Source organism: Solanum pennellii, chromosome 2 (assembly GCF_001406875.1).
Source record: "Solanum pennellii chromosome 2, SPENNV200".
NCBI lineage: Eukaryota > Viridiplantae > Streptophyta > Magnoliopsida > Solanales > Solanaceae > Solanum > Solanum pennellii.
The window spans coordinates 23,752,291-23,824,379 of NC_028638.1; the positions used below are offsets into that span (position 1 = coordinate 23,752,291).

The following is a 72,089-nucleotide window of genomic DNA, read 5'->3' on the forward strand; positions in this document are numbered from 1 at the left end:
TGTGTATATTCAAAACCAGCCCACTCCATCGGCCCACTCCACTTCTACTCCCAACCCCAGGCCCAAATTCCCTTTCAACCCCAAAATTCCGACCCAATTCCCATTTCTGTCCAAACGTTTTGCCGACCCAACACCAATTTATTCCCAGCCCACTTTAAATCTTCAGCCCAACACATTAACCCCAAGGCCTAAATAACCCCCGACCCAACCCAATTCAAACCCAACATCCGACCCGGCCCCCCATCCCTTTCTTCCCTCTTCCTCTTCACGTCAACCCAAAAGCAGAAAACAGACGCCATTTCTGGAAAACACAGACGCGACGTACGCCAAAAAATCCTCAGAAATCGCGTCTCTCCCCACGCTCTCTCTCCTCTCCCGCGTCTCTCCCTCACGCGACCCCTTCCCCACGCGAAAACGGACGTACAGCCCCTGCAACGTCTCCTCCTCTGCCTCGTTGTGCAGTGCTTTCGGCGAAAGCTGCCAGCTCTCGTCCTTGCCACGCCAAGATGACTCCGCGTGGCTGCCAAGGACGTTCCTCGTCATCCCAACCGTCCATCCTCCCCTCTTCTTTCGGAATGGGGTTGAATTTTCAGAAAAGATGTTGCTCTGTTTAAGGAAAAGGATTTCGAATTTGAAATTCGAAATGGCCCAAGGGATCCCGCCCAAAATCCGAAAAAAAAACCTAGTTATCCTTCTATATAAACCCCCCACCATCCTTAGGTGAGGGGCTGGCGATTTTGACTGGAAATTCGAGTTTGAATATTCTCTCGCCTCTTCTATTTACTTAACGAAAACTCCTCGTTGGCTTTCGGGGTTCTGTTCTTTTTCAGAAGAGTTCAAATCTCGGAGATATCATAGTAGCTTCCGCGTCTGTTCCGCTAGGTTCTTCCTCCGTCCGCAGTAGAAGAACTGATCGATTCGTTGGTTCCGACGTCATTCGGGTGTTCGTGTTTCTGTTTACGGTGGAGGTCGTCGCTCATCTTTGCTTGTTTGTCCTCGTGTCGCTGCTCCGCAACAGGTAAACACATTTTTACGAAATCTTCTTCTCTTCTTGGGTTTCAATATGTTGGTTTGATGGCTGAGGATTCTGCTGCGTGTCTGACGGGTTGTTTATCATGGTTGGATTGACCTCAATGTATAGGTCTGCTGGAGTGTTGTTTTTTGTCTCGTCATATGACTTATGTGTGCTTATCTAGTTTATGTGTTTGAACTGTTGTTTGGTTAAAGCTGGAGGTCCGCTGGCTTTATGAAAATGGTTCTGCTTTCTTCTTCTTATTGAGCGTAGCTCTTTTTATCTTATATAGTTGGGTTTCGAATTGGCGCTGAACTTTCGATGTCTCATCAACTATCCTTTCACCCCAAGTTGAAAGAATGAATTGAGATGTTTAAATTTGGAGTTTTCCTGTAGTGACTTTGATTGTTCAAAGTTTTGACTATGCTTGTGCCGAATCGTATGATTGCCTTTCCATAATCGTTAATGTGTTAGTTTCAGCCAGGATATGTAGGCGTGCCAACTCTCTTTCGTCTGATCACGTTTCGTTCCATAGATCAGTATTAGTTCGCACTGTTGGTTTTCATGTCATTTTGTAGCAAAGATTTCTTTATATTCATGTAGTTTGGTGGTTTGAGCAGTCCTCTCTAGCTCACATGTCAATCCTGAATGATTTAATGCTTGTTCCTGTTTGCTGTGGACTCTAGAGAGTGGGGTGTTAACCATCTCATTATTGTAGCTTTGGTTTGGATTCTTTCTGTTATTATCTTCGGGTTTGCTCATCGCGTTTACGAACAAATATTGTGTCTGCTATCATGAGGAGCAGATTTTCTTGCTTCGATTACCCCATGTTAGCATGGTTCTGTTTGCTTGATCTTGTGGCATCATTCCATTTGTTTGTCTAAGCATGAAGAAGGGGGTCTATAAATAAAGGTCATGCTTTCTTACCACTAGCTAAGAAAAGATTTTAAATAAATGAATTTGAGATAAATGTCTAATATGATTATTTGGTTAATGACACTTCTTCACCTTAATAGATTTTTCCTTTTTTTTTATTTATTTATTTAGCTCTGAGGAAAGTACCTGCCATGCTTTGATTTTGTTTGCTAATTTTTTTTATTTATTTTTCTTCTTGCTCGGTTTCAAAGTCACTTGGGTTCGTCATGCAAATTTGTTTAGGCATATATTAACTAAAGTATGGAATGAATGATTTAGTTGTTTACCTTCACTTAGCGCTGTGTGTTATACATTTGACATTGTTGAATAATATTTACTTAAGCGGCTGTCACGTGAGAAATGGCGACTTGGGTTATTAAATTCTTTAGAATTTGATCTCCCTATATTAATCATCCATGTCTTAGGTTATACCATGTTGTTAATTATCTGGGATGCTGCTTTGACTTGCCTTGTGTTTATTTTGGTTTCGTTATATGAGTTACTAATCATCGTTTTATCTTTACGCATGCAAAACTGCTTGAGTTTGTTATAAACTCTTGTCCACCATCATTCCGAAAGAGCCATAAAGGCTCTAAACTTCTTTCCATCGAGTCAAGGCAAACATACGAGAGTCAAATGCCATGAACATTGAAGAATTTGAAGAAGCGGATTAGAAGACCCGTTAAATTTCTTTATTTTATGTTGTATTTCTATTTGTAACGGGCATAAGTCCTTGTCCCTTTTATTTTCCTTGTAATTATTTTGTATGTTTAGATTAGGACAGATAAAAATGGGTTTAAAAAACCCAAAAGCAGGTGGGTCCAACACTCGGTCAAGGCGAACAGAACCCGAGTTTGGACCCAAATCTCTCTCTCCCCTTCTCTCTCTCTCTTTACTCTTTGTTTACGTGCCTTTACTTAAATGCCGTTAGTTTAAGGTTAGAAAATTCCAAACCCCGCCGAGACGCTTTTCTATTTTACTAAATTTAAAACTAAGCCTTAAAAGCGATAAATATTAGTAAGTTCAAAATTTCAAATTGTATAAGTTCGTTTGAACTTAAAGAGCTTTAACCCAAAAATGAAGGTTGGCAAGATGAATATTTCAAAAACTTGTAAATGTGTCCAAGTAAAATTCTAATAAAGTTCTATAAAACAAAATTTGCAAAAAGTTAATAAAATAGTCAAATAAGTTAATCGCCGGAAACCGTAAGTTAGCGGAGTGTCTTAGGTGCCTTACACCTTCCTAAGACACTAAATAAGAATCCCGAACCCTTAAAAAAATTTTTAAACAATTTTCCTGTTTTAAGTTGTTTAGAAACAAAGTTTTCTTGATTTTTCTTAAAAAATCAAGTGGCGACTCCTAAAAGTCAAAAATCCTTTAAAATAAAACAAACTCTTTTCGAAATCATATTTTTTCGATAAAACACNGAAATGGCGACTCCGCTGGGGATATTGGAGGATTCTAACCCTAAGATTAACATATTTGCTTATTTGTAATTAATTGTTTAAGTGTTTAAATTATTTAGATTTTTAAACTGTTGCATGCATAGCATACATACTTCCGTCAAACGACATTGTTACATTTCCACTAAAGGACGATTATGCGGGTTCGCAGTCGTTCGTTAACCAAAAATCTTCTCGGGGCACCCTGACGAGCGTAGTTGACTACTTGATAGTCAACGATCGTTAATTGTCCCAGCCCAAGTAGTCCGCTTGGGTTACCCATTCCACTCTAAATAAAACNATCTCTGTATATCTCCCTCCTCTTTTTTTCAACTGAACGTGTTTTTTATCATATTTTTGGCTGAGAGTCTGGTGCTAATTAAAAGGAACGTAATAGAGTGGGATTAGGATTTAGTTTGAAATATTGTTGAGGGAATTGGGGTTGAGATAAGGATATAAAATAAATAAATAATAATAATAGAAAATTAACAAAATAAAAATAATAAAAAAGTGTTTTAAAAAAATTCAAAAGAAACGTCCAAAAGAAGAGAAAAAAAAAATAAATGGGATGAGACTTTTTAGTAAAATAAGTTAGGAAGTTGGGAATAATTAGGATAAGGTAAAACAAATTTGAAATCTTTAGGACTCCTCTTTTCTTTTCTTTTTCTATACTTTTTCATGATATTTTCTATATTATTATTATTTTTAAACTAGATAATTAACAAATAACTTAAACGGAAAAGGGCCTAAAATACCTTTAAAGTATTGGAAATGGTACAAAATTACCCTCCATCCACCTATTGGCTCCAAAATACCCTTCTCACCCACCTATTGGGTCCAAAATACCCTTGTCATCCACCTTTTGGTTCAAAATTGACCACTTATTTAATGGTTTTATATTTAAACTATTTAAATATTTTTTAAAATACGTGGCGTTAAGTATTTGTTATAATTTAACTTATTAGTATAATTTATAAATCAATCCACTAACCACCCATTACTAATTAAATCCCTCTAAATTAATAAACATGTCACATTATTAATGCAAGCTACTGCCAATTGAGTGTTTTTAAAAATTATAGAAGTAAATTATCATACATTCAAGTGGCTAAATAAAAATCACCGATAAGCTTAAAAGTCTGACTATGTTCATCTTAATTATTCTTACGTCTCAATTGTGTGATGTTACTTCATAGGTAACTTTTTTTCAAAATAATATATTAAAGGTTTTAAAACAAATCACAAATATTTATAAAATTATATTTAAAAAAAGTGCATGAATTAATTCGGGATGTATATACTTCTTTACCTTTAATCATAAATTTCTAATTCAATTTTGAAAGAAAGTGTCCTCCTAAATAAGCGGCTCAACCTAAATTTCATTGGGGCTTCGATTCGGACTCGAATAATTTTTGATGTCATTTTCAGGAATCTATAATTTCATCGTGTTTTAGTAGTGCTTATGACGATTTTGATATTATAATTAGATTATTAATTGGGTGAGGTTTAGTTAGTAATGAGTGGGTAGTGGGTTGGTTTATAAATTATATTAATAAATTAAAATTATAACCAATAGTTGAGCGCCAAGTATTTTAAAAAATATTTAAAGAGTTTAATTTTAAAACAATTAAAAAAGTGGTCAATTTTGAACCCAAAGGTGGATGACAAGGGTATTTTGGAGCCAATAGGTGGATGAAAAGGGCATTTTGAAGCCAATAGGTGGATGAAGGGTAATTTTGTACCATTTTCAATACTTCAAGGGTATTTTAGGCCCTTTTCCGTAACTTAAATTCCCAACTTCTATTTATCAATTTTTTTTATATTAAACTATAATTGATCTGATAATTTTTATTAATTTACAATTTATTATCATTATTTTATTTTATTTTAAATATAACTCCTTTTTAAATTGATGTAAAATATATTATGTTTTGGTAAAAAATTAGGTGTTCACAATTGGTTCCACCGCGAGAAGGGAGTCCTTTGTTGCTGTACTTGTCTTTCTCAGATAGTGCATTCAGATGCGTACTTGGTTAACACGACGAGACAGGAAAGAAGGAAAGGGATATTTATTATATAAGCAAGAAGTTTACTCCATACGAGTCTCGTTACACTTTGTTGGAGAGAACGTGTTGTGCTTTGACGTGGCTTGCCCAGAAGTTGAGACACTATTTGTCTTCGTATACTAAATATCTCATTTCATGAATGGATCCATTGAAGTATATTTTCCAGAAAGCGATGCCGACCGGAAAGTTAGCTAAATGGCAAATGCTATTGAGTGAGTTTGATATCGTGTATGTGACTCAGAAGGCAATAAAGGCACAGGCTTTGGCTGATCATCTTGCAGAAAATCCCGTTGATGAAGAATATGAACCACTTAAGACTTATTTTCACGAAAAAAAAGTGTCATTTGTGGGTGATGACATTTCTGAAGCATATCCAGGTTGGAGATTATTCTTTGATGGAGCGGCAAATCTTCAAGGTAAAGGTATTGGAGCAGTCTTAGTGTCAAAATCTGGTCAGCACTACCCCATGACAGCTAAGCTCCCATTTAATTGCAGAAACAATATGGCCGAATACGAAGCCTGTATTCTTGGTTTTAAAATGGCCATCGACATGAATATCTTCGAATTGTTGGTTTTCGGAGATTCAGACCTTTTAATTCATCAAGTTCAAGGAGAATGGGCTGTGAAGAACCCAAAGTTATACCTTACGTACAGTACGTGCAGAAGTTGTGCAAAAGATTTTGTAAGGTCGAGTTCAAACATACTCCTAGAATACAGAATGAATTGGCCGATTCTCTGTCCACCATCTCTTCGATGATTAAGCATCCGAGTACAAATTATATTGATCCTTTGGATATAGAGTTGAAAGAACATCCAGTTCATTGTTCCCATGTTGAAGCAGAACCAGACGGTTTACCTTGGTATTATGATATAAAGAAGTATTTGGAGTCTGGAACTTATCTTGAAGATGCTACGACCAACCAAAAGAAGTCGATACGCCATGTGGCTCTCAATTTCTTTCTAAGTGGAGAAGTCCTTTATAGAAGGACTCCAGATTTGGGTCTTCTAAGATGTGTTGATGTTGTTCAAGCTTTGAACCTTATTGAACAGATACATGTTGCAGTCTGTGGTACGCATATGAACGGGCTCACTTTGGCAAGAAAGATCCTACGAGTCGGGTATTTCTGGATGACTATGGAGAATGATTGTGGCAAATTTGTGCAAAAGTGCCACAAATGTCAAGTGCACGGTGATTTGATCAGAGTGTAACCTCACGAACTTAATGCTACGAGTTCACCTTGGCCATTCGTAGCTTGGGGAATGGATGTCACCGGTCCGATAGAGCCAGCCGCTTCTAATGGACACGGATTCGTTTTGGTCGCCATTGATTATTTCACTAAGTGGGTGGAAGAATTTTCTTACAAGTCGGTAACCAAGAAAGTGGTGGCTGAGTTTGTTCGCAACAATCTGATATGTAGATTTGGAGTGCCACAATCCATCATTACTGATAATTGTGCAAATCTCAACAGTCACTTGATGAGAGAGATATGTGAGAAATTTAAGATTACTCATCGAAATTCAACTGCTTATCTTCCCCAAATGAACTGAGGTGTAGAGGCTGCCAATAAGAATATCAAAAAGATTTTGAGGAAAATGATTGGCAAGCATCAAGGTTGGCATGACATGTTACCATATGCTTTATTGGGATACAGCACGACTGTTAGAACATCAATTGGAGCCACTCCATATTTGCTGGTGTATGGGACAAAAGCAGTCATACCTGCTGAAGTCGAAATGCCGTCTTTGAGAATCATCCAAGAAGCTGAGTTAAGTAATGCCGAATGGGTCAGCAACCAGATCGATCAACTAAATTTTATTGATGAGAAGAGAATGGTTGCCGTCTGCCATGGCCAGTTTTATAGATAGAGAATGACTCGTGCCTCTCACAAGAGAGTAAGAGCAAGAAATTTTGATGTTGGTCAGTTGGTTCTTAAACGTATTTCTCCTCATCAAGACGAGTATAAAGGAAAGTTGGCACCAAACTGGCAAGGACCTTACATGGTTCGCAAAGTATTATCTGGAGGTGCGTTGGTCCTGTCGGAGATGGATGGCACCGTATGACCTAAACCTATCAACTCAGATGCGGTCAAGAGATACTACGTGTGAATCTGCGCTTGCATTTCTGTTATTTGCTTGTAATCATTCTATTTGCTTGTATTTGTTTTGCTAAAATGTTATCCCTTTGTAATGAACTACGTCTGACCTAAATTCTCGAGACTGAGATACGTAGGCGGCCTATGTCGGCCTCGGTCACCCCATTTATCCCCTTTTTTATTTCTTTGTATTTGACCCACGTTCGGCCTGAATTCTCAAGAATGAGATACGTAGGCGGCCTATGTCGGCCTGGTCGGTTTCTTTGTAAATTTTTATTTTTGTTCTTCTTCGAGGGGAAACTACGTTTGACCTGATTCCTACCTCAACGGGATACGTAGGCGCCACAAGGGTTCGGTCATATCTCCCATAAGATTTCTATTCCTGTTTACAATAGAAACTGGGACAGAATTTTTGAGAGGGACTCAAAAATTTTCGAAAAAGAGATTCTTCCTCAGCAAGTCAAAACTAAAGATATTTCGAGATTTGCAACTGGAACAGAATTTTTGAGAAGATCTCAAGATTCCACGATCTTCTCAGTTACAGTGGAAAGATAAGCAAGACAGTTAACTGGGACAGAAATTTTGAGGATAGCCTCAAAATTTCAGCATGGGTTTATCTACAAGTCCGGAGTGACTCTGAAAACTCACCAGCGAATGATCAGATAGACCTCTAAGCGTCAGACTCAAAGAAGTCTGTTAAGCCTCATATGACATGACTTGGCAGTGACCCTTTTAAGATACTATTTCTCGAAAATTCATTTCTCTCTTAAATTCCTTTTTATGTTCTACTTGTTTTGGCGTAAAATACTTTGTCTAATCTATTAAGAGTCGGGAGATCGGGAAATCAACCGGAGATAGCAGGACCAGGAGCAGACAACTGAAGAATTTGACACAGATCAGTTCATTTTTAAAACTAACATTTTTTTCTGTGGATGTAGGTTTATACCTTTGCTTTGAAATCGGCTGATTCTTCCGAGGAATGAATACGGAGAAGTCAAAGGATTATAAAACCATCCCAGAATCAATAGTTTTTCTAGAAGCAGGAATCATTTTATATCACTTATGTCGAAGACTTGGGAATATGAATTGTTTATTTCAATCAATTTCCAACAACATGAAATTTATAAAGAACGTTTAGCTAGATTCAAAGGTGAATCAAGCGAATATTTCAAGGGAGAGTTTATGGTTTCCGTAAAGGACGCTATCTTCATCACACTATCAAACAAGATAGTGTCCTTATACAGAGGGGGTCATTTATTTTATTATCGATCAAGATGATGCATTACCCAGAGGGGACAGTTATTTTATTGTTGATCAAGGCAATTGTATTATCGGGAGGTCATTTTACCGTTATCATCATCGGAGATGATATGAATATTCATGCATCGCGAGTCAATATTCATGCATCACGAAAATCATCTATAACGAGTCAATACCCATGCATCACGGAAAATCATGCATCTCGAGTCAATATTCGTGCATCGTGGAAGATCATGCATCGCGAGTATGCATCGCGAGAAGATTTCATACCTCGCAAAAATTTATGCATCACGAGAAGATTCCATGCCTCGTCGAAACATATGCATCGCGAGAAGATTTTATACCTCGCAGGCATTTATGCATCACGAGAAGATTCCATGCCTCGTCAAAACTTATGCATCGCGAGAAGATTTCATTCCTCGCTGAAATTTATGCATCACGAGAAGATTCCATGCCTTGTTGAAATTTATGCATCGTGAGAGGATTTAATGCCTCGCGGAAAGTTATGTATCGCGGGAAGATTTCATACCTCGCAAAAATTTACGTATCGCGGGAAGATATTCATGCCCCGCAAGAAGGCATGCACAGCTATAAGGAAATCATGCATTCCAAGAGAAATATTTATCCATCTGCATCAACTGCCTCCTTTTATTTTGATAAAAGTAAACATCAAGAAGAGTATGAAAGACGACATCAAGAGAAATACTAGCACATTGCATCAACTTTCCTTTATGTTGAAATCAAATGAAGAATACATTGAAGATTATACTGCAAACACAGGACATAAGCTTTATTTGCTTTACGTCACACCAATCGAGTCAACAACAAACAAGAAGGAGAACAACTAAGTGTCGACACGGTAAAAGACATTGTCTCCCACTTAATTTGCATTTTTATGCTGACAAGTTTTATCTCAGTATTTGTCGAGACAATCCAAAAGGATGAATTGTCCAAAACATACCACAGGTGCAGGCGACATCAAAAAGGATACAGCACAACGTGGAACTTTTTCTTAGCAGCGAATTGGGACACAGTCCAAAGAGGAATGTCACTCTTAGGGCGCGAGCAGAGGAACGACTTCCACCACAATCAAACCACACCCCTATCAGAAGGAATGTGGGTTTTCCTTTGAGTTTCGACTGTTTTGGTCTAGCATATGGAAATTTTGAGCTACCGGAAGCAAGTTTCCAATCTAAGTGACAGTGCGCCAAGAGTTTGGAAATTATGTCCGTGTAAGTTCTTACCTGTGGATGTGAGCGCACCACATTCTTGGCAAATAGGTTACAAGCCTCCTTTCCATACTCGTTTAATTTGTCACTTATCCAAAACCAAAGGTTATTGAGCATAATAGATTTCCTTTTCAACCGATCGAGTCGAACTACAAACAGCCTGATTCCTGAAGTTTAAGGATATGTAGGCGGACTCAATGTTAAACTCGGCTGTATTCCAACATTCGCTCTTAAATCTTATTCTCAATCATTTCGGTGCCTTCATAATTCGGTATAAGAATGATTTTTGAATTTTTTAAAAATCGTGCATTAAATCAAGCATATTGAACTGCAAATGGCCTGAGTACTCGTATAGCCTGAGATATGTAGGAAACCAGTATCTAGGGTTCGGCCATACTTCATAAAGTCCGTACCAAAATCCCTTTCTACAGATGAATATGTGGTCGGTCAAAATTGGCTTGGTCAATTTCATTTTACTCAAATTTCTTGCATCAATTCAAGTAAAATGAGGGACAGTTGTGACACCCAATTTTGACCCTCCCCGATAATTTAATTGACAAGTTTCTTAATTCAAAACGACTTAAAATAATTAGATTTCATAAAGCTTAAAATAATTTTCGAATTACTTTTTATGGACTTCTTCGCTTTTTCATAATATATTTGGTTCACATAATTGTGTATATAGTTATGATATCTTGATTATTCAAAATCGTCTCAAAAAGTTTTTTTTACTAATTAATTTAATTATTTCATAACTACATCGATCATTTTATATAGTTAAAATTAAGAAGCTTATTTAATAATTTATATTAATTTCATCTAGCTACCAAGTATTCTAATTCACTTGGACAAACCAATTTCGGCCATTTATCAATAAAATTCCCTTCTCCAAATCCAGCCCAATTCGTCCAATTTTATTTTTAGAATTGGCCCGTGCACTTCAAATTCCAGCAAGCCCATTATCTTTCCGTATTAACCAATTTCAGATCACCCCAAATTACTAAAGGACTAGCCCATTTTCGCAAGCCCGTTCATTTCCGTAATTCCCAGAAAGATCCACCCCATCCCAAATTCTTCTTTCCAACCTTTTTTTTTATTTATCAATCGGCCCAACTTTACTCTAATTCCCTACCCAAAATAAACCCATCCAACATACTATAATCCAGCCCATTACGACCTACCATAGCAACCAATAACAATAACAGAACCCGACCCGCAAATTTCTCCAACAGCTAAAGAAGCGTGTCACCCCTTCTCCCTCCTTCTTTTTCTCGTTCTTTTTGCCCATCACGGAAGGACAAAGGTCAAAATGCGTCAAGCGCGTGAGCAACGAGCTCAACGAAGAGTTCGCGAGCAGCAATGATCAATTTTGTAAATGACGTGTTCCCATCGTTTGGGCGTCCAAGCAAGCTGCAGATTCCCTATCGAGTGGTATGATTCTTCAATAGGGCCTGTCAGACATATTTTCGTCCTTGCCTATATCAGATTGCGCCACGTCCACGCGCAAGGACGATGGGTTTAATCCTAGTCGTCCACGTTGTTATCCTCGTCCGGATTTCAAGCAACTTTAGGTGAAATCAGGTACAAAAACCAGTTGTTCTCGTCCTGGCAGCGGATTTTTGAATTTCGAAATGAGGCTCTTACCCGTTTTGCCCCTACCTTCTTTTGAAATCCCTACGCCCTCCCCTCCTCCGAAAACCTTAGAATTTTTCTATAAATATCCCCCTTTCCTCGTTTTGAAGGGGTTGGAGATTAGAGGGAAAGAAATTTTGAGAGGATTTTGAAATTTTCTCCATCTCTGAAATTTCTTTGAGAAATTAGTCAAGGAATAGAAAAAAAATCAAGAAGAAGAGAGCTAACAATATTCTCATTTAGAGGTCGTAGCGATAGATCTTGTTAGAGGTCCGAGCGTTCGATCAATTTTCGTTATATTCCTCTGTTGTTGTTGTTGGCGTGGAAGGATCATTGCTCTCCTCCTAGTTTCACTACCCAAGAAGAGGTAAAATCCTTGTAACTTTGCTTTACTTTATTTGTGTTTGAGGTAAGGATTTCTTGATTGTTTTGGTCGTAATTTTGATTGTGCTAATCACACGGCTTTACTTTTTTTATTGTCTATTGGCTGATTTTGTTGTCTTGTCTGATTTCGCGATTCATGACTAAAGACTCTCTCAATGGTAGCTTAATCTGCATATCTATAGGCAATAGTGTTGATTTTTTTTTCTTTTGACTTTTTTGTCTTTGAAATGGATATTAGTTTAAAAAGTGAGTCAACTTTTCTTCATTTCTTGCAATTTCGAAAGGTCGCTGTTGAATCTTACTCAGCTGACCAGACTGTCATTATCTCAAATTCATAGTCTTATTCAGATTTTGTGTATAAATTTGGTTTATCCGTTTTAGACTAAATCTTACTTTTTGTCTGGTTGTAGTATGTTTCTATCTTGGTATGCCAAATATATCTCTCTTTGATATTTACGTCTAAGTGAATTCACGAATTATAGTTTAGCATATCTCATTGTCGTTTGGATAGTGCATTTAGATGGGTATGTGTTGTATAGTGGAGTTTATCTTTCCTCTGTTTTGTTTCATATCAGCCCTTATCTTTTGTTGAAACTCATCTTATTGTTTTCATCATTGGATTAAATTTGTTCGTCTTTGGTAGAAGAAAATATTTTCCCTTCTGTTCTAATGGGTTAGTATTACTAGTTATGTTTCTTCATTGTAGTTAGTAAGTCATTTAACTCATGTCGTTCATATTTTCCCCAAGCCTCAATCTATCTCGTTCTCTATTTATGTCCTCTATTAACGCTAATGTTCATATCTATTGTAAAAGGGATGGTTGTTAGAATTATTTCTCTTAAGTTCACGAAGAATAGCTCCGGCTTTAAGCTCCAATTGTTCTTATTTTAACCAGTAGCTTCTTTATTCTGCTAGAGGTCTTGTTCTTTCTCTTGTTAGCATGCTCGCTAATTGAGAAGTAATATTTAGCTTTCATATGCTCCATCTGGCATGTTGTCTTAATCTTTCCTAAATTGTTTGGAGTTTATTTAATACTCTATGGTGTTACTCTCTAATAATTAATACCGTTCCTTGTTGCTTTAAGATGATTATTTTTAGCTTAACATCGTTGAATATGGCTACAAATCATCACTTGTTAGCATACATTCACTTTTTAGCATGCATTTAATTGTTATTTGTTAAATCGGTTGCATTCATTTGTATAACTTAGATCTTTTAGTTACTGTGCATTAGTTTAGGAGCAGCCATGATAAATTTGTCTAAAAAAACAAAAGAAAAGCTATCTCTCTTATTTTTATTTAAATGCTACTCTTATTATCATTTTGTTGCATGCAAAACGGCCCGAGCTCGCCAAGAACTCACGTTATCCTTCGCATTTCGAGAGGGTTAGAAAGACTTGTTTTTTTCTTATATCTAGTCAACCCATCGAAACAGACGTACAAGTCCGAATTTTCATGAGGATTGAAGAAAGCCGAAAAGTCGGATTAGAAGATCCAATTGAATTTATTAGGTTTTATTTATTTTGGGCATAAGCCTTGTCGCTTTTTTTTATTTACTTTGTATTTATTATTTGTTTAGACTAGGACAGGTGCGAAAGAGAATGGGTCGAAAACCCAAAAAGTCGAATGGGTCGAAAATCCAAAAAGTCAAATGGGTTAAAACGCAAAAATAGGTGGGTCCAAAATTCCGGTCAAGGCGAACAGAACCTTGATTTCGACCCAATATCTCTCTCCCTATCTCTCTTTACATACTTTAGATTATCTGCCTTATTTATTCACCGTTAGTTTTAAAGTTAGGAAAACTCGAATCCCCGTGAAACACCTTAAATGTTTTGTCAAGTCGAAATCACTAATTTCGCAAAAAATCTCATTTAGACAATAAGCTAATATTTAAAACCTTCGACTTTTAACCTTTCTTCTTAAAATTAAGTTAAAAACAGTTTTCAGCCAAACAGTTAGTTGTCGGTCAATCGTAATAAGCAGAATGTTTTAGGTGCCTAACACCTTATTAAAATATTAATTTGGATCCCCGAACCCTTTGATTGTTTTCAAATGATTTTTCTGTTAAGTTATTTGAAAACAAAAGTTTTCTTAATTTTCCTTTAAAAAAAATTAAGTGTGGACTCTTTAAAAAAGTCAAAAACTCTTCGAAATAAATATTTATTTTCGATTTCGGATAAAATAGCGAGCAGCAACAGCACCCAACGAGGTGCACTCCAGAAGCAGCGACGACGAGTTTGTGAGTTTGACGTGTTTCAATGAATTAATAGCTTCCATGAACGTTAGCGTTGAGTTTGTGAGTTTGTTGTCCTTATTTTCAGTCCTTTTATTTTCTTCATCTATTGTTGTGTGTTTTTTTTTCCTTTGGTTATATTACTTTAGCAAGTACCCACTTCTCAGTGATTTACCCTAGAACTTTTGACATTACTGCCTTTTAATTTTATTTTGATGTAGCAATCTAATTATTGAGTAACTTCAAACAACTAAAACTTACTATTCTATCTTTAAGATAGAAACACAAGATAATATATACTGACACAATATTTTAAGGATCTATAACTACAACTTGTTTATATTATGTGGAAATTAATATATCAAGTTTACTAGTTCAATAATATAATGAATCAATCACATTACCCTGCTTCTTGATTTTTTAAGGGTTTCTGAATTGCAATAGAATCTCTTGTTGTCTCTAAATAAACAATATAATCAAAAATTGGTGCTACATATTTTTTTTAGTAAGTTACATAGAAAAGGTAAAGTATGTGCCAATCCTGTTGAGATGTAATATGATTTTTTTGGTTAATATAGTCTTGGAATTAAGTTAAAACTAAACAAATTAGACTTATAAAATTGTAAAGTTCTTCAAATAAGTTAAACTATGTAATGTGATTTAGTTAGTTAATGTAGTGTTGGAATTAAGTTAAAACTAAACTTATTAGACTTGTAGAGTTGTTAAGTTTTTCAAATAAGCTAAAAAATGTAATGTGATTTAGTTAGTGAATATAATGTTATGATTAAGTTAAAATTAACTAATTAGACTTATAAAGTTGTTAAGTTCTTCAAATAAGTTAAAATATGTAATGTGATTTAGTTGGTTGATATAGTGTAGGAATTAATTTAAAACAAAACAAATTAAACTTATAAAGTTGTTAAGTTCTTCAAATAAATTAAAATATGTAATATGACTTAGTTGGTGAATATAGTGTTAGATTTTAGTTAGAACTAAACTAATTAGACTTAGAAAATTGTTAAGTTCTTCAAATGTGTTAAAATATGTAATATGATTTAGTTGGTAAATATAGTGTTGACATTAAGTTAAAACTAAAAAGATTAGACTTATAAATTTGTTAAGTTCTTCAAATAACTTAATGTATGTGATGTGATTTCATTGGTGAATATAATATTGAGATTAAGTTAAAAATAAATTAATTAGACTTATAAAGTTATTAAGTTCTTCAAATAAGTGAAAATATGTAATGTGATTTCATTGGTTAATATGATGTATGAATTAAGTTAAAACTAAACAAATTAGACTTATAAAGTTGTTAAGTTCGTCAAATAAGTTAAAACAAGTAATATGATTTAGTAGGTGAATATAGTGTTAGAATTGAGTTAGAACTAAACTATTAAGACTTAGAATGTTTTTAAGTTCTTCATATGTATTAAATATGTAGTATGATTTAGTTGGTGAATATATTGTGGAAATTAAGTTAAAACTAAACAAATTAGACTTATAAAGTTGTTAAGTTTCTCAAATATGTAAAAAACTGTAATGTGATTTTGCTGGTGAACATAGTGTTGGCGAATTAAGGTAAAACTAAATAAATTAGATTTATAAAGTTGTTAAGTTCTTCAAATAAGTTAAAATATGTAATCTAATTTAGTTGGTGAATATAAGGTTGGAACTAAGTTAAAAGTAAACAAATAAGACTTATAAAGTTGTTAAGTTCTTTAAATAGGTCAAAATACGTAATGTGATTTAGTTGGTGAATATAGTGTTGGAATTAAGTTAAACTAAACAAATTAGACTTATAAGTTGTTAAATTCGTCAAATAAGTTAAAATATGTATTGTGATTGAGTAGGAGAATAAATTGTTGGAATTAAGTTAAAACTAAACTAATTTGATTTACAAAGTTATTAAGTTGTTTAATAAATTAAATTGGTGAATATAGTGTTGGAATTAAGTTAAAACTAATATAACTAGACTTAGAAAGTTTTTAACTTATTTAATAAGTCTAATTGCTGGAGTAAAGTGTTGAAATTAAGTTAGAAATAAACTAATTTGACTTAGAATATTGTGAAGTTGTTTAATAAGTTCAATTGGTTAAAATAGTGTGGAAATTTAGTTAAAACCAAATTACTTAGACTTAGAAAGTTGTTAAGTTGTTCTATAAAATTGGTGAATATATTGTTGAAATTAAGTTAAAACTAAACTAATTAGACATATAAGTTGTTAAAATAATTCAAATAAGTTAAAATATGCATTGTGATTTTGTTGGTGAATAAAGTGTTGGAATTAAGTTAAAACTAAACTAATTAGACTTAAAAGTTGTTAAATTCTTCAAATAAGTTAAAATATATATTTTGATTTAGTTGGTGAATAAATTGTTGGAATAAGTTAAAACAAAACTAAATAGACTTAGTAAGGTATTAAGTTGTTTAATAAGTTAAATTGGTGAATATAGTGTTGGAATTAAGTTAAAACTAAACTAATTAGAATTAGAAAGTTGTTAAGCTATTTAATAAGTTAAATTGGTGAGTTAAGTGTTGGAATTAAGTTAAAACTAAACTAATAGACTTAGATAGTTTGAACTAAACTAATTAGACTTAAAAAGTTATTTAAGTTGTTTTAATAAGTTAAAATATATAATGTGATTTATTTGGTGAATAAAGTGTTGGAATTAAGTTAAAACTAGATTAATTAGACTTAGAAATGTTTTAAGTTGTGTAATAAGTTAAATTGGTTAATATTATGTTTTAATTAAATTAAAACTAAATAAATTAGACTTAGAAAGTGATTAAGTTCTTAAAATAAATAATGTAATTTAGTTGGTGAATATAGTGTTGGAACTAAGCTAAAACTAAACTAATTAGACTTAGAAGTCTGTTAAGTTCTTCAAATAAGTTAAAATATGTAATGTGATTTGGTGAATATAGTATTGGAACTCACTTGAAACTAATCTTATTAGACATACAAAGTTGTTAAATTCTTCATGTAAGTTAATGTGATTTAGTTGGTGAATATAGTGTTGGAACTAAGTTAAAACTAAACTAATTAGACTTCGAAAGTCTTTAAGTTCTTCAAATAAGTTGATGTAATTTAGTTGGTTAATGTAGCAATGGAACTATGTTAGAATTAAACTAATTAGAATAGAAAGTTGTTAAGTTCTTCAAATAAGTTAATATGATTTAGTTTGTGAATATAGTGTTTGAATTAAGTTTAACCTAAACTAATTAGACTTAGAAAGTTGATAAGTTCTTCAAATAAGTTAATGTGATTTAGTTTGTTAATATAGTGTTGGAACTAAGTTAAAACAAAACTAATTAGACTTAGTAAGTGGTTAAGTTCTTTAAATAAGTTAATGTGATTTATTTGGTGATTATAGTGTTGTTTAGCATGGACTTAGAGTATTTGCTAAGACTCTGTGTGGCCCTCGACGACTTACTCACTAATCTTTCAAGATCTTTTAAGTCAAGGAAGCCTTTAAGACTTAGAACGCTAACAGAATGCTTTCAAATACTTAGAAAGAATAAGAAAGATAGCTTTGAAGAAAGCTTTTGTATTTCTCTGGAAGAGTGCTTTATAATTTGCTTAGTTCCTTTGCAAATGAGGGGCAAGTCTATTTATAATACTTCCTAAGGAAAAAAGTGCAATTAATATTTACATTACAAGTCCCTAAAATATTTACACTTTGTCCCCTTTCTAGAGAATTTTACACTACTTTGGGACCTTCTCTAGCCTTCTTGAGTCTTCCAAAAGGTTCTAGAATTCTCCACACAACTCTAGAACGTTCTGCACCTATCCAGACGCGGAATCAGGCTGAAATTGTGGCAGGACGTCACACACTCCCCGACCTGATGAAGCAACGACCACGAATTGCTGTGAAAACTCTTGGACTTTGTCTTTGAATTGCCACAAGTCATCATATTTCTTCCATGTGGCCTTCTATGGAGTTTGTCCCTTCCAATGCATAAAGAACATGGCGCTGGCTTGTTGACCTCGCTTTTGTTTGGCTTGATAATATATGATAGCCTCAATCTTCCGTTTGTGCGAGGCGGTGATAGTAATGGGTGACCGTTGTAATAGGTTTCAGCTAGGATCCTCCTTATCCTCATGTTACGGCTTGAGGACGCTCGCATGAAACACCGGATGGATCTTGATGTGTGGTGGTATTTACAAATTGTACAAGATCTTGCCCACGTTGGCAACGATCTTGAACGGACCCTCATATTTGCACACTAAGTTTTGATGGACGCCTCTTAGTGATTTGAACTTTCTTGGGTTGAATTTCACCAAAAATATGTAGTCTTTCTTATAGTCCGTGGGACAATGCTTGTGGTCGAAAAACTTCTTCATCTTTTTCGCTGCTCCTACCATCCCTTGGTAAGATGTAGGCACCCAAACTCTTTCCCTTAAAAGCAGTCGGCAACAAATGTGGTGTTTGGGGTTGTTAGCCTGTCGCCAACTCAAATGGTGTGTGCCCGGTGGACTCACTCCTTTGCAGATTATAAGAAAACTGCGCAATGTCTAGGAGTCTAGCCCAATACTTCCGATGCGCACTAACATAGTGCCTTAGATAGCACTTTAATAGGGCGTTGATGTGATCAGTCTGGCCGTCTGTCTGCGGGTGAAAACTTGTGGAGAAGTGAAGTTCCGTGCCAAGTATCTCAAAAAACTCTCTCCAAAAGTTTCCGATAAAGCAGGGGTCTCGATCTCTAATGATATGTCTTGATAGCCCCCAATATTCCACCACGTTCTTGAAGAATAATCGAGCAGCTTACTTTGCGGTGCAACTGGATGTGGTATGCATGATGGTTTCATACTTTGAAAACCCGTCCACCATGACTATGATTTTACCAAACCCATCGAACTTCGGCAAAGAAGTGATGAATTCAATAGTCACGCTCTCCCATGGACGTTCTTCTACAGGTAGTGGCTCTAGTAACATTCCCAGGTGCCTTTTCTCCACCTTGTCTTGTTGGCACACAATACAAGTTTGCATATAGCACTCGATGTCGTCCCGCATGCATGGCTAGAAGTAAATAGCCTCGATTAGCGCCCTTGTACGTCGCTGCCCCGAATGCCCATCCCACAGTGCATCGTGGTTTTCCTTAATGATGCGCCGCATGATAGACCCAAACTTAGGCACATAAACCCTTCGATCGGTAGTGAGCAAAAGGTCATCTTCTACCCAAACGCGTCTGCTTTTGCCTTGGGCAGCCAATTCCATCAGCTTCTTGGCCTCTGGATCTTTTTGCATGCTAGCCTTGATTGCATCGTGAATTTCACAGTGAGTTGTGGTGATGGAAGAAAGTTTTTCACTCCTACTTAGTGCGTCGGCCACGACGTTACCTCTTCCTTGCTTGTATTTCAAGATGTAGTCGAACTCGGCCAGAAAGTCTTGCCATCTAACTTGCTTCGGGATGATCTTCTTTTGTGACTGGAAGTAGGTAGTGGGGATGTTGTCGGTCTTGACCACGAATTTGGATCCCATTAAGTAGTGTCTCCATGTGTGTAGGCAATGTACAATTGTCGTCATCTTATTCTCTTGCACTGTGTAACGCCGTTCAACCTCGTTTAGCTTGCGGCTTTCAAATGCTATTGGGTGTCTATCCTACATTAAAACTCCCCCAATGGCAAAGTCTGTGGTATCCGTATATAGTTCGAAGGTCTTGGAGAATTCGAGCAACGTCAAGATCGGCTCCTTTGTCGCTGTGTCTTTGAGACCTTCGAACGCTCTTTGGCACTCCTTGTTTCAAACCCACGACTTATTCTACTTCAATAACTCGATCAGTGGATCAGCTTTAGCTGATTAGACACTGATAAACCGGCGATAGTAGTTCGCAAGTCCAAGGAAGGATCGTAGATCGGTCACCTTTGTGGGCGCCGTCCACTCCTGGATCGCCCTAATCTTTGTCTCGTACATCCGTAGTTTGCCTTGGTTGATAACAATGTCTTGAGAAGTGCACCACGTGCTGGGCAAAATTGCATTTTGCCCGCTTGACATAGAGTTGCTTCTCCCATAAGACTTGGAAGACTATCGTCAAGTCTTCTAGGTTCTCCTCCAAGGTGTTGCGATAGATGACTATGTCATCCTAGTACACCACCACAAACTAGTCCAAGTGGGGATGAAAGATTTTTTCATTAGCGTGCAAAAGATGGCGGGTGCATTTGTTAAGCCGAAAGGCATTATCAACCACTTGTATGCTCCGTATTTAGTCACGGATGTTGTCTTTGGCTCATCCCCCTCTGAGATGCGCACTTGGTAGTAGCTTTTTCCGAGATCCATCTTGGTAAAGTATTTGGCCTGCCCAAGTCTATCAAACAAATCTGCAATTAGCGGGATAGGATATTTATTCTTAATTGTGACCTTATTAAGCGATCAATAGTCGATGCATAAGAGCAATAACATTTCTTTCTTCTTCTGGAACAGTATTGGCACGACATAAGGTGACTTGGATGGACGGATGTGACCGGCCTCGAGGATCTCCTTTATCTGCTTCCTTAGCTCCTCTAATTCGGGTGGAGCCATGTGGTAAGGTGCATGCACAGGTGGCTTGGCTCCAACCTCCAACTCAATCTTGTGATCTACCTCGCGCCTCGAAGGTAGAGTCTTTGGAATTTCGTCCGGTATCACGTCCTTGTTCTCTTCGAGGACTTTTTCTATGAGCGGTGGTAAGGACTCCATATTACCATTTTCTTCTCCCGAACTTGCAATGGTAGCCAGGAACGTCAGGCTCCTTTCTTTAGGCCCTTCACAATCTGCATGGCGGATAAGTGGGCATTTCCTTGATCCTTCGTTACCTTGACAAGAGGTACCATGCATGACCCTTCCCACTCCATGACCATGAGTCGTTGGATGTAGGGTTCGACCATCATGTGAGAGCGCTGGAAGAACTCTTTCACGAGGATGATATCAAATACATCTAGAGGAGCGACGATAAATTTCATATTTCCTTACCAATTCCCCAACATGATGCTTACTACTTGGGCGACCCTTCACATAGGAGTCGGTGGGGATTACTTTCCTGAGGCGGGTGTTGCTTGGTACATAGTTAAGCTCTAACCTCTCTGTTGTTTTCTTTGTCATGATGCTTGCTTTGCCCCAGATTCTACCATGGCCCGAGCTGGGCGTCCATTTATGGAGATGTTTACATACTACGTGTTGAAGTCTCTGGCTTCTCAGTCTGCTTGGAAATCGCACTGCAGAATCTAACCATGCCCAGTTGCGTCGTGCCCGCCTCCTTCCCTTGATCTTGTGCGTCCTTTTCCTTCCGTACACGTAGGATGTCACAAAGGTTCTTCATCTCAGGGCACCTCGCATAACCGTCCCGTTCAACGCATATGTAGCATCCATCTCCTTTGTTGGTTTGCGCCCGCTTCTCTGTGTAATTTTGGCGCACGAACCGCTTATTGTCCGACATCTGGGGGTCGTGTTGCTTGGGGTGTGCCTGCTGCTCCTTGGCTCGGCCACAGACTCCCCCAACTTTGGCATGACTACTTATTGTATCCTTGCCCTTCACCTTGTGATGTTTTTCATACTTGAAGTACGTCAAGGAATAAGCTTATATGATGGCTTCGTCTATGGTCTTTACCTGTCGCCCCTCAAAATCCGTCTTGTCCCAATTCTGCAGTCCGTTTATGAAGTGGAACAACAATGCCTCGTCTGTGAGGTTGGAATTTTCAGCGTTAGACTTGTGAACTCCTTCACGTACACCTGAATTCTTCCCGTTTGCTTCAATTCTCAGAATTTGCGCTTAACCTCGTACACGACGTTGTTTGGGAAGAAGGCTTTCTTGAATTCTTCACGTAATCTCTCCCAGGTTATGATTGTGCACGTCCCCTTGCCAATCTCAGCCTCTTTTCTCCTCCACAACAGCATACCCATCTCAGACAAATACAACATGACAGTGTTGATCTTATTCTCGTCACTTCTCTCCTGACTACACTTGAAGTAAATCTCCAACTACCATAGAAAGTTTTCCACCTCTTGAGCATCATGGACTCCCTTTCATAGGTGTGGCTTAGGAGCCTCGACCTTGGCCTCCCTATCACGGTCGACTGATGTAGATTTTCCGGCCTCCATCCCTTCCTTGAGTGTTTTCATTTAGGACTTCATCGTTTTAATTGTGCAAAGCGTATCCATAAGCCGACACTCCAAACTAGTGATGGCCTCCTTCATCTCGAACTCGGCCCGCTGGCGACCCTCCAAGTCCTTCCAGATGTTCTCAGTCTCCTCAAGGGTGAAGTTCTCAAGAATCTTGAACTTTCTGTTGACCTTATTAATGTTCTTGCCTAATATCTCGACGTCCTGCCTTGCCACTTCCACCCCTGTGACCCATTCTTCTCCAGTGGTGACGTCTACGACATCTTCTCCCAATTCATCGTCACCTTCTTGGGCAGTCGAGGGTGGATTAGATGTTAGCGCCTACCTGGGTGTGGTATTGAGCAACACCTCCTCATTACCCTTTTTATGTTTCTTCCCCTTTTGGTTCTTCTTTCCACCATTCATACGGTTGTTGGTGGTGATAGCTCCGTTTAAATCACTTTTGGCAGCCATTCTATTAGTGTCGAACCTCCCTCTAATACCACGTTGCCACTGACTTTGAGTATTTTCTAAGACTCCATGAGGCCCTCGACGACTTACTAACTAATCTTTCAAGATCTTGTAAGTTCAACGAAGCCTTTAAAACTTGAAATGCCAAGAGAATGCTTTGTAAGACATAGAAAGAACAAGAGAGAGAACTTTGAAGAAGTCTTTTGTATTGCTTTGGAAGATTGTATTACAACTTGCTTGGTGCCATTTCAAATGACGGGCACCTCATTTATACTACTTCCTAGGGAATAAAGTGCAATTAATATTTACTGTAAAAGTCCCCAAAATATTTATACTTTGGTCCCCTTTCTAGAAAAATCTACACTACTTTGGGACCGTCTCTTGCCTTATTGAGTCTTCCAAAATGTTCTAGAGTTTTCCGCACAACTCTAGAACGTTTTGCCCCTATCTGAACACAAAATCAGGTTGGAATTGTGGCGGGACGTCACATGATACTAATTTAAAACTTAACTAGTTAGACTTAGAAAGTTGTTATGTTCTTCAAATAAGTTATTATATTTAGTTGGTGAATATGGTGTTTTAACTAAGTTAAAACTAAACTAATTAGACGTAGAAAGTTGTTAAGTTCTATAAATAAGTTAATGTGATTTAGTTGGCTAATATAGTGTTGGAATTAAGTTAAAACTAAACTAATTAGAATTATAAAGTTGTTAAGTTCTTTAAATAAAATGTTATTTAGTTGGTTAATATAATGTTGAAATTAAGTTAAAACTAAACTAGTTAGACTTAGAAAGTTGTAGTTCATCAAATAAGTTAATGTTATTTAGTTTGTTAATGTAGTGTTGGAATTAAGTTTAAACTAAACTGATTAGACTTTAGAAAATTGTTAAGATGTTCAATTAAGTTAATGTGATTTAGTTGGTTAGGATAGTGTTGGAATTAATATAAAACTAAACTAATTAGACTTAGTAAGATGTTTATTTCTTCGAACAACTAATGTGATTTAGTAGGTGAATATAGTTTTTGAATTAACTTAAAACTAAAGTAATTAAACTTAGAAAGTTGTTAAGTTCTTCAACTAAGTCAATGTGATTTAGTTGGGGAATAAATTGTTGCAACTAAGTTAAAACTAAACTAATTAGACGTAGAAAGATGTTAAGTTCTTCAAATAAGTATTGTGATTTAGTTGGTTAATATAGTGTTGGAACTAAAATAAAACTAAACTAATTTGACTTAGAAAGTTGTTAATTTTTTCAAATAAGTCAAACAAATTAGACTTAGAAAGTGTGACAACCCAAAAACGACTATGCTAATAAAGCCTAAACGTACATAGAATGCCTAGGTTAGACCGGATTCACACGGATTGATGCGTGTGGAACCATACCTCTGAACCTATGCACCAGCTAAGCCAACCAACTTGGTGAGTTAGTTGAGCTAGGCAGGGTTTGTTCCAGCCATATTGGGTACCCGAATACTAGGATTCACCCGGATGAGTCTTAACCGGACATAAAGGGTTAGTCCTAGGTTTTAAGCAGTCTAAGGATAGAAAAGGTAATTTTGAGGCTATGGGTAGTATAGTAATTATCCTAGGGTGATATTTAATTTATTAAATAAATTTTTTAATTGGTCAAAATAAGTCAAATCTTGATGGTCAAACCCGAGATTGACCCTACCTCCACACTCGGGTTCGACCCGAGTAGGAGGCAAAACGGGCACGAATTAGTAGATTAAAAATTAGAGAAAATAAGGAGGAGAATTATAATAACATAATATATATTTTATAATCTTATTTTACCATTTTAATTGTGTTGAATAAGTCAACAACAATTTCCACAAATGGGGCGCACGACTCCCACTAGGAGTGTGCTTCATGCCCACTTTTAATTCTTTATATTAATCCAAAAACCGTTTTCAGTTTTACCGCACAATTATAAAAAAAATGAACATTAACATATACTCACTCTTATAAAAGTATTCATGGATGCATCCATCAAAAACAAATGGATGAATTCTTACGCCTAAGTGTTTTAAATAAAGAACTTCACTTGGGGACAAGAAACAAAGCTCGGAAGAAAGGTTTGTGTGTGGGTGGTAACGTGTGTCTGTGGCTGGTTGTAAAGAATTAAAAGGTATGGGTTTTCTTCTCTCTTGGTCCCTTTCTCAAGAGTCCCCTAAGGTTTATTTTAAATATAATCAAAAACTAAGGTTGTCCCCCGTTGCATGACCCTGTCATTAGATCCAATGAATGAATTGATGCATGCGTTGGTATGACCTCTGGTAGATGATGTTAGGAATGATTGTGGTTGTGTCCAATGTATGTTACGGGCTGCTTATGATTCGTTATGTACGTCCGAATTTTGAATGTCATATGTGCACAAAACGTGTTGTTTTCCGTAATTGTATTGTTACTGTTAACTTGAAGAAAATGGTGAATCATGTGTTATGCAATGTTGTGTGTTTTACATGCAAAAGAAATTGTGATGTTCATGAATAAGAAAGTGAAAGTAAAGTCCTTAATGAATTGGTCAAAAGTATATGTAAAACTATGAGTTAAACGTCCAGGCTAACTGTAAGAAAGTGAATTCAAACTATATGTTAAATGAACATGGTTTCGGCTAGTCATAATATATATGAAGAGAAATAGTTGCTGCCTTTTAGAGTGAATCTCTAAACCTTAAGGTCCTCATACTAAGAGATTAAGTCTTAAAATAAAAGAAAAGAAAATAGGGTGAGAGAGGGAATTCAAACTTGGGCAGGTTAAAAGAAGCCTTAAATTAAAATAAAAAGAAAATATAAAGGGAGGGGGTATTTGAACTGTCTCCTTGGCCAAGGGTATGAGATACATAAATCTCACACCAAAATAAAATCATACAAATTGAGGCCATTGGGATTCGATCCCAGATCCTCTTGGCCGAATGAATGAAGTCACCTAGCAGTCTAAATAATTAAAAAAAAAAGTGCTTCCCAAGGGACTCGAACATGAGTCCCCTTGACCGAAATTGTGAGACACATAAGTTCACATATAATGAAATGAAATGCAGCCACTAGGTATGGAACTTGGGACCCATGGCGGAAGGTGTAAAATGCATAAGTCTTACACAACATATACTTACATTATCATGAAACACTTAGTCAATTATGAGTAACCCGAAATGGGTAATACCATGAGTTAATGGTAAGATTAACAAATGAACATTCACGTAATTAGGTGAGTAATTATGTTAACTATGATACTAAAATGGTGACAACATGATAAGAGGCTAAGATGAATGGTGATACATGTCTCAACCAAGCCTGAGTAAAGGTCATTAAAAGTACTCACCTAAGAGAGTGTTGAATATTAAAAGACAAGTCTCAATAACATTCTATATGTAAATGTAAGGACAATTCACACTTAATACATAAAGAAGAGATGAGAAATCATCTAATGAGCTATGACTACCTCATGCTAAGAAGAAAGTTTTTATGATTTATGAGTTGAATGTAAATAGGAACTTTAAACTAAGCATTGATAGGCTAGATATGCGTGGTGACGCCTTTTTTCAGGAAGGATGAAGGTTCACATAAATCTCATGAGATGAGACTGTCCACCAAGGTGGGTATGGGTCGCCCTAAAGCTCCTAGTTTTTGAACTATGTTGCCAACATAGGGAACTAGCTTGGTTCGAACCCATAAAGCTAGCATGTTTTGGTTTCACTGTGGCCAGTGACTCCTTCTCTTTTCAGTGAGTGAAAGACACCGGATTTCATGATCCTCACATGATCTGTCGGTTAAGGTTGGAATTTCCTCAAAGTATTAAGAACAATGAAATGAATGATACCGAAGGTGTTTGTGCAAAACAATCAAGACGTGAAACTGATTCCAGTAATGACATTAGGTCATTCTTGATCTTTGCACGTCAGATTCACATGAGAGTCTTAAACTTCATACTAGGTATAGCTGGTGTTCACATCAGCCTATGAATGAATGAAATAAATAATATGAAGTACAAATGAATGAATGAAGCAGGCTGTGTGTTTGCTAAAGTAGACCCTCGGGTTGAGATCCCATATGTTGGGCCTTCACTTGAGAATATTTAATGCTACGTCCATGATTGCAAGGTCTCATGGATATGAAATGTATACTATGTGAAACATGAAACGTATATTATGTGAACTTATGTGTATATGATGTGTCACATATTCATGGTATGACATTCCTATTATGAAATGGTAAAAGTCAAGACACTTCACCTTCTAATAAAGCATCTTTACTAGGAAGAGTCGTTCTTGTTCATTCATTACCGTTATGTGTTGTTGCATGTAACCATACTTAGTAAAAGTGTTTACTAGTTCCATACAATATTAATATTTTAGGTGCAGGCTTAGGTGGACGTTGACGGTATCATTGCAGTTGTTCGGATTCAGATACTTCATCCGAACTTGGTAGGTCCTCATGTATTCGAGGATGCCTGCCTTTATGTTTCTTGCTTAGTAGTAGGTTTGAACTAGTGGGGTAGGTTTCACTAGTGTTTCTTTCCTAATTTATTCAGACGCTTGTAATAATGCCTTTTTGGCAAGTATTACTTATGACATGAGATTCCATTTTTGTAAAGTTGCATGATATTATAATTAGATGGTTGATGTATGAGCAATGAACTTCCTTAAAGATATGCGTTTATATGAAGTATATGTATACTTCAACTATAAATAAAAAGTTTCAAATTTTCTGCTAAAATTAACCGTATGAATGTGATGAATGCAAGAAGAGGCTTGTCTGCGATCTCTAAGAGGTCAACAATGCTTGTTGCGGTTTGGATTCCAGAATTCAGGTCGTGACAAACTTAGTATCAAAGCATTAGGTTAAATATCCAAGACATCAGTATCATATCAACCACATTAAGTAGTTTCTATGTTATGGTAGTGAAGTGCACCACTATCATGGATTAGAGACTGCATTTGTTTAGGAAATTTTCCCTTCTTCTACTCTCTATCGTGCTATGTGGAATTGTGACATGATTGTGTCATTAAGGATCTAGCTGTCTTCTTATATCTATGTCTAGATAAATAATACGAGGAGAAATGCAGGCAGGAGGGTAGGTGAGGCAGCCGCTGGAGGAAATCATGTTCCTCCTCAAGCCCCATTTGTTGCTGATCAGGTGTCTGTCAATCCTGCTCGGTTGACTGATGGAGAAGTGAGGAATGCCTTGCTACAGATGGCACAGGACATCACACTCAGGCTCAAGCCACCAGGGCTCAAGCCGCAAGAGAGGGTTCCCCCAGAGAGAATCCTCATGCTGGCACCATGGCTAGTAGGTTGAGGGAGTTTACCAGAATGAACCCCTTAGTTTACTACTAATCCAAGACCCATGAGGATCCCCTAGAGTTCATGGATGAGGTCCACAAGATCCTTTTTTCCATGGGAGTAGATGAGGAGGCGAAGGTTGAGTTGACTGCATATCAACTCAAGGATGTGGCCCAGATTTGGTAACGGATGTTGGCTGATAGCCGAGCACGTGGAGATGTTCCCATCACTTGGGATGTTCTCAAGACTGCCTTTCTAGAGAGATTCTTCCCCAGAGAGCAACGAGAAGCTAAGTTTGAAGAGTTCATCAACCCGAGACTGGGAGGTGTGTCAGTCAAGGAGTATTCCTTGAAATTCGTTAATCTCTCTAAACATGCTTCTTCTCTGGTGGCAAATAGCAGGGATGAAATGAGCAGGTTTGTGACTGGCGTGTCGGAGGATCTAGTGGAAGATTGTCGGGCATCCATGTTGCATGATAGCATGGATCTGGGCAGGTTGATGGTGCATACTCAGCAAATGGAGGAGAGCCGTCGTAAGAGGAAAGTTCATGAAAGCAAGAAGCCTAGGATTGCGGATCTGGCTGGTCCCAGCTCGGGCAAGAGCTCATTTGGAGTCAACAACAGACCTAAGTTTAACAGACATTCAGGTAATTTTGTTTCTTCAGGAAATGTGAGTGCCAAAGTGAACGAGTCTGGCCCCATAAAGGGCAATGATCGGAACGTCCAGCGAAAAAGCAAGTTTTGTGGTAAATGTGGACCTCCCCATAGAGGTGAGTGTTTAATAGGTACTAACACCTGCTTAGGGTGTGGCAAGACTAGACACATGGTTCGAGATTTTCCTCAGATGGTGATAAAGACAAGGAAGAATCTCAGCCTCAGCCGAAAGCTAATGTTGCAGCCGAACCTCCTAAGAGGAATCGATTTTATGCACAGAAAGGTAGAGAAGAGAGAGAGAAGTTAGCTGATGTTGTCACGGGTACGTTGCATGCCTTTACTTTCTCAGTGTATGCAGTGTTAGATCTAGGATCCGCTCTATCATTTGTTACTCCTTTAATAGCTAGTAGATTTGATATGCTTCTTTACGACTTGCATGAGCCGATTCTAGTAAGTACCCCCATAATAGACGACATTAGAGCAGAAAAAGTGTATAAAAATTTCCCAATTCAAATACTTGATAGAGTCACTCATGCTGATCATGTGGAATTATCCATGTTCGATTTTGATTTAATCTTGGGTATGGACTGGCTCCATAAGTGTTATGCCAAAATAGATTGTCGAAAGAGTGTAGTGACGTTTAAGTTTCCAAATGAGTTAGAGCGGTAATGGGAAGGGCATGGTTCAAGTCCAGTCGGTCGTATTGTTTAGAGGCCAAAAAGATGATAGTTAAGGGGTATTTGTACCACTTAGTTAGAGTCAATGACTTAGATCAAGAAGTTCCTTCCATAGACTCAGTATCAATATTGAGTGAGTTCCAGATGTCTTTTCGAATGATTTACTAGGAATTCCTCCTGAATGTGAGATTGACTTTGGTGTTGATTTAGATCCCAACACCAAGCCAATTTCTATCCCCCCCCCTATAGGATGACACTAGCTAAACTCAAAGAGTTGAAGTTACAGTTAAAATATCTACTTGTTAAGGGATTCATCTAGACGAGCATGCTCCAGTGTTGTGCGTAAAGAATAAGGATGGAACCCATCGAATGTGCATCGATTATCGGCAACTCAAAAAAGTCACTATAAAGAATAAGTACCCTCTTCCTAGAATTGATGATTTATTTGACCAACTCTAAAGTTCGAGTTTCTTTTCCAAGATAGACCTTGGTCAGTCTACCATCAGCTTAGAGTGAGGCGAGAAGACGTCCCTAAAATGGCTTTTTGTACTAGATATGGTCATTATGAATTTCTGGTCATGTCATTCGGTCTCACTAATGCACCAGCCGCGTTTATGGACCGTATGAATAGACTCTTTCGTAAGTACCTTGATTATTTCGTCATAGTATGCATAGATGCCATTCTCATATACTCTAAGTCTAGAGAATAGCATGAGGTACACTTGAGAAAGACATTGCAGGTACTTAGAGAACATCACTTGTATGCAAAATTCAGCAAATGTGAATTCTGGTTGAGATCAGTGACCTTTCTTGGTCATGTTGTGACCGACCAAGGTGTAGAATTTGGTACTAAAAAGGTTGAGGCAGTGAAGAAATGGTCGAGACCTCTTACTCCTACCGATATTCACAGTTTTCTAGGTTTGGCTAATTACTATCGCAGGTTTGTGGAAGGCTTTTCCACTATTCCTGATCAATTGAAAGCCTTGACGAAGAAGAAGGTGAAGTTTGAGTGGTCTGAAAAATGTGAGAAGAGATTTCAAGAGCTCAAAGACCGACTCACTTCAGCCCTAATTCTCAAATTGCCTAGGAGTTGTGCAGGATATGTGGTGTACTTTGATGCTTCCCGAGTAGGTTTGGGATGTCTTCTTATGCATGATGTCAAGGTTATTGCATATGCATTGAGGCATTTGAAATCCACGAGAAGAACTATCCTACTCATGAGCTTGAGTTAGCCGCTGTGGTGTTTGCATTAAAACATTTGAGACATTATTTATATGGTGTACATGTTGATATATATACTGACCATAAAAGTCTTCAATATGTTTTTACACAGAGGGAGTTGAACCTTCGTCAGAGGAAATGTCTAGAACTGCTCAAAGATTGTGATATGAGTAGGCCAATATAGTGGCTGATGCGTTGAGTCAATTGAGCATGTGCATCATGTCTCATATTAATGAAGATAAGAAGGTGCTGCTTAAAGAGGTACACCAATTTGCTAGATTGGGTGTACGGCTGGCAGATGCACCAAGTGGGGGTGTTTTGGTTCACTCAAGTTCCGAATCCTCATTTGTTGTATATGTAAAAGCACATCAGCATCTCGACCCAGTACTCATGCAGTTGAAGGACTCAGTATTGAGTAAGTTTGATGACTCATTTTCCCTAGGAGGGGATGGTATACTCAGGTACCAAAATAGGTTTTGTGTGCCCAATGTTGATAATTTGAGGTCTAATATTTTGGCAGAAGATCATGGTTCAAGGTATTCCATTCATCTAGGTGCCACCAAGATGTACCATGACCTTAAAGAGGTCTCTTGGTGGGAGGGCATGAAGAGAGATATCTCTAAATTCGTGGAGGAGTGTCCGAATTGCCAACAGTTTTAGGCAGAACACCTTAAGCCTGGGGGTCTCACTCAGACGATTGAGATTCCAACATGGAAGTGGGAGGCTATTAATATGCATGTTTTGGTTGGTCTGCCAAAGACTAGAAAACTACATGATTCTATTTGGGTTATTGTTGACAGAATGGCCAAGTTTGCTCACTTCATACTAGTGAAGTCTGTTTACAAAGCTTAAGATTATGCCAAGCTTTATATTGATGAGATAGTGATATGGCACGAAATTCCTCTATCTATCATCTCGGATAGGGGAGCCCAATTTACTTCTCATTTTTCGAGATCTTCCCGAAAGGTCTTGGGCACTCAGGTGAAGCTTAGTACTGCTTTTCATCTACAGACGGATGGACAAGCAGAGCGTACCATCTAGACCCATGAAGACATGCTGAGAGAATGTGTTATTGACTTCAAGGGGAGTTGGGATGATCATTAGCCGCAGATAGAGTTCTCTTACAGTAACAACTACCATTCTAGTATTGGAATATAACCTTGTGAAGCACTATATGTCCGAAGATGTAGGTCTCCGGTTGGGTGGTTTGAGGTAGGAGAATCTTCCATCCTTTGTCCTGAGATCGTACATGAGTCTATGGAGAAAGTGAAGATGATTAGAGATAGGTTGGATACTGCCTACAGTCATAAAAATCCTATGCAGACAACAGAAAGAGAACTCTAGAGTTTGAGGTAGTTGATCAGGCCTACTTGAAGATATTACCCATGAAAGGGGTGATGAGGTTTGATAAGAAGGGTATGTTGAGTCTGAGGTATATAGTCTCTTATGAGGTCTTGCAGCGAGTAGGCAATGTTGACTACTAATTGAAGTTACCTTAAGATTTGGATTCTGTTCATCCAGTATTTCACGTTTCAATGCTTAAGAAGTGTCTAGGCGATCCAGTATCCATCCTTCCTTTTGAGGGGTTAGGAGTTGATGAGAGACTTTCTTATGAAGAGGTTCCAATAGAAATTTTAGATCGTCAAGTGAAGCGACTGGGGAACAAGGAGATTTAAAACGTGAAAGTTCTATGGCGGAACCACCTTGTGGAGGGAGTAACGTGGGAGGCCGAGGCTGACATGCGATCTCGCTATGCTCATTTATTCAATTCTTAAAGTTAGATATTCTTTTCCTAAAGTCTGATTCATTTTAACAAACTCTAAGTTCTATGTGTTGTAGTCAACTTGGTGTAATATGTCACTAATCATATGATTTGAAATAACACTATATGAGTTAAAACCAAGTTAGGTTTGCAATCTATGTTACTTTTTTTGGGTAGCATAGGCATGTTTTCTGTGTTGCCTTAATTGTGTTGTGCATTAAGTTAAGTGCTATTGAGAAGGAAATTCCTCAATCTCAAGAATGAAGCCTTAGATAAGCTTGCATGATATGCACCACCCAAATAAATGCTGATCAAATGTTCCAAAAACAGAAATGTTTAAGTATGATGAAGTAAAATTTTAAAATCACCCTCTTTGTTTAAATAATATGTAGTGTCATTCAGGGACGAACATTCTTAAGGGGAAGATAATGTGACAACCCGAAAACGACTATGCTAAGTAAGGCCTAAACGTACATAGAATGCCTAGGTTAGACCGGGTTCACACGGGTTGATGCGCGTGGAACCATACCTCTGAACCTATGCACCAGCCAAGCCAACCAACTTGGCGAGTTAGTGGATCTAGGCAGGGTTGGTTCCAGCCATATTGGGTACCCGAATACTAGGATTCACCCGGATGAGTCTTAACCGGACTTAGAGGGTTAGTCCTATGTTTTAAGGGTTCTAGGGATATAAAGGTAGTTTTGGGGCTAGTGGTAGTATAATAATTACCCTAGGATGATATTTAATTAATTAAATAAAGTTTTTAAATTTGTCAAAATAAGTCAAATCTTGATGGTCACACCCGAGATCGACGTACCTCCACACTCGGTTTCTAGCCGAGTTAGAGGCAGTAAGGGGCACGAATTAGTAGATTAAAAATTAGAGAAAATAAGGAGGGACATTATTATAACTTAATATATATTATATAATCCGATTGTACCATTTTAATTTTTTTCAATAAGTCAACAACAACTCCCACAAAAGGGGCGCGCGACTCCCACTAGGAGTGTGCTTCATGCCCACTCTTAATTCTTTATATTAATCCTAAAGACATTTTCAACTTTACCTCACAATTCAAAAAATAGAAAATAAATGTATACTCACTGTTCTAAAAGTATTCTTGGCTGAATCCATCAAAAACAAAAGGAAGAATTCGTACGCCTAAGTGTTTTAAGTAAAGAACTTCACTTGGGATGATAAATAAAAGATCAGAAGAAAGGTTTGTAAGTGGGTGGAAACGTGTAGTTGTGGCTGGTTGTAAAGGCTGAAAAGGTGTGGGTTTTCTTATCTCTTGTTCCCTTTCCGAAGAGTCCCCTAAGGTTCAGTTTAAATGCAATCGAAAACTAAGGTTTTCCCCCGTTGCATGCCCCTGTCTTTAGATCCTATGAACGAATTGATACATGCGTTGGTATGACTTCTGGTAGATAATCTTAGGAATGATTGTGGTTGTGTGAAACGTATGTTACGGGCTGTTTATGATTTGTTATGTACGTACGAATGTTGAATGTCATATTGGCACAAAACATGTTGTTTTCCGTAATTGTATTGTTACTCTTAACTTGAAGAAAATGATGAATCATGTGTTATGCAATGTTGTGTGTTTAACATGCAAAATAAATCGTGATGTTCATGAATAAGAAAGAGAAAGTAAAGTCCTAAACAAATTGGTCAAAAGTATAAGTAAAACTATGAGTTAAACGTCTAGGATTAAGGTAAAAAGGTGAATTAAAACTTTATGTTAAATGAACATGGTTTTGTCTAGTCACTAATATACATGAAGAGGAATAGTGTCTGCCTTTTAGAGTGAATCTCGAAACCTTAAGGTCCTAATACTAAGAGATTAAGCCATAAAATGAAAGAAAAGAAAATTGGGTGAGAGAGGGGATTCGAACTTGGGCAAGTTGAAAGATGCCTTAAAGTAAAAGAAAAAGAAAATAGTGAGGGAGAGGGGATTCGAACTCGGCTCCTTGGACAAGGATGTGAGAAAAATAAATCTCACACCAAAATAAAATCATAAAAATTGAGGCCATTGGGATTCGATACCAGATCCTCTTGGCCGAATGAATGAAGTTACCTAGCACTCTAAATAATTAAAAATGAAGTGATGCCAAAGAGACTCGAACATGGGTCCTCTTGACCGAAATTGTGAGACACATAAGTCTCACATATAATCAAATGAAATGCAGCCACTAGGGATCGAACTTGGGTCCCTTGACTGAAGTTGTAAAATGCACAAGTCTTACACAACATATACTTAGATTATCATGAAACACTTAGTTAATTATGAGTAACCCCAAATGGGTAATACCATAAGTTAATGATAAGATTAATAAATGAACATTCACGTTATAAGATGAGTAATTATGTCAAACTACGATGCTAATGAAAATGGTGACAACATGATAAGAGTCTAAGATGAATGGTGAGACAACTCTCAACCAAGCCTAAGTAAAGGTCATTAAAAGTACTCACCTAAGAGAGTGTTGAATATTAAGAGACAAGTCTCAATTTCGTTCTATATGTAAGTGTAAGGACAATTCACACTTAATACGTAAAGATGAGATAAGAAATCATCTAATGATCTATGACTACCTCATGCTAATAATAAAGCTTCGATGAGTATGAGTTGAATGTAAATAGGAACTTTAAACTAAGTACCGATAGGCTAGCTATGAGTGGTGATGCCTTCTTACGGGAGGGGAGGAGGTTCAGATAAATCTCATGAGACGAGATTGTCCACCATGGTGGGTATGGATCTCCCTAAATCTACAAGTCTTTGAACTATGTTGCAAACATAGGGAACAAGGTTTGTTCGGACCCATAAAGCTAGCATGTTTTGGTTTCACTTTGGTCAATGACTCCATCTCTTTTCGGTGTGGGGAAGACACCAAATTTCATGATGCTCACATGATCTATGTCGGTTATGGTTGGAAGTTCCTCAAAGTATTAAGGACAATGAAATGAATGATACCGATGGTGTTTGTGCAAGACAATCAAGAGGTGAAACCAGATTCAAGTAATGACAGTTGGTCATTCTTGGTCATTGCACTTCATGATCCTGATGAGAGTCTTAAACTTCATCCTAGGTGTAGCTGGTGTTCACATTAGCCTATGGATGAATGAAATGAATAATGTGAAGTACAAATGAACGAAAGAAGCAGGCTCTGTGTTTGCTAAAGGAGAGACTCGGGTTGAGATCCCATATGTTGGGCCCTCACTTGAGATGTCCCAATGCTACGTCCATGATTCCAAGGTCTCATGGATATGAAATGTATATTAAATGAAACATGAAATGTATGTTATATGAACTTATGTGTTTATGATGTGTCACATATTCATGGTATGATCTCCTTATTATGAAATGGTCAAAGTCAACAGACTTGACCTTCTAAGTAAGCATGTTGATTAGGAAGAGCCATTCTTGTTCATGCATTACCGTTATGTGTTGTTGCATGTACCCATACTTAGTAAAAGTGTGTAATAATTCCATACAATATTACTATTTTAGGTGCAGGCTCAGGTGGACGTTGAGGTTATCATTCCAGCTGTTCGGATTCAGAGATTTCATACGGACTTGGTAGGTCCTCATTCATTCGAGGATGCCTTCCTTTATATTTCTTGCTTAATAAGATTGAACTAGAGGGGTAGGTTTCACTAGTGTATCTTTTGTATTTTATTCAGACGCTTGTAATGATGCCATTTTTGCAAGTATTACTTATGACATGAGATTCCATTTCTATCAAGTTGTATGATCTTATATTTAGATGGTTGATGTATGAGGAATGAACTTCCTTAAAGATATGCATTTAGATGAAGTCTATGGATACTTCAGCTATAAACAAAAAGTTTCAAATTTTCTACTAAAATTAACCGTATGAATGTGATGAATGCGAGAAGAGGCTTGTATGGGACCTCTGAGAGGTCAACGACGTCGGTTGCGATTTGGATTCCAAAATCCGGGTTGTGACAGAAAGTTTATAAGTTCCTTAAATAAGTTAATGTGATCTAGTTTGTTAATATATATTTGGAATTACGTATGTCACGACCTGAAAGTAACCCCTAGAAGTCTGGAGGAAGGCTCGTTTCGTGACCGGGCGTACTTAACCCTTTGGAGTCTCGCATAATCCCTTTAACTACCATTCATTAAATAAGACATGAAAAGTAGTCGGTATTAAAAATTTTCACGAATAATTTAATAAATAGGAAATATTTCATAAATACTAAGAAATCTCATCGTAACAAGCCAAACTTAAAGACACAACAAAAATAACTTAGGGACACGACCCTTTACATTGAAATGAAAATACACAATAAGTCTTAAGATAAGGAAACTAAAAGATAGGAATTATGCCCTCAAATATATAAGGACACTATGTCTTGAGAGGAAATTTCCCATGCTTTGCCTTCTAGACTTCAACCTTACTTCCAACCTATACTTAGATAGTATGGAAACGTATAGGGTTAGTACAAAACAATGTACTAAGTATGCCATATGCAAAAACATGCAAAAAGGGACATTTTAGTAAAATAGCATTTCATGCAATTTATGTAAAACATTCATGAATACAAAGGAAAAAAATCATACTAACCATCATTTACAACTTAGATAAGAATTCTCATAATTTTAAGCCAAAAAGAAAGATTATTGTAACCTTGTCAGAACATACAGTAAACCAAATTGACCTTCATAGTGAAATCCTAAAGCATTTACAGTAAATACATTTGAACATTGACAATGAATCATTTAAAGCATTCACAATAAATTCAACTTGAGCAATTACAATGAACTATCCTACACTAAATGTGTGAACTTCCAAGGCCAAGTGAAAGAGAAAGTGAACTCATTTTCCTAAGAGTTTCCCTACCTCCGAATTATCCTAAGACTCACAAATGTAAGATATGAAGGAAGTATGTATATGCCCCCTCCAATACACACCAAAGAAACCCTCAAGACTACCCCTTTTGGCTTACTAAAGTCGAGCGAAACAATCCCCTTAATCAATGGCAATACATTAAAAGACACCCAACAAATCACCAAAGTCTTCCCTTACGAAATGCCTACATAGTGCAATGAGTAGATTGCGTCCCATAATGCCACCTTCACTAAGTAGAACATTCTATAAGAAGGTTTGGCACCAAGTCTTCCATTCGTAAGGTCTTACTTAGTGCAATGGATAGACAACATCCCATACCACCACCTACCCTAAGTACTACGTTCTTTTAAAAGACTTAGTTCATTCAATTCAAATAAGTCTGTACAAGACTCCCCTTTCGGATTATCTAAGTAGTGCAATGGATAAATAGTGTCCCATTCCACTACCTACCCTAAGTAGAACACTCTTTTACATGACTTAGCACGTTCATTTCTTTTGTGGGAGTTATCTTAACCGACATAGACCATGAGAGCTAGAAACGAAATCCTTATATTAACCCCTATCGGATGGGGGATCCTCAATTTCCTAGAATGAGGTCATTCTCTTATCATTATTTACATGGCTTTCCCAATAGCTACACCTATGCGGGCACATAGTTTAGGGATAAGGAGATTGCTACTAAGTCACTCATTCTCTACTAACGAGGAGTACTCATATCAAGAGATACATAAGGATACAACATCTCAACTCACGAAGTGTAATCCACCTCTCCTTCATATCCTCTCGGTTCTAGGTATAACTTCCGACGGATTCTCAACATTATAGGCTATAGGTTAAGGATAACTAGTGAACACCACATATCAACTGACGAAGGGCATTCATCCTCCAATTGATACGCTCAAACATACTTCTCAAATAAGAAGTAAAACGGTCGTATCAAGTAAAGAACTGAACTAATGAGGTTGGGATCGTTCCCACGAGGAAAATAGTTCAGACTTAACTTTAATCTATTATTACTATTATTTGGTCAATTATTTCCTTAGAAAAGAAAAGACACTAAAAGGGGGATCTTTATTTCTAAATTAATGAAAATAACTAACTAAATTAAAGTAATCAACTAACAGATTCAAATCTTGGAGTTTAAAAGTAACTAGGGTTTAAGTGTTCCCCACAGGTTCTTAACTTACTAATTCTAACTATAACAATTCTTTGTTATTATCATTCATGCAAAGTTATAAGTTATGTATTTCTAAATCCTTGATCCGGAATCTAGAAAATTTCACTCCGTACCTTGGTCCGGCTACGTGTGTTGTTATACTACCCCTTACCTTTACCTCATATTAAGCATTCTATTCCATATTTGACTAAGTTATTACCTCATACCAATCGACACTAGCCTATTAGATAGTATACACTAAATCTATGTTGATAATTCTTTTCTATTATCTACCTCCTTGGTCCGGCAAGTAGCATTAAGGCGAGTTCTAACATTCGCCATCCGTTAAAAAAAACTTCTAAGCGAAAGAATTATCAATACATGCAAGACACTATTCTGGAATTGTTATTTTAGTTAGATTTTACCTCATTATTCACCCATGGTTCCCACAACCCTAGCGATGGAGTTTAGTTACCCATAGTCATAATCACAATATTCATATATTTATTATAAGAATTCATGCACTTACTTTGATGAGAAAGAATAAAATCCAGAAATTCACTTGATTAATCAACAAAATCACCAAAAATAAATTCCAGAAAAAGTGTAACAATCAAAAAGTCTAATATCAAAGAGTTTACTAACAAAAAGTCTAAAACCAAAAGAGTCTAACAACCAAAAGTCTAACCCCAAAAATGAGGTTTTTCGAACTATTTATAAAAAACAAAAATCTCATAAAATAAGGACACTAATTACTGAAAATCTGTCAAAATGCGTTTGGGTCGACGGACCTCATGACGGACCGTCGTGGTCACGACGGGGCGTCAGGGCCTCCGTCGTCCCATACATCACAAATTCTTCTGTTGCTCTCTTCATTACCCTACACGGCAGGTATGACAAACCATTACAAGCACGACGGTCCGTCGAGGGTCTCCATTCCATAACACTTACACTTCTTAGAAATTGGGTATTAGGACCACTCTCGTATCATTGCGACGAACCAGCAGGACGGACCGTCGTGACTATGACGGTCCGCCATGAACTTCTGTAATCCCACACTTGGTCAGATTTCCCCATCTTCCTTTAGCAGCTTAACTATGTTGCCACCTACGGACCGTCGCAAGCTCGACGGATTGTCATAAGCTCCGTAGGTGGTAACTTTTCTGCATTTCTTGGTAAAAATCTTCCGCATTCATCTTTGGACAGATTTTCTGCAAATAAAGAGAAATTTACATAAATATCAATACAAAAAGGCTTTTGGACACACACTAAATTTAAGGTAAAAGCATTAAAAATACCGTGAAACCACGGTATATCAACACCCTCAACTTAAATTCTTAGTTTGTCCTCAAGTGACGCTTTATGACTCACTGCAAAATCTTTGTACAATAGTATCGATATTTTTGCTTTCACAATCATTTGGCTATTTATCCCGATCAATCTTATCATGTTTATGCATTTTATCACTATTAGGATTGAATTATGTGGAATCATACCATGACAGAGACTCACCACGCACTGACACCTATCCTCTTCAATTTCTCACCAAGTTGCTAATATTTCTGGTATTGCAACTAGTGTCCTCACTTCAAAACAACATCCTCATTTTTAACACAATGATTTCAGTTTGAGTATAAGGATTAATTTTCAACACTCACTCTCAGAACAAATTCACAAATCATTCATACATATTGTAGTAAGCTTGCCCTCATTTTCACTTCTTTAAGTTCGCTATACAACTCTTAGGATCACGATAGGACTTTCTTAGCTTGTAACATAGGCTCAGGGTCAGGTAGGGTATATTTAGATATATTTTAGTGACTTTTTGCCCTCCTTGACATATCGGCTAAACATACCACTTTTTATCATTTTATTTTTCCAAATCTCTCATATTCTTTCACCTTGCTATTTTCCCTTCTTTCTTCATTTGTGTAAGTGACTCTTTTCTTTTCTTGCTTGTATTTACTATATTTTTTTTATTTATTTCACTTTTCTTTCAACTGGTTCTTGAGTCACTTTACTTTTGTTCTTTCTCTCTCTTTGTTCTTTCAACCCCACTTTCCAGTGCATTCCTCATAATAGCCACCCTCAACTCATGGCTTTGCCATGAGTCAAAGTACACATTACCCAAAGTTGGGTCAGGGCAATGAAATGGTTTTTTACTGCATTAGCCACCCTCAACTTATGCTTTTGGCATAATATGAGGTTCACATGTCCAAGGAGAGACCAGGGCCAACACATTATTTCCAGAAAAGATCAGTTGGGGTGAAAAAGAAAGGTCTACTTTAAGATCAAATCATTTGGATAAGAGAGGGATTAATTTCATTCGTTTTTTTTATTTAGGATAAAAATTGGCTATATTGAACAAGGGTCTATGATCCTTTCCTAATTGTCTATTACAACTTACTTTTAGCAGGACAAACTAGGCAAATTCTAGCTCAGTACAAATAGTGGACTATTCAAATCTTGCTCACAATCATTTGACATCTCATTATTCTACTAGATTATCAGACACCTAGTTCGAATTTTAGACTTAGGGTCATGCAGTGGTGTATCTCTATGTTATGCTTAGAGCCACATATTTATCAATTACTATTCCTAGTCATGCATCATTTTCATTACATCAGGATATGATTTTTGTTTTAGCCATCATGCTTCAGAGTTATACTATGTACACAAGATATAGACATGCCGGTTCAATAATAAAAATAATCAGTCTCTTGGGGAAAAAGAAAACAGGCAAGAAAACCCCAAAAGAGGATCGTGAATTGGGCCACTCAGACTTCACCCTAGCACTCACTTTCCATTTACCCCCCCCCTACAAAAATATATGCAATTGTCCCCAATGCATTCAAAAAGTTACAATACGAGAGTGGTAGGTGAAGCAAACCTGGGGCGCAAAGCACCGACGATCATCAAGCTGGTGGGTGCGGTTCCCCGGAACCCACTACCTTTGTAGTTTGGACACCCTTAGTAGTGTCCTCATCAGCAACAACACTATAAGTAGTGCCTCCCGTGGTCTCCACATCTTTGGATCTAGATGCCCCAGCAGCTGACTCGACAGCCCTGATCCGACGCGCCTCCTCATCAGCAAGCGAGGCTCTCCTCGCAGCCTCCATCTCACGGCGCTCCTTCTTCGGTTCTCTAGCCTCATCATTCTCTTGGCCCTTGCGCCTCTTGGCATACTATTGAGGGGGAGGTTGTGGAATCTCATAAATGGCGAATAAGGCAGCCATGATGTGTCCTCAGGAGTCTCTATAGAAGGGGCCTCAGACTCAGGCACCCTAGCCTCTAGGATCATATCAATATCTGCTCGCAGACTCTCAATCCCAGCCTGAAGGGTCGACACGTCCACCTAAGGGGCTGGACGGGCTAGTACCCATAACTCAAAAGCTTCCAAGTGTTGATGAACCACCGCGATCTTTCGGTCTGTGTGCTGGACCATTTTACGCTCCAAGCGCTCCTCCGCCTCAACAATAGACCTCTGCATCAAAGACTGGATGTGATGCAGAAGTGTGGGCATCTGAGCTTCTAGTTTCTGGACCCTATCTAGCGGGACCAGAGTGGGGAATAGGGCTGAGCGGGAGGAGCTAGCGGCAGTGCTACTACCCGGGATAGACTCGACCGGGGTAGTGTCAGTGGTTTCAGAAGCAGCCTGTGTAGCCGTTCGAGCATGTGCTACCGTATTTGCTAGATTTTCATTAAGTGCAGGCAACACGGGACGGGGCCCTCTGCATGGATCCAACTCATTGGCCTCATCCCTGATGAGATCGATATTAACAGTGCCCAACGGAGTCTTAAGATGATCAATGTTCCAGATGGGCACACTTGCGGATCTACATAAGGAAAATATCATGCACAGAAATATGTAAGTAGTTGTGACCTTGAAAGCCCTCTCGTGCATGAATGCCTGTAGAAGCCAAGCGAAGTCCACCTCAAACCCGGCTATCATCGCCGCCATCAGAACTGCGCAATCCCATGTGACTTTATTATCAGCAGCCGTGGGGAAAAGGTAGTGGCGGACAATCAACCATAAGAACTTAGTCGTGAAGGTCAAGTTTGCCTTCTTGATGGCTCCCTTCGGCTCCTTTACCCAGTCGGCACCATCTCCATCAATAGACAAGTGCATGGCCATCCACCTCTTGGTTGTCTCTCTCAGCGATGGCTCACGCAAGAATTGGCCATTTTTTATAATTTGCCGCCAGTAGTAGAACTCGGCTGTGAGAGGGGTCCTGTTGGCATCAACATCCTCGCGGTACAGATACCGGCGGATGGCGGGCAGGGAGATGTCGACCTGTATGCTGCGTACTCGGACGTGCTCAAGTGGGGCCTGTTTGGCGAGGTCATCCCGCCTATCTATCTGTGATCGGAGAGTAGCCACATAAGAGGAGTAAAATTCTCGGACTAACACCTCACTATAGCGGCCTAAAGAACGAGCTATGCACTCTATCCGGAGTCTGGTGAAGAGATTGTGGATCTCTGGCATGGTGGGGAGAATTCCCGTAAAGACCCGCCTCTCCAGTGTAAGGGTCAGTGTCATGACGCCTTTATCATTTAGAAACTTGGCGTCTGAATAAACTTGGTATTTCCCGTCGACACACCACTAATTGGGATGGTCGGCAACCGGGGTGAGAGCACCAATCGGTGAGCCTGGAGTGGAATCAGGACTGTCAGCCTCATCAGACGAGGCAGACTGTGCAGCTGTGGCGGGTGTAAAGACTTTTGCGTACCTAGAGGCTTCCTCCGACCACGAAACTCCTAAGGAGCCAGACGCTCCTTCTTTATGTGTAGCTTACCCAGAAGGTGTGTCGGTCAGTGTGCACTCCTCATCAGACTAGGAGGCAGTGACTACACCGGACGCCACCTTTTTGGGCATATCCCTTGTTGTACGTGCAGCTCGTGATGGAGTTGCAGTGCCTGGGGGCACATACTCGGGATCATGCTCATCATCAGAGCCTATAACCAGTCGGGCAGATGCGGCGACAGACTTTGAACGCCCACGTGCGTAAACTCGATCTTGTTTTGGTGCCATTATAGATAGTACATGTAAAGAATCAATATTAGTACTATAAGGAGAAAACAAGACAAACAAAAACGACACAAAATAAATATAAGAGCAAAGTTGTAATGACATTTCTGCAGTAACAGTAAAACACGACGGACAAGGTGACGACTCGTTGTGAGTACGACGGACCGTCATGGGGTCCGTCATGTCTTACTTAAAAATATGTTTATGTGGAGACTCCTGAAAGGAATGTCTGTGACAGTTATGAAGGATAAGCAGGACGGACAGTCGTGATAATAACGGTCTGTCGTCGATGTTCGTCGTGGGGCACTTAGAAAAAGTATGGAGACCCTTAGGAGAGGGGTCTTTGACCGTCATGACGGTTTGTGCAGGACGAACCGTCGAGGGTATGACGGTCCATCGTAGATGTCCGTCAGAGGACACTAAAAAAAATGGAGACCCTTAGGACAAGGGTCTCTGACCGTCATGACGGTTGTGCGGGACAGACCATCGAGAGTATGACGGTCCATCAAAGATGTCCGTCAGAGGACACATAAAAAAAGTTGGAGACCCTTAGGAATAGGGTCTCTGAAACCCAGAACGGTTGTGCAGGACTGACTGTCGTTGGAACGACGGTCCGTCGCATGTGTCCGTTAGAGAACACTTAGAGAAAATTGGAGACACTTAGGAATAGGGTCTCTGACAACCAGAACGGTTGTGCAGGACGGACCATCGTGGGAACGTCGGTCCGTCTCATGTGTCCGTTGGTGGACCCTTGGAGAAAACGAACACTGGGGTGTTGGGGGTGTTGGAACAGACCCTATGACGGTCCGACTTCGGTACGACAGTCCGTTATCGGGGTCTTGTTCTGTCATTCAGTGACAAAATTGAGGATGCCACATTCATCCTCTGTGAATCACATGGAATACTTAGTGTTAACCTATATGTTTCTAACATAAATACCTGGCAAACTAGCAATGCTAAAGCACCTATTTCTCGAGTTTTAACAAGGCAAGTTGAGGATTGTCAACCTAGGTTAGACAAAATTGGTACAAAGAATAAAGACCCACCAAAAAGCAATAGGCTAATACTAATTAAAACAAAAATGCAATGTAAATGGGTAGAGATCAGAGATACATACTTGAGAAGAGGAGAAAAAAAAGCAACGGAGGCACTTGGTTAGCAAGAACAGAACCACAGCAGCAGACTCCGACCAGTAGAAAGGAGATATCCAGAATTGATGATTTGGGGAAATGATCTGTTGAATGAGAGGTAGGAAATTGGAAGTTTGAAAGGGAGGGAATGGGAGAAAGAGGGAAAGAAATCATTCAAATGAATGGGTAGGGGGTTTTTATAGGTTGAAAATTTTAAAAGCCCCCAGCCGGGTCAGGTCGGGTATGCTGGTTAATGACGCAACGAATCCCCGACGATGGTCCGTCGCAGTTGCGACAGTCCGTCATGGGTTCCGTCGTGTGTGCCCTAATTTTGAAAGTAAATGATAGACTTACCTGGCACGAATGATTCATGTGACGGTCCATCGCAAGCGTGATGGTCCGTCAATGTATCCGTCAGTGACTGTTGCAGTGTGATTTTCTGCAGAATTTCATGGTGATGTGCCTGCAAATTTAAAACCCATTAGTAGAAAATGCTACCATTACTAGAAAGAAAAGTATAAGTATTGGGTTGCCTCCCAACAAGCGCCTGATTTAACGTTGCGGCACGACTGAAGACACTTGATTATTCAGACTTTATCAGGATGGTATGCATCGATTACTTCATTTGCTGATTCACCATGCCCGGAATAGGTTTTTATTCGTTGTCCATTTACCTTAAACCGCACACCCTCCCTGGTTTCCAACTCAACTGCTCCATGAGGTAATAGTTGGGTAACCAAGTAAGGGACAGTCAATTTGGACTTAAGCTTTGCCGGAAACAAACGCATCCTAGAATTGTATAAAAGCACCAAATCCCCAACCATAAACTCTCATTTTTTAATTTTAGGTCTTTGTGCTTCTTCATCTTTTCTTTGTAGGATATAGGAGATACAAATTGGAGCTCACCACTCTGCCTCATGGACCTACAAATATTGAAGGTCGCTTCTTCATTGTTCAACCAAAATTTCATCTGCCCCTTTTCCATATATACTAAGGCTCTACCCGTAGCAAGGAATGGCCTCCCAAGAATAATAGGCACTTCAAAATCGACTTCACAATCAAGAATAACAAAATCTGCCGAAAATATGAATGACTCCACTTTTACTAGCACATCGTGGAGTATCCCTATAAGCCTTTTTACTGTTCGGTCGGCCATCAGTAGACGCATCGCAGTGGGATTTGGATCACCCAAACCCAACTTCTTGTAAATCGAGAGGGGCATGAGATTAATACTTGCCCCCAGATCACATAATGCTTTCGCAAAATGTAATGAACCGACTGTACAAGGAATAGTGAACGCACCCGGATCTTCTTTCTTTTGTACTAGAGATCTTGTATCAATAGCACTACAATGCTGCGTTCTATCATCATCCTCAAAAGTGACCGATCTTTTCTTTGTAACCAGATCTTTCATAAATCTGGCATAACCGAGCATTTGTACTAAAGCTTCTACCAAAGGGACATTGATAGAAAGCTGCTTCAACATTGTTATAAAACGCCGATATTTACCATCCTCTGTCTTTTTCACTAATCTTTGAGGAAAGGGGTGGGGTCTAGGCATGGGAATTACCTTTGTAGGCACTTCAGCATCTTTTCCAGTGTTATCTTCTACTTCACCACTAACCTCTACCACTTTATCATTATCTTTTATCATCTTTTCCTCATTAGACGGCATAGGTGGGTCAATGGTTTGCTTACCACCCCGAGTAGCGATTTCCATACAGTGTCCATCATTTTTCAGATTTTGGACAGTGTTGCTAGGAAGAGTGCCCGATTGCCGTGTGTTCACAGTCGCAGATAATTGGGCCATTTGCAACTCAAGCTGCTTAATTGATATTGCATGTGTATCGACTTTCTGCCCAATACCCTCTAAATCACTCCTTAACTCTTTAATGTGCTCATCACTAGCATTGAACCTCCTCATCATTTTGTGCAACATATCCTCAACTAGCGCCATACTATCTCCAACATCCCTAGGAGTAACTTCACAATTTTGAGGAGGGATATAGGCCCCAGTCCTATCATTTTCGTTACCATAGTTACCTCTGTTAAAGTTGTCGCGGATGTAGTTTCCATCTCGGACATAATGACCCTCACAGTTATAGTTACCATAGATCCGACCTTGGTTTCCTTGACCTTGGCGCTAATTCTCCTGATTTGAGACTTGGGCACTCGGTCGGAAACCCCCCGTCTGCTCATTTACCGCATAGGAATTCTCCACAAAATAGCATTCATCATTTGGTGGTTGTGGTTTAGACAAGTAGTTAACTGCATTTATCTTTTCTTCACCCCCAGTGACATGTTTTAAAACCAACCCAAGCTCAGTTCTCATATGAGCCATCTCTTCACGAATCTCATCTGTGGCTGGGTTGTGAGTGGATTGCACTGCAAAGGTATTTCTCCCAGTATCTGACTTCCTAATACTCTAAGCTTTATTATTCCGGGAGATTTCTCTAACTTTTTGGCAATCTCGGCATAAGGACACTCCCCATAAGAACCACCCGCTATAGTATCCAATACTGCTTTATTATTATCATCCTGTCCCCGATAGAAGTGTTCCTTCAGTGACACATCATCTATGCAGTGATTGGGGACACTTCTCAAAAATGAAGTGAATCTATCCCAAGAACTACTAACTGACTCTCCTGGTAGTGCCACAAAGTTGTTCACTCTGTCTTAGTTGGTTCCAAGTAAAAATTGAGTTATAAGGGAGATCAATGAACCAAATAGCAGCCTCTTCCGTGAGTGAGAGAGGAAATACTCTTACCCCTATTACATTCAAATCCAAATCAGGCCTCCCTACATAGCCTTTACACACTTCCTTTACCTTAGCTATATGGGCATGTGGATCCTCAGAAGGTAGACCTGAAAACAAACCTCTAGTAGTGAGCATTTGCATCAGACTACTAGTTACCACAAAGGTGTGGCCGTGTGGTAGACGGGGCAAGACAAGTGGCCCATCAGAGTCTGTAATATTATCATAGCCTCTGTAGTATTATTGAGGACATGGAGCAGGATTATGTTCCCTTTGTTGATTTTCACCTGGATCATCGTGTAATAACCGACCATGAACATCAACCGGAGCTGGGATGTTTTGGTTTGGATAATCATCGTTAATACCCAAGTTTAAATTCATAATGCATAGTGTACGCTCTAATTCGTGATCGTAGGGAAACAATGGTTCTGTTCCTCTGCGTGTATTTGGCATACAAGGAAGATAGTTCTGCAAGAATCAAAAACAATAAAAAAAAAATTAAGAAAATACTGACTAAACTTTAGTAATAATTTAAGTTAATCTAAAAGCTACTTTCCCCGGCAGCGGCGCCAAAATTTGACACGCTCAAACTTACTTCTCAAATAAGAAGTAAAGCGGTCGTATCAAGTTAAGAACCCAACTAATGAGGTTGGGATCGTTCCCACGAGGAAAATAGTTCAGACTTAACGTTAATCTATTATTACTATTATTTGGTCAATTTTTCCTTAGAAAACAAAAGACAATAAAAGGGGAATTTTTATTTCTAAATGAATGAAAATAACTAACTAAATTAAAGTAATCAACTAACAGATTCAAATCTTGGAGTTTAATCAATTAATAAAAGTAACTAGGGTTTAAGTGTTCCCCACAAGTTCTTAACTTGATAATTCTAACTATAACAATTCTTTCCTAGTATCTTGCATGCAAAGTGATAAGTTATGTATTTCTAAATCCTTGGTCTGGCATCTAGAAAATTTCACTCCGTACCTTGGTCCGGCTACGTGTGTTGCTATACTAAACCTTACCTTTACCTCATCTTAAGCATTGTATTCGATATTTGACTAAGTTATTACCTCATACCAATCGACACTAGCCTATTAGATAGTATACACTAAATCTATGTTTATAATTCTTTTCCTATTATCTACCTCCTTGGTTCGTCAAGTAGCGTTGAAGTGAGTTCTAACGTTGGCCATCCGTTAAAAAGACTTCTAAACGAAATAATTATCAATTCATGCAAGACAATATTCTGGATTTGTTATTTTAGTTAGATTTTACCTTATTATTTTCCCATGGTTCCCACAACCCTAGTTATGGAGAATAGGTACCCGTAGTCATAATCACAATATTCATATATTTAATATAAGATTCATGCACTTACTTTGATGAAAAAGAATAAAATCCAGAAATTCACTTGATTAATCAACAAAATCACCAACAATCAATTCCAGAAAAAGTATAACAATCAAAAAGTCTAATATCAAAGAGTTTACTAAGAAAGAGTCTAAAACCAAAAGAGTCTAACCACAAAAAGTCTAACCCCAAAAACGAGGTTTTTTGAACTATTTATAAAAAACAAAAACCTAATAAAAGAAGGACTCTAATTACTGAAAATCTGTCAAAACGCGGCTGGGTCGACGGACCTCGTGACAGACCGTCGTGGTCATGACGGGCTGTCATGGCCTACGTCGTCCCGTACTTCACAAATTCTTGTGTTGGTCTCTTCATTACCCTCAACGGTAGGTATGACGGACCGTTCCAAGCACGACGGTTCGTTGGGTCTTTGTTCCATAACACTTAGACCTTTTTGGAAATTGGGTATTAGGACTACTCTCTGATCATTGCGACGAACCACCAGGACGGACCGTTGTAACTATGACGGTCCGTCATAATAATCTGTAATCCCGCACTTGGTCAGACTTCCCCATCTTCCTCCAACAGCTTCACTACGTTGCCACCTACGTACCTTCGCAAGCTCCACGGACCGTCATAAGCTTCGTAGGTGGTAGCTTTTCTGCATTTCTTGCTAAAAAACTTCCGCGTTCATATTTGGACAGATTTTTTGCAAATAAAGAGAAACTTACATATATATCAATACAAAAAGGCTTTTGGACACACACTAATTTTAAGGAAAAAGCATAAAAAATACCGGGAAACCACGGTATATCACCAACCTATCTTAAAAATCTCATGGGATGTAGTGGGGTTGTTACTAAACACCTTATCTGAACTCACAAAGATTGTTCACCCCAAAACTCCCCTTTAGGACTTAACTTAGCTACATTCATTCATTCAAGTGTGAGTGTGTGTGTACATGTTAGCACACCTTGCACATAAGATTCACTTCATTCTTATTTAACCTCTATACATGCTTAGACCTTCATTGTGTAACATCACGCCCTTTACATACTTCATATAATCATATAAGTCCTTTAGAGATAATCCTTAACATACTTCTCTAACAAGCTTCAGAAATACATAACAAGAATATCTTCATTTAAGCATATTCTCTAGCATATTTCACATAATAGATTCATAAGGCACATTTAACACGAATAGTATACTTCTCATCTTACTTCACATAACAAGCCTTCGTAGAATCATTCACAATAAACTAGTAACTTTTGATTCATACAATTCAAGTAAACACCGCCACCAAGAAGGTGGATCATACCACTGAAGATCATCTCGAAAATTAAAGCTAAAAAACATAACCAACTTAACGTTCAATCCAAGTTTTCATAACCTATAACATTTTACTCTCTATTTCATCAAAATTAAGCCCTTTGGGAAGTTTCTAAACAATAATAACCACAATAAGAAACCAAAGCTCATTCTCTACACAAACATGCTCATTTAACCCATTTCTTAAGTCAACATTTGAAGAAATTCTTTAACATGATTTCATTGAAGTTTTAACCTTAAAATAATCAACTAACATTAGTAATACCATTATTAAGTCATTATAAATGTTTTAATGCAAGACCCATATTAAGATTTGAAGATAGTAGAAACTAGGGTTGAAAATGCAGTTTGAAAATTAGTTTGAAGGGGCTCCTTGAATGTAAGAGAGTTAAAGGATGGAATAAAATACCTCACATGGAGAAATAACAAAAACAATTTGATGAATAAACAACCATCAATGAGCCTCCTAGCATTTCTTGACTTCTAGCTTCAATGGAGAATTGAGAGAGTCTTTTAAGAGAGAGGGGTATAGGGTTTTAGGAAGAGGGGTCTAAAATGGGGTCTTAGGGTTTAGAACACTTTATTTTACCTAATAAACACTAAAATTATCAACCTAAGGTCTTAAAATACTTGGGGTGTATTCAGACAAAATACCCCAAGTTGGCAACAACTTCACAGATTTGCAGACCTCACCGATGGACCTTCACCAACGGACCGTCGTTGAGACAATGGACTGTTGGTAGGGTCTCGTTGGTGGATACTTAGCTCCAAATGGAGCATGTACAATTGAACTCACTTGTACAATCTATTCCCTAGGTCGAAGGACCATTGAGGGACCAACACACCGTCGTTAGGGTCGTCGATAGCTGCTGCTTTATGGCAGATTTTGCCCAAGTCTTGGTCCCTTCCTCTAGGGTCCCTCGTGGGTCCTTGGTGGGGTCGTGCCCCGACGTTAAACCCCTAAAATAAGTCGTCTAGGTATTAGGAACATCCAATTCAAGTTTCAAGTAAAACAAACACGTAAAACTCATCCAAACACAATAATACACACAAGTACATTCTAAGGTATACCTCCCGAATGTCATGGACATTCTTGGTCGATTGAACTCCAAATTTAACCAAACTTCAGACACTGTCTAAGGATACTAAACTAACTTAGTTTAACTTAGAATAATCTCAAGAAACAACCACGAGGCTCTAGTTCACCTTAGTTTGTTTTGGGGCGTTAAATTCTCCCCCACATGGAATAACATTCGTCCTCGAATGACACTTAAACTTTAAGAATAACAAGGACTCACTTAGCATCACATAACACACTTCAATCATGATCAAAACACTCAAAAATTAAAGCATCAACTAACAAATGGTATCCTTTCACACTTTCATACACTTAGCAACATAAACTCTTTATTAAAAACTTCAAGAAGTAAAAATTCACTCTTAGTCTTCTTTTATGGAGGAACTACCTTCCCCAACATTAACCATGCTCATACACAATACTTTTACACACATTGAAACTTCAATTCAAGAAAAAACAATTTTATCCCTAAATTAATTTTTTTACAGTGAATTTCACTGTGTTCACTGCCAAGTATATCAAATATTTTTTTGAAAATTCATTATTTAAACAATTCATCAAGATGACATGATCACATGAAGTATAAATGTATAATACAATTATAAACTCATCTTATAACATATTGAAACCATAATTCATGAAAAATGCAATTTTCTCAAAAAGTTGAACTTCATACAGTGAATTCAAAACATCACTATGTCACATGCTTAAAAAAATTCATAATGCACCTTCCAAGAAACTTTATCAAGATGACATGAAAATATGAGGGAAAAGACCACACTAACATACTCCAAAGAGACTTGGTAAGTTTCACTAAGTGCAATGTGAGAGTAGCATCCCATACTACCACTCCCACTTAGTGACCCTTGAGGATTCTCTTGGGCTCAGTACATTACATGCCATTCTACTCAACTCATTCTCCCCCACTTAAGGTAAAGCCATCTGAAAGGTCTCATACTCCAAAGCACAATTATGCCTCTCACAAGGTAAGAACTCACACTACCCTCAACTCATGCACATTAAGATTAAACATCAACCTTACAAGTTAATCATAAAACTTTCCTTATAGGATTCAACCTAGACAAACTCTCTTAAACATCACTTCGTTTAAATCTTAGGCATTATTTAACTCAATTTCATGGAATAAAACTTCCTCACTTGATATTCATACCACATTTCCATCTTAGTGTAAGCCTACGCCATAAAATCCACCAATCACAAGAACAACTATGAAACATTAGCCATACAAGAGGGTTGCCCTCAACTCCTACAAAATCTCCACATTCTCTCAATATTTCCTCAATTTCACACCTTAAAGCATATCTACCATCCTTGAACATAATCATAATATAACTCATTTATTCTCAAAAGTACTTCATTCATTCTTATAACTCTTACTATGCTTAGAACTAAATCACCATAAAGTTTCTCATCACAACACTTCTAATTTAATAATTCACACCTAGCCATAAATGGCATCACATCACAATTTTCAAAACCTACCTTCACCTCTACTAGTCTAGCCACAAAACAATCATAACATCAAAACTCACCTTTTCTTTCCCTCAAACTTAGAAACATCTCCCATTCCAAGCAATCACACCTAGAAGACCATCAGACAAGGGAACACAAGAGAGAGAGAGACCTTATGGAGTTAAGTTCTATGGCACGATTCAAGAGTAATGAAGAAAGTTAAACTCTATCATCCTATAGCCTCTTGTCCATGGATGTGTCGCAACTCACACCAATGACCAAGATACTACTAGATGTGGCTTGTGAGACTTTAGACCTTAAACTATTTCCCAAAACATTATGCTTTGATACCAAGTCTGTCATGACCTGAAAGTACCCCCTAGAAGTTAGGAGGAACCCTCATTTTGTGAATGGGCATACTTAACCCTTCGGGGTCTTGCACAAGCCCTTTAACTAGCATTCATTACAGAAGACATGAAAAGTAGTGCGGAATTAAAACTTTTCACATAAAGGAAATCTTTCATAAATATTAAGAAATCTCATCATCACAAGCCAAACTTAAAGATATGACATAAATAACTTAGGGACACGACCCTTTACATTGAAGTGAGAATACATAATAAGTCTTAATATAAGGAAACTAAGAATATAGGAATTATGCCTCGAATATATGAGGACACTATGTCTTGAGAGGAACTTTCCCAAGCTTTGCCTTCTAGGCTTCAACCTCGCTTCCAACCTATACTTAGATAGTATATAAAAGTATGTAGTTAGTACAAAACAATGTACTAAGTATGGCATATGCAAAAACATGCAAAAAGGGACCTTTTAGTAAAAATAGCTTTTAATGCAATTTAAGTAAAACAATCATGAATAAAAAGGCAAAACATCATACTAACCATCATTTACAACCTAGATAAGAATTCTCATAATTTTAAGCAAACAAGAAAGATTATAGTAACCTTGTCAAAACTTACAATAAACCAACTTGACCTTCACAGTCAACTCCTTAAGCGTTTACAGTAATTAAATTTGAACATTGACAATGAAACATTTAAAGCATTCACAATAAATTCAACTTGAGAAAATACAATGAACTATCCTACACTAAATGACTGAACTTCGAAGGCCAAGCGAAAGAGAAATTGAACTCATTTTATTTAAGAGTTTCCCTACCTCCGAATTACCCTAAGACTCACTTAGGTAAGATATGACTAATGCGAATTTCTGTACTAATTTTCATGTCTTATATAAAATATGATAGGTAAGAGGCATGTACAAGACCTTCAAAAGGTCAAGAACGCCTTGTTTTGACCTAAGGGTTGCCCTAACTTCGAGGATGCACTTGCGGGTCGTAACAAACTTGGTATCATAGAATAAGATATTGTGAAATAGTTTAGGTTCCAATGTCTAACAAGCCATGTCTAGTAGAGTATTGTTCATTTGTGTGAGTCGCGACACATCCATGGGCGAGAGGCTATAATGAGATAGAAGTTTCACATACTTCATTAGTCTAGTGTCGTGCCATAGAGTTGAGTTCTATAAGTTTCTTTTCTCAACCTATTCTCTTGTGTGTATAGGACATGAATACGAGAAGGACACCTGCTAGAAGGGAGGAGAGAGAAGTAGCTAACGAGAGAAATCATCTCCAAAATTAGCAAGTTCCTATAGTTGAAAAGAGGAGGTGAATGAAGTGGTCCCCCTTCATAACCTCAAGGACCTCAAATGCCCCAAATGCCTCCAATGCCCAAAGGTCCTCAAGCTCACAATGTTGAAGGGGATATGACTAATGCGAAGATAAAGGCTGCTTTTAGAGCTTTGACTCAACTTATGATGACTCAAGCTCATGTCGTCACTAATCATGTGGTTTATCAACAAAACCCAGGATTTGGACCTCAACCCAATGCAAGTACTCCCACTTATAGAATCCGGGATTTCATGAGGAATAACCATCCTACTTTCCATGGCACTAAGGTGGATGAAGATCCACAAGGCTTCATAGATGAGGTGTTAAAGGTGGTTGATGCTGTAGGTGTAACTCATAGACATAAAGCGGAATTAGGTGCTTATTACTAAAAAGATATGCCACAAGTGTTGTTTGAGCAATGCAGAGATGAGAGACCTTAAGAGAAGGTCATATTGGGAAGTGTTCAAAATGACTTTTGTTGATAGGTTATTTCCCATAGAGTTGAGGGAGAAAAAGTTAGTGGAGTTCATGAACCTTCGTCAAGGGGGAATTAGTGAGAAGGAGTATTCTCTCAAGGTCATCAAACTCTCTAAGTATGACCGAACTTTGTTAGGCAACTCAAGGGCTACGATAAATAATTTCGTGACGGGGGTATATAGTATAATTGAGAAAAAGGTCATATGTCTATGCTCCATAATGATATGGATATCTCTAGGCTCATGGTATATGCTCAACAAATTGAGGAGTCCAAGCTAAGGGACATGACTAGAAATGGAAAGAGCCTTGATCGGAGGAGTCAAGTCAACCTAAGTCTAAGAATAGGTTATATAATCAAGAATATTCCATCGGTAACAAATATAGGGTTTCCAACCAAAATTCTCAAGGGGGTGGTTATGTTTTTTAGAGGCCTAGGTGTACTAGTTGTGGGAAGCAACAGTCGAGTAGGTGTCTTTCCGGCACGGATGGTTGCTTTGGATGTTGTAATAAGGGTCATAAGATTTCCCTAACCTCAAGGCAAAAAGAAAGGAGGTCAACCAAGCTCCTCATGGTGGTCCGGATCCTAATGGTCCTAAGAGGAATCATTTCTATGCTCTCGAAGCTAAAGAAGCGACTAATACGGAGTCAAGGCCCCGATAAGTCATAGTTCCTTATTGTTGTTATTTTTATGTTATGAAATGAGTTTATATGGTCTTGTCTCTGATGTTATCATACCTTCATGTTAGAATTGCTTGGAAATGAATTTTTGAGTATGTTTCACTGTGAAGTAGTAGTGTTCACAGTAAAGAATTTAAAATTTTTATTTAATTACTTTTTCTTGAATGATGGTCTCAATATATATACGAACGATTTGTAAGAGAATGAATAATCTTGGAGAAGGTAGTTCCTCAACAAATGATGAAATGAGTATATGGTGTGAGTTGTGGAACTTGTTCAAACTTGCTGATGCTTCTAAATTACTTAATGATGTGAAGTTGGTGCTTCTTATGAGTTAGTGAATTGAGTATGAATGTATTGACCTTGATTTGATGTGTTATATGCTTCTAGTTGAGTCATAGATGTCCTTGAAAGTATAATTGTCATTCGAGGACGAATGTTCCCAAGTGGGGGAATATTGTTACACCCTCGAAATGAACTAGGTTGAACTAGAGTTACACATGTGTTTATTACGTTAATAATGTATTAAAACAGTGTATTTTAGCATTAGAAGTCAGTTTCTAAAGTTTGGGAGTGTTTGGAAGTCAAACGACCAAGACGTACGAAAACTAGTGGAAGTTGAACTAGTGTGTCGTAGTGTTTTGTAGGTTGAAGTTTTGGGGGATGGTTTGAGGGTGAATTTGAGTGTCAATGGTCCTCTGTGCAGAATGACATGTAAAGGGTCAAAAATTCCGAGAATGACGCCCCGAGGACTAACTTAAGGGTCCCCAAGGAGGACCCAAACATGGATCATCGAAGCTGCAAGGCAGCCTAGAATAGGAAGCTGCTGCGCGACGCGCACCAGCACTTGGTGTAAAATTTTGGATCTGCGACGCGGGGACAACATGCACCCTACTGTCTCCAATGAATTTCAAGAACCAAGATCAGGAAATGACATCGCGACACGCAGCCAAGTCCCAGATTTGGCCGCGTCGTTTTTAAGTCAAATTTGAAGTTGGAAACGGTTCCAAATAGTGTAGGGGTGTTTTGGGATCTTTGGGGATCATTTTTGAACTGATTTAGGTCATTTTAAACCTCATTTGACCCACCAATTCAAACCCTAAAGATCAAATAAAAAATCTCAGCAAAACTCTTTCTCCAAAAACCTCCATCTTCAAGAAACTTCAAGGTCCAAGGAAGAGGACCAAGTTCTTCACATCTTCTTCACCAAATTGTTGGGTTTATTTTTATATTAAGGTATGGAAGTTCATCCTTGACTCTTCTTTCATTCAAGGAGCCATTTCAAAGAGATTTCAAAATGAATTTCAAACTTCAATCTTCTTTATTCCTTGACTCTAAGTATGGGTCTTTGCATGAAAATGCTTTACTGATTAAAATGAGTTGTTCTTAGTTTTAAATGATGATATTAATGTCTAAAACCCAATGGAATCATGTCAATACATTTAATCAAATTTTAGCTTATAAAATGGGTTTAATGAGCATGATTAGGACACATTAGAGTTATGGTTTTCTTGATGGTTTCACTGTGTTTTAGCTACTACCCAAAGGTCTAAGTTATGATGAATTATTGGATGAATTGTTAATAGGTGGTGAAAATTGTGATGGATTGTAGGTTGGTTATGTTGTTTAGTTATTATTATGAAATATTCTTGAGTGGTATGGTCAACTTTTTGTGGCAGTGTTTACTTTAAGTTCATGATTATATTATATAAGTGTGTGGATTGAGAATGTGGCCTTGAAGGCATAGTATGTGGAGTAAAGTAAAGATGCTGATGATGTTCATGCTTATATGCTTATTGAAACTTGAATTGTATGTATTGTAGAAAGTATGTTTGTTGAAGTAGGTGAAGTATGTGAATATGTGAAGTATGTTTAAGTGTGAAATATGATGAATGATGATTATTATGTGAAAAGGTGTGCTCACATTTACTCACACACACACACACTTGAATGCATGAATGAAGTCTATGAATTAAAATGGGCGAATTTAGGGTGGACACTCCTTGTGAGTAAAGATTTAGTGTCTAGACCATCCCTACTATTCCTAAGTACAAAAAGGGAAATTTCGGGGTGAAAACTCTTCGTGAGTTGAGATGAAGTGTTTAGTAGCTGAGATGAAGTGTTTAGTAGCAACCTCACTATTCCTCTTTACAAAGATGTATTGGAGGTTGGATACCTTTCGGGAGTTGAGAAGGGGTGTTCAATAGTTATCTCTTAATCTATAGTCAATGAGTGTTTAAGACTCCATAGGGGAGTTATGCTTAGCACCGAGAGGATTTCAAGAAGGGGTAGGTATACTTCGTGAGTAGAGATGTTGTATCCAATGTACCTCTTGAGATGAGTGTTGCTCGTTAGTAGAGAATGAGTTACTTAGTAGCAATATACTTATCTCTTAACTATGCGCCCGCGTAGGTATAGATATTTTAGAACCCATGTAAAGGCTAAAGAATACGACCCTACCTTAGGCATGTACGGATCCCTCATCCGGTAAGATTTAGTACCTGGATTCCATGTCAAACTCTCATGGTCTATGTCGGTTAAAGGTAGCCCCATAATATATGTACATGAACTAAGTCTTCTTAAGGGTTTACTACTTAGGGTAGGTGGTTGAATGAGAAACTACATATCCATTGCGCAAGTAGACATTTGGATGGAGTCTTGGTGTGTCATTATATAAAATGTATAAATGGGTCATTATGTGATGCAATTGAAATAAATGTGACTTTACGTCTAATGTTAAAGAAGCATGTCGATATGATGTTTTTCATGATTAAAGATACTTATGTGATGAATGTGATGTGCCTAGTCTTAGGTAATTCGTAAGGAACACTGAGTGGAAGTACTAGTATGGGATGCTACTTTCACATTGCGCTAAGAGGGGCTTGGGAATTGTTTTGGAGAATGCTCCTTATGTGAAGTTCCTAAGAATATGTATGTTTCTATAGTGTCTTTGGTATTTAATGGTGTCTTGTGTAAATGAAATGAAGTAAGATTATTCCTAGTAGTCTTAAGGATCTCTTCAGTAGGTATTAAGGAGGTTGTATGGGCTATCTCCTTATGTCTTACTTAGGGGGACCTTTGGAAAACTTAGAATAGGAGTAGTTCATGTGTAATATTGGGTTGACTGTAAGCATGTTCCTCTGCTAAGAAAAATTTAAATTTTATCTTATATGTGAAATGATAATACTATATGATGTGTTGTAACTTAATTGAAGGTTTTTATCAAAATAGCATGACTTCTATGTTTCAACTAAATTGTCCCTTTTTGCATGCTTTTGCATAATGTCATACTTAGTACATTGTTTGTACTACCCATATACTTTTCTGTACTTTATAAGTATAGGTTGGAGCTGAGTTGAAGGGTAGAAGAAAAGCTTGGGAATTAACTCTCCCACGACTAAGTATGTCCTCATATATTCGAGGGCATAGTCTATGTTTCTTTAATTTCTTCTTTTAAGACTATTTAAGACTTATTATGTATTTCTTTAAATTTAAAGGTTCGTCTTCCTAAGATATTTACGTCGTGTCTTTATCTTGTCTTGTGACGGTGAGACAATCCTTTGGTATTTATAAAAGATATTTTCCTTATTATTATTTATCGGGAAAAGTTTTAATTTCCTGTGTACTTTTCATGTGTTATGTAATGAATATATCCAAGAGTCTTGTGCAAGACCTTCAAATGGTCTAGTACGCCTTGTTTCGACCTAAGGGTTGCCATAACTTCTAGGGTGCACTTGTGGGTCATAACACATCCTCCATCCTATCTTAGAAAGCTCTTGGGAATAGTGAGGTTGCTACTAAACAATTCATCTAAATGCACAAAAAGTGTCCATCCCAAAACACCCCTTATTCTTACTATAGGAATAGTAGGGTTGGTCTAGACACTTCATCTCTACTCACGAAGACTGTCCACCCTAAAATCCCCCATTCACATTCAATAACTTCATTCATTCATTCAAAGGATGTGTGTATGAGTACATGTGAGCACATCATTCACATAATCACCATTTTCATAACATTGACTTCTAAAATTTCTTAGACATTCATTTATCATATTTCACACCCTAGAATGCTTCACATATACACATACTTTATTTAACGTGAGCTCTACAATACATACAATTCAATCTTTATAAAGCATATCAACATGAACATCATTCATCATTAGTACTTTACTTCACATACTATTATGCCTTCATAGCCATAATCACAATACACACATTCATACATATATCCATATACTTCAAGTAAACACTGCCACTAATGGTAGACCATACCACTCAAAAGCATTTCACAATAAGAACTAGACCATATAAGAAACTTACCATTCATCCAATATTTCACCACCTATCCTTAATTCCTCTAATAATTTAACATAATAAGGAAACCATAGGTTTAACATTATATAATCATTTTCACTAAACTCGTTTCATAAGTTAAAAGTTGGAAACATGCATAAGCATGAGTTCATTGAGGTTTTGAATTGAAAATCATCAAATAATACTAAAAACAACATATTTGAATCATTAAAACGTCTTCACGCAAATACCCATGCTTAGAGTCAAATATAAAAGAAGTTGGAGCTTGAAACCCCTTTTTGAAATCTCTTTGAAGTGGATCCTTGAATGAAATAAGGTTCAAGGAAGACTACCATACCTCACTATGAAAATACCCACGAAAGTTTGATGAAGAAAACGTCCAAATCCTTCAACCCTATCTCAACCTTGAGCCCTAGCTTCATGGGGTGTTGAGAGTGTTTTTCTTGAGGGAGAGATTTCGAATATTTGAAAATGAGGTATTGTCTAGGTCTAGGAATTTAAATCAACTTAAAATACCCTAAATAACCTAAAATAATTATCCATGGTTCACAATATACTTGGGGTGAATTTACTAAAACACCCTAAGCTAGGAAGATTTTTGGACAACTATTGAAGGTGCGAAACTATGGCCCCTAGATACTGGGCATCTTTTGATCGACCACCCGTCCTTCTAGAGAGTCGATGAGAACAGAGTCTGGTTTATGGTGGTTAAGCTCCAACCACTAAGGGTGGAGCTACTCCCCCAAACGAAGTCCCATCAACAGGACTATGGTCCGTTGGTGAATGGCGTCGATGTGACAGTGAACTTGGCAGTTTCTGCCTAAACCATGGGGTCCTCTCCTAGGGCCCTTTGTGGGTCCTAGGTGGAGTCGTACCCAGACGTTAAATCCTACAGATGGTCATATAGGTCCTATGGTCCCCTCACATCAATTTCAACCAAAATGAATTCGTAAAACTTGCCAAAACGTACTAAGACATATAAGCACTTTTCAAGACACATCTTTCAAACATCGTGGACGTTCTTAGACGTTTCGCCTCAAAACATCACCAAACTTTATTCAATGCCTCAAAATATCATTATTAACTATTTTAAAACATAATTAACTCATGAGACACATGTGAAGCTCTAGTTCAACCTAGTTCATTTTAGGGGCGTTGTATTCTCCCCCACTTGGAACAACATTCGTCCTCGAATGACACTAAAAACCTTTAAGGACATAAAGGACTCAACTAGAAGCATATAACACAACCCATGAAAAGCCAAATATTCACATTCAATGCACCAAACTAACAAGGAACACCAACTTTATATCATCAAGCATTCTCAAGTAACACAAGCAATTTGATACAAGTTCCAGAATTCAAAGTACACACTTGTGTGTGTCATTTTCTTCTCATTTATAGAGGAACTAACTTCTCCAACATTAGACAATCTCATATACATCATTTGTAAACACATTGGAACCATTCTTTACAAAAACACAATTTAGTAAAAAATTTCACCTTCTTTACACTAAGCACCAAATATTCATAGTGAAGCATACTTAATAAAATTCAATAATTCATAATTTAAGCAATCTATAATGAAGGCATGAAAATATGAGGGACAAGATCACATAAACTCATTTTGCAACATAAGAATAATCTCAGGAATGCACAATGCAAGGTGAACAATCAAATTCATTTTCAACTAGACTCTTAAACATCATATAATATGCTACTATGACATTCTAACTCTCGAGCTTGAATAAGAATAGAAGGAAAATATAGGGTATCAATTATCTTTCTACTAAACTCATACTCCCCCATTTAGGGTAAACTCATCTAGAACAATTCAAGACAACCATAAGGATTCATCACTCACCAGGGCCTTCATTCCCGATTATCTCTTTTACACATTCTCATTACTTCTTGTAAGTATCCTTAGTAAGCATCTTCAAGGTCTCATAATTCATAGTCCCACTATACCTCTCATAAGGTGGGAACTCATATTAACCTAACTAGTGAAAATGAAGACTAATAACCAACCCTCCTAGTAAAGCATAATACCTTTCTCTTAGGATTCAAGCTTAGAAAAACTCTCTTAAACATCACTTAATCCAAATCTTAGGAACCACATAACATAAACTCATGGAATAAACTTCCTCTTTCTCTTTCCTCTCACCAAGGTAGATTTATTTGGGAACCTACAATCTTGCCATATAGATTCCACCATTTTTTCTAGCATAACCTTACAACTACCTTACTAGGTTAACATATTGTCTTTCCTCCATAGAGTAAACCAACACAAGAACTTCACTCAAATCAAAGGGACAACTATAAAACATTACCCACACAGAAGGGAAGCCATCAACTCATTTAAAATTATTTTATTCCTTCAACACTCCTTTATTTATACTTTAATTGTTTTCCAATATTATTGCACGTAACCATAAGATAACTCTTTTACACCCAAAAAGGACTTCATTCAACCATTATAACTCTTATCATGCTAGAACTACATCACCATACAATTTCACATCATATTACCTCCAATCTCACCAATCACACATAGCCATAAATGGCATTACATAACAATATTCAAAGTCCACTTTCCCATATACTCCTCTAGTCACCAAAACCACAATAAGCATCAAAACACACCCTTTTCTCCCTCCATCCTTTCAACATCACCCCTTCCAAGCGACACATCTAGAAGACCAGTGGAGAAGGGAAAGACAGAGAGATCCTATGGATTCAATCTCTATGGTACGACAAGAGAGTAATGAAAAAAGTGAAACTTCTAACGCCTTATGGCCTCTCTCTCATGCATGTGTCATGACTCACACCAATGAAAAAGACTCTACTAGACGTAGCTTGTTAGAGTTTGGACTCTAAACTATTTCCAAAACATTATCTTGTGATACCAAGTTTATAACGACCCGCAAGTACACCCTAGACTAAGGGATCACTCTTGAGTCATCACAAGGCGTACTTGACCCATTGGAGGTCTTGTACTAGCCTCTTAGCTATCATTCATTACATAAGACATGAAAACTAATATGGAACTAATTCTTTTCATGACATTAACAATAATAAGGAAATATTATTTATAAAATACTAAAGGGTAAGTCTCATCGTCACAAGTCAACTTAAAGACACAACATAAATATTTTAGGGACACGGCCATTTACATTGAGAAAATACATAATAAGTCTTATACAATTCTTAATCGATGAATGTACAGAAACATAAACTATATCCTCGAATATATGTGGACATACAGAACCTTGAGAGAGTCGATTCCCAAGCTTTGCCTTCTAAACATCCACTTGCTTCCAACCTATATTTATAGAGTATAGAAATGTATGAGGTTAGCACAAACATTGTACTAAGTATGACAATATGCAAAACATGCAAAAGAGGACATTTTAGTAGAAATAAAGATTTCATGCAATTACGTAAAACATTCATAAATATAGAAGTAAAAAACATATGATTCATCATTTAACTCATAGAATAGAACTTCTATAATTTTAACACCAAAATTCACATTACGGTGAAATCAAACAAAATTACAGTGAACTCATTCCATGACAACTCACAGTGAACTCATTTCCTTTGAAGTTTCCCTAACCAAGGTTAACCTACGACACACTAAGGTAATACATGAAGGAACCGCCAATAATATCCTTTAAATACACACCTAAGAGATCCTCAAGACCACCCATTATAGTCTTACTTCGCACGGGTAACAAGTCCACTCTATCACTAGACACTAGAAAAACAAACTTACATTTAAGGACTTCAGACACGTGCCCATCTCCAAGGTAACCCCAAGGTTACAAAAGTTGCAAAGTGAAAGTAGCATCCGATATTACTACTCCTAGAAGTTTCTCCTTGGCAATTCCTTTAGATTAAGCACATCACATTCACCGCACAAAAAATTTATCATTCAATACATAACCTTAATATTGTTTCTTCACATTAGACATTAAGTCACCTAACCAAATTTTCATTACATACAGACCCATTCATATATTGCATACAAAGACACACCAAGACTCCCTTTTCAAGTTCCTACTCGTGCAGTGGATATATAGTGTCTCATACCACGACCCACCCTAAGTAGTACACTCTTTAGAATGCTAAGTTCATTATATTCTTTTGTGGGGGATAAATATAACCAACACAGAGCACGAGATCTAGACATGGAATCCCGACATTAACCCCTATCAGATGATGGATTCTCTCTTGCCTAGGGTAGGTTCATTCTCTGAGCTTTTACATGGATTCTTCAATTGCTACACCTATGTGGGAGCATAGTTATGTTTTAAGGAGATTGTTTCTAAGTAATTCATTCTCTACTAACGAGGAGTACACATCTCATGAGGTACATTGGATACAATATCTCAACTCAGGAAGTGTAACCAACCCTTCTTCAAATCCTTTTGGTATAAACATAACTCCCCTACAGAGTCCTTAACATTCATTACTAAAGGTTAAGGGATAACTATTGGAAACAACATCTCAACTTACGAAGGGTATCCATCCTCCAACCTATCTTAGAAAGCTCTTGGGAAAATTTAGGTTGCTACTAAACACTTCATCTCAACTTACAAAGAGTGTCCACCCAAAATCTCCCCTTATTCTAACTATAGTAATAGTTTGGATGGTCTGAAACTTCATCTCTACTCACGAAGAGTGTCCACCGTAAAATATCCCATTCACATTCATTAACTTCTTTCGTTCATTCAAAGGGTGTGCGAGAGTACATGTGAGCTTATCAATCACATAATAACCATTTTCATAACATTGACTTCTAAACATGCTTACACCTTCATTCATCATATTTCACATCCTATCTTGCTCCATATATACACGTACTTCATCTAACATGATCTCTACAATACATACAATTAAAGCTTCATAAAGCATATCAACCTGAACATCATTCATCATCATTACTTTATTTCACATACTATGCCTTCATGTCCGTAATCACAATACACTCATTCACACATATATCCATATACTTCAAGTTAACAGCACCACAAAAGGTGGAACATACCACTCAATAGCATTTCACAATAAGAACTAAACAATGTAATCAACTTACCATTCATCCAAGCTTTCACCACCTATTGTCACTTACTCCAATAATTCATCATAAAATATGCCTTAAGGAAGTATCAAACCACAATATAACCATAAGGAAACCATAGCTCTAACATTATATAATCATGTTCATTAAACACATTTCCTAAGCTAAAAATAGGATATATGCATAAGCATGGATTCATTGAGACTTTGACTTTAAATCCATAAGCATATGCTAAAAATAACATATTTTAATCATTAAAATGTTTTCATGCAAATACCATGCTTAGAGTCAAGATACAAGAAGTTGGAGCTTCAAAACGCTTTTTGAAATATCTTAAAAGTGGCTCCTTGAATGAAAGAAGGTTCAAGGATAACTACCATAACTAACTATGAAGAAACCCATGAAATTTTGATGAAGCAAAATGTCCAAATCCTCTAACTTTAGCTCAACTTTGAGTCCTAGATTCAATGGGGTCTTGAGAGTGTTTTTCTTGAGGGAGGGGTTTTGAATATATGAAAATGACATATTTTCTAGGTATAGGATTTTAAAGAAGATTAAAATACCCTGAAGACCCTAAAATATTCATCCATGGTTCTTAAAATTCTTGGGATGCATTTATGAAAATACCCTAAGCTTGGCACATTTTTGGACAACTTTTGCAGTTGCCAAACGACGACCTCTATCTAATGGGAATCATTCTACCGATGGCCCGTCCTTCTAGGGCGTCAATGTAATTAGAGGAAGGTTCATGGGGGTTAAGATTCAACCACTAAGGGTGGATCAACGCCCCCAAATGACGGCCTGTCAAAAGGACTACGGTCCATTGGTGAAGGGCATCGATGGGACAGTAAACTTGGCAGTTTTTTCCTAAATATTGGGGTCCTCTTCTAGAGCACCTTATGGATCCTAGGTGGAATCGTACTTGTATAATAAACCCATATACATGGTCATATAGGTCCTAAGACACACTAAGACACACAAGAAATTTTCAAGGCACATATTTCAAACGTCATGGACTTTCTTGGACATTTGATCTCCGAACATCACCAAACTTTAGACACTGCCTCAAAACATCATTATTAACCATTTTAAGACATAATTAACTTATCATACACATGTGAAACTCTTGTTCAACCTATTTTGTTTTAGGAGCATTACACTTAGACCCATGTTGGAATGTATAGGCGACAGGGCCCGGTGAAGACACAAAACCTATGGAACCAGAATGTGTGCCATACAAGAGGATACCTGTCCACTACACCATCCATGGACAATATCTTATCCTCTAGGAAGGTCTTCAAACACTTTGACTTTAACTTGTTGAGTAACCTTGTAGGAGGACCCTAAGTAGGTGGTATTTGAACCACCATCTCTGCCGGAGCTGGCACTGCAGGAGAGGTAGACTCAGGAATCCTAGACGGATATTGATGAGCCTTTGCATGAGTCTATGTTCGTAGGGTCTGTAGTAATTGGTCATCCTAAAGATTAGAGAATCAGGACTAAAATCAAATGATTCCCCATCACTACAAGAATTGTGATCTGACTCTCAAGTAAGGTGTTTTGCCCCTGTATTTACCCCCTTCGAAGGTGCATTTTTTCCCTTATGGTGGAACCAATTGCTCTTTCATGTAACAACCCTAAAATGAAATAGGAACAACTAAAGTTTCACATGTTCTTTGGAAGTTGGTAATTTGTTTAAAACGGTGAGTTTTGTATATTAAGTTTTGTTAGAGGTTTTTTGAGTTGAAATGTTTAAATGACGACCATGACAGTGTTTTGTTATTGATATGTGTCTGTTCTTTGAAGTGAAAAAAAACTTGTAGAGCAGATCCTATGGTGCAACCCTCAAAATGAACTAGGATAAACTAGATACTATCATGTGTTTTATGAGTTCATAAGGTGTTAAATTGATGAATAATAGCTTTAGGGGGGCAGTTTGAAGAATTTGGAAGTTAAGCGTTGAAGAACGACCAAGACATTAGGAAATTAGTCTTGTATGTGCTAGTGTGCTTTTGAATGTTTTGTGTGCTTTTTTATTTCTAAAATGAGTTTAAGGGACCTAAAATTTATTTGGTAATGTTAAGGGTCAAAATGTCTAGTACGAATATCCAAGGACCACCCTAAGGGTCCTTGAAGAGGACCCAAACGTTTGCCATGAATCTTTCAAAACAGCCACAAACGTCGACCTAGTTGACTCCCCTATGATCAAACGACACCTCGTCAAAAAGGGGCGTGGATCCTTTCACACCCGGAGAGTACACCCAGATGCGACCGGCGTCATCGTCATCTTAGAGGACTCAGACAAGCCCTTAAAATTTGTCATAACATGTCCTTAGTTAAAATTGCGGAAAATTACATTCTATTTCAAGTATACTTAGACTTGATACTATGATTTATAAATACATATGATACTCTAAAAACTTGTCTCACATATATTAAAACCATCTTAAAGTCAAATCTGGACTTTGCCAATAAGTAGTCAATATGCCATATAGGTCTTAATACAAAAGAATTCAAAGAACATAAATGGAAATAGAATATTCTTAAAACTACTTAAGTCTTAATAAGCTAGAATATGAAAGATAGCATCCCCGAACATGAGGACCTACCAAGACTTGGAGAAAGAATTCCAAACTTCTTCAATCGATTTTTTCATCTTCAACGATCGAACCGTACATTTGTAGTAATATAGAGTAATGGTGTTAATACGCTACATTTACTAAGTATGGGTATATATAGATAACATTTAAGGACATGCATGAAAATGAATCATTTTTCATGTCTTTACAAAACATGCTAAGTCATATGAAAGTCTTCAATGTATATACCATATAACTTATACAAGTTAAGGATTCCATCAACTTAAAGTATGATTAGAATCAAAGACATATTATAATATAGTCATGAAAAACATTTCATATTCAAAATATCATATAAACATAATATACAATTACTTACCAATGATCTCATCCCCAACCTACAAGTTCGATGGTCATGTGAAGCCCCATAACCCACACAACCAAGTAGATAAGATAGGAGACCATAAGTAAAGCTTTGTTTCATATAACTTGTAACATAAGTAGTCAACACTTCATTTAACAATATAACACAATAAAATATTCATCATAATCACCAACATCATATAAGAGTTACATCATGTATCTAAACATATTCCTTACATGTTATCATATTACATAAGAACAATATCCTAGGACTTCCTTTAGAGTCAACTGTGCATTGTCTAGGTGGAGTCCCACACCCGTACCTATACTAAGTAGACTCCTCAACTCACCCTAGTCAATGTTCAGTTACTTATCTTTCATTGTACATGAAGGATCATTCTCCTTAACCGACACATACCATGTGAGCTAACATGGAATCTGGTGTCATAAAACCCCACACCGAAAGAAGGTGGTCTACCGGCCAATGTAGAACCTAGCATGACATAGCTTTCTAGGTGGATCCACAAGCTAGTATCCTATGGTGGCAACATAGTTCAAGAACTAGGAGATGTATTATAGACCCATAGTTCCACATTACATGGCAGCCTCTATCTCATGAGAGTCATTGTGAACCTACCTTCCAACTATGGAAGGGACATCTCTCATATCTAGTTCATCGGTGCTTAGCTTAAGTCCATTTCTTGAATAACCTTTAAATTGTCTTTTATCATAAATTTATCATAGTTCATAGGAAATTAACTCCTTCTATAAACATGATTATGAGCTATTTAGGATTAGATGAGAATTTCCTTTCATCGCAACCCTTCGTGTGTGAGATTAACATAGCGTAATCATCTTGTGTTAAAGCATACAATAGAATATCATAACTTGCATTATCGTATTCTTATTATTTTTGCACAATTAACGTGTTCATATCCTAACATATATACATAGAAAAATCATACATAAGTCAATAGAATTGTAACTTCAATTTGGGCTAACATAACAAACATTGAGTAATCACGACTTTAGAAGACTTACCTCTTGCTTCCAATAATCTTATTCAAGAACTTACATTCAACTTACAACATTCATAACCATAACATAGTGAAATACTCAATAGCATATCAAGAACAACACTTCAAATAATATACAAGATCAATGCATAATGTAGGATAAGAGAAAGGGTCATTAAAGAGTTCATTCAAGTCTTTGTCCCAATCCCAACATTTTCATATTGTCAAGTAGTGGAAAAAATCATATGAAACCATCATCTAGATAAGAACATGATTCACACGAAATTCAAACATAATTAACCACATACTCATCAATTCGTGTGAAATCGACAATAGAAAACATTTACTTTTAATCGAAAATCATAAATCTAGGGTTAGGCGGGAAAATTCATTTTGTAGAGTAAAAAACCTAGTATTTGAATGTCTTAAAAAATTTATCTTTGAAAGGAACTCTTGGTGAAAGGAATCCCAAGAGTGAAAAACCCATACCTTATAGATGAAGAATCCACGAAAATTAGATGAAAAGCTTGAAGTCTTCGTTTTCATCCTTAAGCTCTTATTATTCTTCAATAGGATTTGGAAAAGAGAGCGTTCTTGAGAGAGATGAGAGAAAACTTGTTTGATCTGATTTGAAACGTGTAAAAGTGGTCTAAAACTGAACTAAAATCCATATATAGTCGTCCTATGAAATACCCAAAACACCCTCCACTTAAATGGGTCTTTCTATGAAGTTGATTTACCAAAATACGACTTTAACAATTCTTGGAAGTGGCTGCGCGTCGCAGGGCCAAATCTTGTCATTTTTCTGTAATTTTGGGTTGAGACAATGAGGTGTGTGTCAGCCTCGTGTCGTGAGGCTCCCCCTGACATTTTGAGGTAGAACACCTCGTGAGTAACGCGCGCCGCGACCTATTTCCTCCAATTTCTGCCTGTTCGCATGCTGCCAGGCAGTCTGCCCACCCATGTTTGGGTTTTACCCAACGACCCTTCAGGTTGTCCTTGGGTGTCGTTACCGGACGTTTGGACCTTTGTACTATATACTACCTATATAAGGTCTCTTTAGAAGTTCTAAACTTCATTTGACACTTAGAAATCTTCACCAAACATAGGGACATCAGCTAGTTCAAATTAGCTAGTGTTCGGACGTCAAGGTCTTTCTTTGTCGTTTTGGATCTAACCTTTTCCGAATGAACTTGATACATTAATATAGGTCTAAAAACATCATTTTAAACATTTTCATAGAATAATTTCTAGTCTAAGTAATGACATTTCCAGAGTGTTACATTATCCCTCCCTTAGGAACGTTCTCCCCGAATGACACTAAATTCTTTTTTAGGGTAGGAATCGACTCAATACTAGCAATCCAACCAATCAAAAACATAAAATCATAGTGATTCACATATCATAGGATTATATAATACTCCACACAACACATACCATAACAATACATATAGCACTCAATTCATGATACACAACATATAAGAGCTCCTTATTCATAACACAGTGGAATTTCCTTCTCAACCTTATGATAAGCTCAAATGCATCAAAGAGTTACCATGCTATTTTTCTTATAAATAAAACATAAACACATCAAAATCTCAAGAAAACACATGCATACCTATTTCTCATAACTACAAGAATAGAGTATGAAGACATTTTCTTACAACTCTAGTTGGTACTATTTTTTACCAAAACATGCACCTATCTAGCAATAGTCAATTTCATGATTATGCATTACTTTCTCTATTAAGATGAATGTCTAACCTTAAGTAGTAAACAGATGACGGTAGAGGAATTACATGTCAGCTTCAGCCTCCCATGTTTCACCCTTAACAAAATGGTTCCTCCATAGAACCTTTACAGAGGCAACATCCTTTTCTCAACTTCTTGACTTGGCGATCTAGGATGTCAACCGGAACCTCTTCATAGGAGAGGTTCTCATCCACCCCTAAACCTTAAATGGGCAGAATATACATAGGGTCGCCTATGCATATAGAAACATGAAACACCGGATGAACCGAAGCTAATTAACTAGGTAGTTTCAACTCATAGGAAACCTTTCCAATGCCTTGTAAAACCTCATAAGGACAAACATACCAGGGAATTAACTTCCCCTTTCTACTGAATCTCATTACCCTTTTTATAGGTGAAATCTTCAAGAATACATGAACACCTATTTCATACTCAGGATTTCTTCTTCTATTGTCGGTATAAGACTCTTGCCGACTATAGGTTGTCTTCAGTCTATCTCTTATGATTCGAACCTTCTCTATAGCCTCATAGATCATCTCTGGACAAAAGAGTGTGGACTCACCAACCTCAAACCATCCTACCAGAGATCTACGCCTTCTACTGTAAAGAGCTTCAAAAGGTGCCATGCAGATGCTCGAATAATAGCTATTGTTGTAAGAGATTTCAACAAAAGTTAAGTGATCATCCCAATTTCCCTTGAAATCAATGACACAGTCTCATAACATGTACTCAAGGGTCTCAATTGTACGTTGTGCTTGACCATCTTTCTTAGGATGAAAAGCAGTATTAAGTTTCACTTGAGTACCCAAACCCCTTTGAAAAGACTTCCAAAACTAAGAAGTTAATTGGGCACCTCTATCCAAAATGAAGGAAAAAGGAATCCCATAAAGACTCACAATCTTATTAATGTAGATTCTTGCATAATCTTTGGCAGTATAAGTAGACTTAACAGGAATAAAGTGGGCAGATTTAGTAAACCTATCAATAATAACCCATGTAGAATAATTTTGCTTCCGGGTTCAGGGAACCCAACAACAAAGTCCATATTGATGGCTTCTCACTTCTATGTAGGAACATCCTTGATTTGGGTTAAACCACCCGATTTAATATGCTCAGCTTTAACTTGTTCGCAGTTTGGCCACTTAGCAACAAACTCCGCTATGTCCCTCTTTAAGCCAGCCCACCAATAGACCTCTCTAAGGTCATGACAAATCTTGGTGGCACCCGTATGTATAGAATAGCGAGAACCATGAGCTTCTTATAGAATTTGATTTATCAAATCCTCAACATAGGGTACACATAATCTCCCTTGGTACCTAAGAACACCATGTCCCCCTTAGGAGAATGACTCATTGAGCTTACCAAGTACCGATTCCTTCAACTCCAACAATAGAGGATCAAAGTGTTGCTTAGATTTCACCTCCACCACTTATGACGAGTCAGATTTATGACGGACCATAAATCCACACTTTGGAGAATCTTCTAACCAGACACCTAAGCGAGCCAACCTACGAATATCTTTTACAAGTTTTTTCTTCTCTTCTT

At 37.5% G+C, this 72,089-nt stretch overlaps 1 protein-coding gene across 4 annotated transcripts; it reads left to right on the top strand.

Moving 5' to 3' along the window:
* The first annotated feature begins 11,256 nt into the window (after positions 1-11,256).
* Positions 11,257-36,219, top strand: LOC107009362. Of its 4 annotated transcripts, XM_027915104.1 has the most exons (3): positions 11,257-12,016; positions 27,881-29,072; positions 35,919-36,219. In XM_027915104.1, exon 2 carries the CDS (start codon positions 28,287-28,289, stop codon positions 29,055-29,057), a length of 771 nt encoding a protein of 256 aa, XP_027770905.1. In that variant the 5' UTR covers positions 11,257-12,016; positions 27,881-28,286; the 3' UTR covers positions 29,058-29,072; positions 35,919-36,219. The 4 variants fall into 4 exon arrangements, 1 of the variants encoding a protein (XP_027770905.1); XR_003577062.1 differs by lacking the exon at positions 27,881-29,072; XR_003577063.1 differs by lacking the exons at positions 27,881-29,072; positions 35,919-36,219 and adding an exon at positions 27,170-27,461.
* The last annotated feature ends 35,870 nt before the right edge of the window (positions 36,220-72,089 follow it).

Bases quoted from the DNA above. Each gene is read 5' to 3' on its own strand.
- LOC107009362 (XM_027915104.1), top strand. From the start codon at position 28,287: ATGTTGGCTGATAGCCGAGCACGTGGAGATGTTCCCATCACTTGGGAT.